Genomic DNA, 72,089 nt, shown 5'->3' on the forward strand with positions numbered 1-72,089 from the left:
AATAAAACATGGTTACAGGTGACAGGCTCAGACACACTATCAAAAAATACATATTGGGGTCAGTATTGCATCTATTTGACCAAAAAAAGTATTCAGTGACATTACATTAGTGGGTGTAGAATCTGGCCCATGGACACAGTGCTGAGAATGGGGAAAATCTCAAACGGTCAAGTTCTACAGTTCTTGAATTCAACAAGACTCCCAATAACTTCATAGGGAGTTTTGCTCCATCAAGGACTTGCCCAAGATATGGAGTTCCAGAGAGTTACCAGTAAACAGTGAAGATTCTCATACAGATAGCAACTGCAACACACTTTTACTCATGCCCTCAAGCAGCCACCAGCTCAAATATGTTCTAAACATTTTCTGACCAAAAATACAGCAAAAAAAAAAAAAAAAATTTTTTTTTTAAGTTTGATAATGAAAATATGTTGAGTCAGAGAGAACGACATATTGAGAACATGCTACATAGCTGCTTTTGTGCATCTTAAGTTTAAGATCACTTCCTTGTCAAGATAACAAAGGATGACCGAAAAAATGAAGACACCAACAACCCTTGCCTTACGTACAGTAAGTTAAATGTCATCTAAAGCAACAGGATAACTGACATTTTCAACAGAGCAATGTTGGATGCAGCTGTTGTTGTGAGATATACCTATCTGCATGGAAATCTTGTATCGTAACTGAGATCACGGGGTTTCTAGCTTGGTTATTTTAAATAGTTCACTTGCAATGCAACTGTCCAACTGACAGCTGCCTAAGATGGTAATACAATGCAGTTTTCCATTTGTGCTGGGATCACAGTGAGTGAGTGAGTGAGTGAGTGAGTGAGTGAGTGAGTGAGTGAGTATCTTCCTCTTCAAAGGCCCAGCAAACTGACTTTCAAAACTGCAATGATGATTTTAGCTGTGGTCTGACTGCAGCTTACATGGGATTCAACTGTTTTCAACTCCTTAGTGCAGCAAGATTGATACTGCAAGATGACATTTTGCATTCCTTGTGCTTTATTTTCTAAAATAATGATTCTTTGCTGAGGGGATGTATGGAACATTGATTCGTTACATCACTTCTCTCCATTCGCCAGGAAGCAACCTGGCCATGGGGGTATAGGTGGTTGTGTCGCTCCCTTTTCCCCTAAGTACTGCAGGTGGGGAAAAAAGGGGAAAACATAGCATCACTGCTGTGAACGAAGGCAGAAAGCATCTCCTCTCCAGACTTAATAGGAGCACTTTTTATCAAATAGTACCAGTGCATGTATCCTTTCACAGAACACTGGCACAGTTCCATAGCACTCAAAAAAACCAAACCCACACCCCACTACCTTTGACATAGAAGCCACCACAAATATATATCAGGTGCCTTTCAGCCTCATCCTTCACCAGTTGAATGCTCCAATCAAAACCAAAACCGGGCATCATCCCTAATAACTACTCTAGCCATCCCCTGAAATCTATTCTCTACATGTTTGGCCTCCAAAGTTCAGAGGGTGAATTCATATGGAATTTAGTTGTTTTTTTAAAAAGCGCTCTGATTCAAGTAGAAGCGATCATACTTGGACAACTTCTCCAGTCACACTTCTTTCCTGAAAAGCCAATCAATTAGCACTTTCGTCATGACTTCCTCAAAATCCAAACTGCTGGAAGGAGCTGAGTCATCCTGTTATTTTCCAAACAAACAACAACAAGGATGAAGACTGTATCTAGGGATCAATAGTGGAGGTTTGTGGCAATAGTTAGTGGCCAGCGGTTCCCACTTCGTTGCTCAAAAACACAGTTTAAAAAACCAGCAGTACAATTGCTGGTATGTTTTTGGCTTGGTAGGGGATGGAACCTAGAAACAAACCCACAACGGGGCAGAACCTGCTTCTAGTGAAGCCAACAGCGAAGCTTCCATTGATTTCAAAGGGAGCAGTACAGTTATAGATATTACAGAGCTGCAGAAAGTCCATCTCCATTGCTGATAGGCTGAGATATGTTCTAGGAGAAAAGTGATAGTTGACAGCAGTGCCTCAGTAGAGTAAATTCAAGGGGACCAACACACTAGATTAGTGTAACATTATGGGCACAAAAGGTCAGGAACTAGGTGGTTTAAAAAAAAACAACCCCAATGTGGAATCTGTAGTTCCTTTCAGGTAAGTCAATTCAGATGTGCTCTCTGTGCTATTAGCTTATTAGGTGTTTTGGGCCAACTGCCCACTGGTATTTTAAACAAAAAAAATTGTCTATTCTATTGGAGCAGTCCACTTTAACGGTGCGCTGGGTAGAGGACAGATATTCCAATGCCAGTATTTTTCTTTTTAATTAAAGTGCTGCCCTGTAATAAATAAACTTGCACTTTTGTCAGGTTTGTTGGGTTGTGACACTACTTATACATCCCTTAATAGGGTACAAAAAAGTCATTTACTAATCACCTCTGAGATCAAAAGCAATGTATCGGGCATTGATGAGGTATATATAGTAGCTTTTATTTCCCCAATGAGCCGTCTCCTTGGTTAGGACCGTGCCAACCTGGCTACACCACAAACTCCTCTGGCAGCTGGTCTTCTCCCAAGAGATCCAGAGACAGGCAGTTCATGGATCTCTTTCCATAGAGGGCGGACTTGGTTTTGCAGTCCGCTGTTGAATAAACACAGCCGTAGTTGGCCAGCTTATCCTCCAGTGCACAGCCAAACGTATAGCTGTGGGAGGTGTCCGAAGATAACGTGGAGCTTAGCGGTGGATGCCGATGCTTGTAAAGACGGATGTCATCCAAACTCTGGCTGTGTTGGTCTACGCAGCTCCTGTCTTTAGGCTGTCTCACCTGCTGGTTCAGTAAGAGACAGATGAGGAAATGACTATGTTCTGAAGCACAGCACTTAGGTAGCCTAAGGATGCTGACTCCTAATGCTCATCGGAATCTTCTTAAACTGTTTCTGCTACCTCAAACAACCCCCCCCCCCCATCAGCTTGCTGAAGGTCATCGTCTTAATGAAGAAGATGTGAACCATGATAAAATTGTGAATTCACTTAACTGCTCTTCTATTTCATCTGACAGGCATGTAAAGTGTGGCAGAAGCGACACTTCCTGGCAGAGCTGAGGTGGTCAGCCTCTGGCTACATAATGAAGAACAAGCATTAGAAAAAACATTGGGCTGGGGTCCACTAAAATTTTATGAGCTAAAAGGAAGGCTCAGAAAGCAACTGTGAAAACTGATGAGCTTTGTGCCTAATTTTAAACACAAAAGCCAAGTACAACTAATCCACACATTACGCAGAAATGGAAAAAATTGGCGCAGTGAACCAGTAGTAGGTTTAAAGGCAGAATTCATTTAGCATAAGCAATAGTGACCTGGCCTTTACTAAGGAATTACTGACCAGCCCTGGTTCTTGATAGTTATTCTTTAAATTGATTTTAAGATTAAATTCTAGAAATACAGCATTCAAACAAAAAAATCCTCTTGAAGCTGGAGAGAAGCCACGGCCTCGCACCCACCGGGGACAGAGAGCGTAGGCATCCGGAGTTCTCTGTCCCCGGCAGGTGCGTGGCTCTGCAGCTTCTCTCCCCTGCAATGGTGTTGGGGACCACTGGTCCTGTACAGTACTGTGAAAACATTACCTAAGTTGTATCTGCCTTAAAGGGGAGCCAACCCATGATCGAGTTATATGCAATTTCGTGTTATAGCAGGGCGCGTTATTGCGAGGTTTGATTGCATTTTTTCACACGCACTTTCAAAAGTACTCAACATTGGCTCAACTTTTCTGCTATGCCAAGCTGACCACCCCAGCTCTGCCTTGAGAGAAGAGTTCGAACGTAAGAGTGCTTTCAAAAAATCCTACCAATAATACAGTTATTCAGTTACACAGTCTTGTATATAAGAAAAAAGGCCCAAAGTCACAAATAGACTATTCAGTATATATGCTGCTAAAAGAGGCAGCCATCAGAAAGAAAAGATCTCTTGAAATGTGTTATCAAACCTATATTTAAATCAGAACTATTCTTATAAAAAACTGTTAAGGTATCTGACTCTGGGGCCAAAATAGACTGACTATTATCAGTGGAAAGCACTGTTTAAGTGTGTAGTCAGAAACAGATTAATGTAAAAACAGCATCTCTTATTCAACATGTCTGCTCCCTGTGTGTCTGAGTCACCTCTGTTCAACTCGACGGCAGAAATAAGTTTTTACTATGGTTTGCCCTGCAGAACCAACAATTTTGGAAGAATAAGCTGGATTCTATTGTAGTCTCATGGATCAATAAAATAGACTGGTAAACTCCAACTGGAGATTATTTATCACTGTTGACCATGTCCAGTAAGAGGCAGAAAGACCTCAGATTGATTTAAAAAAAAGAGAGAGATCAAGGAAGTGTTTCCAGATGGAGGTAGGGGGAGGGAGAAAAAAAAATTATATTTTCTTAGCTGAGCAAGTTTGATTTGGACTCAGAGGGAATAACTGGGGATCCCCATGATAAGAGTCATATTAAAGTTTTTTCTATTACTATAGCCGCACTTTGAAATGTAAAACGGTTTAGAGAAGTTTTTAAATGCAAGAGGTTTTTCAGAGGGCAAGACAATATTGCTTAAGACACAGTACGTGCTTTTGTCATACATCATTTCCTTTTCTCAGAGGCTTGGAGAAAAGAAAACGTAGACAGAAAAGTTCAGCAAACAAACAGCACAATGAAACAAACAGCAATAATTACAGATGGAACAAAACTAGTCCCTCAGCTTCGAACCTCTTCCAACTTTAGGAGTGGAGAGGAAATTGAGTTTGCTTCTCAAACCCAAAAATCACCGAATGGTTTTGGCTTATGGTTTGAACCCAAAACTCAAAGTGGCTTATCTTCCATTTCCTTTTTGGAAGCCTAAATCTAAGGAGGACAGTTTGCAAGATTTCAGTCTTGCTCACTCCAAACCATCTCATTATGATTTGGAGCCAAATGCTGCCTCTCATCCCGTCCAAAGTAGCCCCTCTGACTTGATTTACAGCTGTGTAAATGAGAGCAGACTTTGGTCAAATATCCACAGTCAGATCCACTAGTCTGCGGTTTCCTCTCACCTGATGAAGAGATTCCACACTTTGGCCTCTCATTTTTATCAGTGTGACTTGTACCACAGAGACAGGCTTCTGCTTAAGGGCTGCAGAGGAAAAGATTGAAGTTCAGATTACAGATTTGCACTGAAACATTTACAGCAGTTCATGTGAAAAGGCAATTTACAATACATCTGCTCCGATGGTTACCATGTTCAGCTAGTCCCATACCACACACCTCCCAAGCTCATGTGAAAGACACTCACAGATGTCTTTTCAGTCACTAATACTCATGTGTCTTTCAACCTCAGGGCTGAGGCCAAAAGGCTGAATTAGAAAAACAGCATTATCAGGGCTATTTCATGTCCTAGTTTCATATTCACATCAGTCTCACTCTGCTTTAATGCTTGGAACAAAACAGATTCATGGGTCAGAAGGGACCCACTATGATCACTGGAGGCCTGCGTTACACAGGCCACAGAACCTCACCAAGCTCAACAATTTGTGATTGAACATGTCTGCCTTTCACAATGAACATCAGTTAATGCCTTTGCTGGAAAGGCTTTCATACGTTTTCAAAGTCACACAGAAGAGATGTTCATGAATCAATTAAAGAAAATTTGAGATGGATAAAGGAAAAACAGAGGCCATTACGGAGGACAGGGATGATGTTGCAGTATAATATAGCACATCTGCATTTCACTTCTAGAGGACCTGGCTTCCAATCTGGTCTTAAGCCACAGAGAGAGATAACTGAACTGTAACACAGAGAGCCAATTCCCAGCATGCCTGCCTTGGAATCCCTTCCGGATGATTCTGTGCTTGCCCCGCACTATCCATGAAACTACACGCAAGCTTGAGAGGAGCATGGAATGACTGCAGAAAGCCACCTCACCTTGACAGCAAAGTGCATCTAAAGCAAGAGGACTGACAGACTCTCCTTCAGCTGCCTCCTCCAACCGGTTTCTCTCTATAGGCTCATCCACAGGCACCTCCTCTGGCTCATCCACTGCCAGTTCAACCTCTGGAAGAGAGAGAAGAGCAGTTAACATCATGTCTCTGCCCTGCCAAGTCATTTGAGGTTTCATTACCTCCTCCTTTCTATCACAACAGCATGGGACCAGGGTTACTAAACACCACATCCCCCTCCCCGCTATTTCCTTACCATCATCCTGAGAGTCATCTTCAGCTCTCCCTTTGCCACCACTGTCAATGCCAGAGCTGCCATAGCTAACAGTCGAGCTGCATGATTTCTCCTTCCGATGAACCCGATCAATACCGAAGGGCTCATCCACTGACATTTCCACTGACATCCTGTGCCTCGAATCAGCCTCAATGCCAGATGTGTGTGAGCTGCCATGGCTCCCAGTTGATTGACGAGACAGACGATTGTTCCTCTGGCTGCCCCCACTGCTTCCACTGCCGTGGGAGTGCTTATCTGAGGGGTCAAGGTCCATCTCCAGAGTGTCACTGATATAGGATTCCCGATAACGCTTCTTCTCTACATGGGGAGAAAAGGAACCAATTTGAGATGATAAAATTAAATCCAAATGGAGGTCCTAAAATTGATTGATTCTCTTCACCATGACTCCTGCTTTAGAGAAAACCATTGTAAGGAAGGGGGAGTAGAAGCTTCAAGAGAGGAGACTGTCCTGAGTTTAACGTGGGAGTGGGGTCTGTTGTGGTTTCAGCATGCTGATCAGTGAAGGGCCCATAATCTGAAGGAAATGGGTGGGGTGGGTGCAATTGTAGGGGCACAAGGGAATTGTGTATAAGTGGTAGGCGATGGATGGAGGTATACGTGAGGCTATGCGCCCACTGAGAACATATCTTAATTGGGTCCCTCCCCACAAGTTTCTATAGCAGGTCCTGGGGTCATTCAAACAAGAGCTAGTGAGATGCTTAGCTCTCTACTCTGAACAGACCATTCCCAGGGCCAGTATTAAGCACAAACAAGGATCAAATTGTAGGTCTTTGCTTCAGCCTCTTTCCACCACTCTGGCAGAACAGAGGGGCTGAAAGGTTAACAGATCTCCTCAGCCAAAGATCTCCCACACATGCATCAGCTCCTACATCAATCCACAGATTAGATGGTGGGTCTGAAACACTATTGTGGTTCCTTGGCAAAGAGTCACCTGATCTTCGCAAACAACTCTCACCTCAGACCTGACAAACTCATGGACACCAAACATAACTTGCAGGATAGTTATCCATAAAGAGTAACATCTAAGGTATCTACAGAAACTTACCTGTCAAGATTCATATTCATTGCAAGATGTCTGTATGGGTAATACTGAAGGAATTATGTATTTATACTGCATGTCTACTTTATGGACTGGGAGTAAAAAGTTAGTCACCAGGGGATGTGTCTCGTGTCGGCCCATTCAGGCAGGAGGGAGGTGTCACCCCACCCTGTTTAGCCAGTGATGCAATGCAAGGCTCAACTGACCTGCCTTGCTCCAAGACTTTCAATGGAAAGCCAGTGGAGACAACGGCTAACAACTGAAACAGATAGGAGATCACCCTTCCTATGAGTAAAGACAAAAACTTGTCTCTGTATAACAGAGAATTTGGAAAGGCACTGTGGATCCATGCACTGAAAAGACATCTTGAGGAACAGGGGTGTTCTCATTAAATACTGGACCCTGATTCTTGTGAAGCCAGCCAGCTCTGCAACTGACTGAAACTTCGGGGGAGGAAAACTACTTTATTAGATAAGAAAAGGTAACTATTAAGTGCAGACCCATGCTCACATTTAAGATTTTGTTTTGTATTGTAAGTTATCATTTGTTCCCTCACACTCTTGTTTCTAGTAAAATCTCTATCCTTTCAGCAGTGTCAGGGGCTGGGTATCACAGGGGAAAACTTCAAAGGCGTTCGGGGACTGAGGCGCATCTATTGTTAACTTGCAAGGCAAAGAAAGCCGGCACAGCCCAGAGGAGAGGGCTTGAGGCCGAGACACCAAGCACCCCTATACTCACATCCTACACGCTATCGTAATAAGCTTTGTACAAAATATGCTGTGTGAGGTATCATTTGAGAACGAATAACTCACTGATCATTAATATTCTTCGTGATGCATGTGTGCAATGTATATGAAGCATTATGACATGCTGGAATGATTACTAAAGAGTGTTTAAACGAGGTATGCCAGGCGGTTGATAAACAGGTCTGTCTTAGACAAAGGAACTGTGTTTTCCCCACCTTGGAGTTGCTTCCAAAGTACAGTGAAAGAAGGAGAATGTACTCACATATTGTGTAAACAGACCTGTTAAGCTAAGGGGGGGGGGGAGGCAAACCTCTCTCTAACAAGTGGGGGAGAAGGGAGCATGGCATCTGCATCCAGCAGGAGAGAGGGGCTAGGTCTGGGTTTTACTTTTGAAAGAGTTCATTTCAAAGGTTTACTATTTATAAAGACAGGGAGCTGAACCTCAAATGATAAGCAACTGAATCAACTGACTGTATACAATATTATTGTATTATAAAAGTGTATTGAGTGAGGTCTTTTCTGGAAGTTAAGGACATGCATACTTTGCACAACATTGTTCACCAGTAACAATACTATATGGGTAAACATGGTTTCTTAATGATATTGTGGCCCCAGATTTTAAAACAAATATGGAGAAACAGGTTCCCTTCCAGACAGGAGAGAAGGCAGTTATTTACCTGTCTCCTTCATAAATTAAGCATAGTGTGACCAGAAACAATGGGAGCTCCATTTACAGAGACATCAGCAGGGGGATGGGAAGCCCACAGGAAGAGAACAAACAAAACCATGCATGAGGTCATCCTGCCTATTGAAACAAGTTCATTGAGCTTTGGAAGATGTAAGTAAGGAGAGAAGCAATCTTTGGCATCCATCGCAAGACAGACACAAGGGAACAGAACTCTTGTGAACAGAGAAAGATGGGTTCTTCAACTAAAGGTGGTTGAAGTCTCTGGGAAATAAATACAGGTGAAAAAAATATCTTGAACAAAGCTTGTACCTTGCTAAGTTAAGTTTTGGACTTTTATATTCATGTTTTTCAATTTTATTTGCTTATGACCCTTTTTAACTTTATTGCTTTTACTTGGTATCTCTTAACCTATGTCCTCTTGTTAATTTTTTTTATATTTCCTATAAACCAACTCCGTGCAGTATTTAAATAAAAGGGTGTGTTTACTCCAGTTAAGTCAATAGATTGTGATGTACTTCTGTGTCTCTACAAGAACAAATTTTTATTATTTCTCTGAAGTGTCCAGGAGAAGGCTGGACATTACAGAGCACAGGGTTTGGGGCTGGGAGTGAGCTGGAGCCACCTGACTGTCTGTAACCACAGCTGGGGTCAGAGCTGCCGGACCAGCGCTGTGTGAGACATGTATACTACTTGCTGACTGTAAGAATCCCAAGCTGGCTGCTACAGTAGCAAGGCACTGAAAGGCACCGAGCTGCAGGGCAAATGCTGACAACTCGACTGATCTGGACTGCCCCCCTGACCAGACTGTCACAGTGCCTGCAAGGGTGGTGATGTTAGAGAGTGGACACCCTGCTAGGCCCAGGCAAGACTCCTTCATGCAGGAGATAGGGGACAGCACGGGACTCACACTGTGCTCCACCTATTCTGGAGGCAATGGTCAGCAGGCACATTTTAATGCAGCCTCCGGGCTGCTGTAAACTATAACAGAGCCACTATGCAATCAGTCCCAAGCCAGGGAGTCTCATCCATCTTTCTCTGTGCCTTCCATTCCTCTACCTATTGTACTTACTAGAGTGATGGGAGGCTATGTATCTGTGCACTTCAGATAAACATCCTCACAACACTGACATGTGAAGTGCAATCCTCCATGTTTTACAGGTGGGAAATGGGGCCACAGAGAGATTAAGTGGCAGTGGATATTGGGTGCAGATGGGTAACCTGAGCCAAGCACTGATGGTGATTGCTCAACTTACTGGCTTTTGGAGTCCCCATGCAGATTTCATTTCCTGGGCCAGCATAATCTCTCTCCCTTCCCCCTCCCCCCACTCCTGGAAGCAAGATCAGAAAGTGAAACAACTTATCTACCTAGCAGTGGAGATGGGAAAGGGAGGCAGCATGTGGCCCATTTTCACCAACCCCAGTTTGGGGCTCAGCAAATGCTAAAGCCAGCTCCAGTCCACCTTCCTCCAAGGACTTGTGAAGTCTGAGGGGTTGGGGTGGGAGGAGGATGGGGATAATACACCACAGAGCTTTAGGTTTCTTTAGACAGTTTCTTCAGCGAGTCAGTGCTGAGTCCTTTATACACTCACACACACACGTGAGCTACTATTACATTCCTTTTGCTGGTTTACCCCGCCCCCCCCCCAGCTCTCATTCTTCTGCACACCCCCACACCCTTCAGGCATGCGGTCACCTCAAACCTGTCACTAGTGAGTAGTTGTCAAGGTTCCTTCCCCACTCTGAACTTCAGGGTACAGATGTGGGGACCTGCATGGACACTTCTACGCTTAATTACTAGCTTAGATCTGGTATCACTGCCACCATCCAGAATTTTCAGTATCTGGATCACTCCCTGTCCAAAAAACTTTCCCCTCCTTGGGTAGCCCTGAGGGACTTCACCAATTCCCTGGTGAACACAGATCCAAACTCCTTGGATCTTAAAACAAGGAGAAATTAACCATCCCCACTCCTTTCCCCCCACCAATCCCTGGTGAGTCCAGATCCAATCCCCTTGGATCTAAAAACAAGGAAAAATCAATCAGGTATTAAGAAAAAAAAAAGACTTTTAGTTAAAGAAAAGAAAGGTAAAAATCATCTCTATAAAAATAAGGACGGAAAATACTTTACAGGGTAATCAGATTCATATAGCTCAGAGGAACCCCCTCTAGCCTTAGGTTCAAAGTTACAGCAAACAGAGGTAAAATCCTCTCCGCAAAAAAGGAACATTTACAAGTTGAGAAAACAAAAATAAGACTAACAGGCCTTGCCTGGCTGTTACTTACAAGTTTGAAACCTGAGAGACTGGTTCAGAAAGATTTGGAAAGCCTGGACTGATGTCTGGTCCCTCTTAGTCCCAAGAGTGAACAACCCCCAAAACAAAGAGCACAAACAAAAGACTTCCCCCCCACCAAGATTTGAAAGTATCTTGTCCCCTTATTGGTCCTCTGGTCAGGTGTCAGCCAGCTTTACCAAGCTTCTTAACCATTTACAGGTAAAAAAGAGGCATTAACCCTTAACTATCTGTTTATGACAGTAGTGCTGTGTTTAACTGCACCCATTGTGTAACTGAGCTTAATGGAACGAAGAGGAAAGCAAACTCAAGAGTAAGGGGGTAGCAGAAAAAGGAACAAGGAGGAAAAAGTGAACCTGAACCAGATCACCAGGTTGGTGCCTGCGTTGCTCGCCACATCCCATCTTTTACTGGTGGGTAACAGAAGTGAACTCAATCTACTGAAGTCCTTATTAATGACCTTTAGGAAGTGGGAAGAGAAGGGGGGGCTATTGTATAAAATGAATTGATTTAGTTTATTTTGGGGTGTAATTTAACATCCAGATTCTTAAGGAATTCAGTCTTCCTTGCAAGCAATGCACAATGTCCCTGCTCCACCTATCATTAAGTGACAGGACCTCAGTCTTCTCCACATTACGTTGAGCTCTGTATATCACACGGCTTTCCTCCTCCCCCATTTTTATACCCTCATGCTCACTAGTTTGTATTAGGGAGTTCAACTGCCAAGATAAATAATGGGGATCATGAGCGTTCACAAAGTGCCCCCCCATCCCAAGACAAATGGATTCTGTGGATTTTTCCCAGAATCACTTTTCAATACTGGATTTTACGTGAGGAGGACGAGGAGGAGATCAGCAATATTTTAAAATACAAGCCTAGCTGGCTGATGGAGTCATTATGCTGTGGCTGTACATACTGTTAACCTTAGGCAACTGAAATTATTGCCATGGTTACTGCTTTAGATACCAAACTGAAATAGACAAGGAAATCAGAAAGGAGTGTCCTTTTCCCTGTCTGTTCCCTGCCACTCTTCCACACACTCCTCACCTTTCCTTCTCAAACCAACATAGACAAGGAAAAACTTGAAGAAAAGTCCCTGTCCCACCCTGATCCCATCTGTTTCCTTAGAAACTCTCACCATCCTACTTCAATGCCATTGAGTCTGCTTCTCAACAGTGAGGTGTAACAGACCTCCCACTCCTTCAGACAATCCTGGTTTCCACATTTGAGAGGAACTTTAGTGGCTAAGACCACTGAAGCAGAGATATTGGACTTTGAGCCACTACAGCTCTTTTTGAGAGAGGAGCTGCTCATGACATCGGGAACATCTGGGAACTTAAAGGGTCTATCAGGCTTTACTGGGAGAAGGAACTAATGAAGATGCACAAATGCTGGCTAATACTTTTCAAAAAAAAAGTGACCAGGAATTTTGGGTGCCCAATTTAAGTAACCTTGAAGGTAACTGATTTTCAGCATTCCCCACTCTGAAAATCAGGCCCCTGTAATGTGTCAAGTTGGGCAGCCAAAAAAATCACTAGTCCTTTTGAAAGTCCCGGCTATTAACTTGGATTTAGATTTTTTGGCTCCACTGAGAGAGGGCTTGCAAAGATAAGTTGAGGATTCTTTTTTAAATTAAAAAAAGTAAAGTTATATAACAGTGACTGCATGTTTAACATTCTGAAGTGTCATCCCCTCCAGTTAGCCGTGTGTTCAGCCATTCAGAATTAATAATTTTAAATGCATAAAACTTAGCAGTTACAAACTTAGGTGCTATGTAAGGGTGTGTTAGTATCATTTACAGACAGCAAATATTAATCCAAATGATTGCAATCAGCAAAGCACCAAGAACATGAGGCAGGGAGGAAGAATCATACAGTAGGTATTAAAAAACAACAGAAGCAAAAATAGTATCACGTTTTTGTACGCTGTGTATTCTGATGGAGCTAGGGGACACTCAGCTGGCTATTAACACTTGTTTCTGCGATGCATATTTTACATCTTAGCTAAGATCTGGTGAATTAGAGCAGCCAGACAAGGAGAGTTTCACCCCTGGCGGGGAGTAAAATAGACACATTTTGGTTGAGAGTTGTGTTACCTAGGCAACCTGCAATGATTATTCTTAAAATGAAAAACAAAAACCAATTATAAGAGTTCTGTGGAGCTGAAAAACCTCACTCTAAATTAGGACAATGTGTGAAGTATTTTGAGGATCAAGGTAGCTTGAGCGGCAGGCCGAGAAAGTGGGTTCTGTATGTCCGAGCACTTAGGGACTGATCCTGCTCCCATGCTATTAAAAGGCAAAACTCCCAATTACTTCCGCAATAGCAAGATTGAGCCCACCTGCACTAGGAAATTGACCCATCACTGAGAACAGTTGTCAGCAGGGGTCCTCCTCTATTGGTGTTCAAAAGGTGTTTAAATGCTAGTATAGGAGATGGGATAAAGCTATTTTCAAAACACTAGTCCTGGGGGAACTTACTGCTCACAGTCATTATCAGCAATGGGTCAATTTTCTTGTGTGGATAGGACTTGAAATCTGTAAAAGAAACAGAATTTTTAGGTATGCACTGAACTCCCATTGAAGTCAATGGAAATTGGTGCTCAGCACCACACAGGATTGAGTCCTAAATAAGCCACAAGGGAAAGAACTATCAGAAGTGTGTGTGTGTGTGTGTGTGTGTGTGTGTGTGTGTGTGTGTGTGTGTGTGTGTGTGTGTGTGTGTGTGTGTGTGTGTGTGTGTGTGTGTCAAGCAGGTCACAAGTAGAGCCCACTTTGACTCCTGACAGTTATGTATTTCTAAACCTGCTGCATTTTGTTTTCAAATATTATAAGATTGCCAGACTGGGTTGAGACCAATGGTCCATCTTGCCAATAGCCTGTCTAGTACAGTGGCCAGCACCAGATGCCTCAGAGGAAGGCACAAAACCTCCATAATGGCAGTCCTAGAATACTCTGCCCAAATGCACTGTGTTAATGTTCTAACAGCATTCTTCAGCAGACGACGGTCACATGCCATTGACTGGAACCCATATTCCTCAGTGACCTTCTTTACACACTGTAATTGAGATTAACAGCTAACACAAAAAACAGAATACACACAGAGAAGGACCATACTAGAAGTGACCAATGGGTCATCTTGCCCTGTATCCTGACTCAGGATAGCCAATGCTCACTGGTTCAGAGACAGATGTAAATTCCCCATAATTAAGTCAAGTGGGCAATACTAGACAACAGGAAGAAGTTGCTTCCTAACCCCTTCTGGGAATCACCTTAAACCCTGAAGCCACAGGATTGACAGCTTGTATCATTTTAATCACAATTTATATATTCAGGGTATGTTTAAAGATAAATTATTAGATGTTATGCCCATGTTACAAACATGAGTAATGTGTTCCAGATGGTTATGAAGTAACCTCCTGAACGGTTGGACTTGATCAATCTAGAGCAATTAATTAACCATTTAGCAACCCTTCATAAATAGTACCTTTAATACAGCAGCGTGACCATGATTTGTAGCATACTTTGAGTAACTGCAGATCCTATCACACTTCAAATCTTTTTGAGAACTTAAAGATCAAAAATATTTCAAGGTGACAAGTTTATGCGAGTTGAGCAGACAACGAGCAAGAATCACCACTCACTTCAGGAAAGGAGGAAATCTCCCTTTGTTTCCTGAACACAATCTCTAGTAAGAGAAAACCCAAGTCACACAGTGCGAGTCATAACTATTTCTTGCTAACCAACGGGAACAAACCTGATTCCTCTCCTTCCCCTCACTATTTTCACTTTCGTGACAGAAAGGCTAACAGTAATGAATCTATCTACTTAACTTCCTGGCTCTTTTCCCCTCCCTAAAGGAGTCTGCTCCCCATCACGTACCTTCAGCCTCCTCCAGCTTTCGGATCTGCTTCAGCACCGGCTGGATGTTCAGAAAGAGTCGGTGGCTGTTGCTCAGGAGCTGCAGCAAGTGTCGTGACCGGAAAGCGCAACCAGTATAGTACACCAACTTCCGGGCAGAAGGCAAACCGTCTGGCTGGATCTCAAATTTTTTCCCCTGGACAAACAGAAGGAGGGATCCCAGAACAATGAGGAAAGGCATGTTTTCATTCAGTGGCAAAGATCAATACATTTTTATTTACACTAGTAAAGCTTGGCACGGAAATGCAGGCAAGCCAATAGCTTTGCCAGGTTCTAGGCTGCCATATTCCGCTACACTCACCAGAAACGCAAGTTTCCCAATGTGCGACCAGGGAAAGTCGTAAAGCAGCTGGCTGACGTGGTTCACCTCCTGCAACATATCAAACACAGGATGACAAAAGGGCTGGCAGATATAAGGAGGAGGGGGAGATGTGCAAGGAATTCACACGCAATCAAGAATGTGAAATATAGAGTCTAGCGAACACAAAGGAGACAGGGAGAAGGGAGTGCTGAGGGCTAGATGGAGTTAATGGTACATCAGTAGCTTTCATTTCATTCAGTTACCTGATAGATGTGAATTCCTTTAAGGGTGAGGCCCAGGACCACTGTTGGGAGATCTTCCTTCTTATCCTACAAGAACATAAAGGTCCGAGGTCAAAAAGGTAGCCCATACACAGAGATCCACACTGACTGATGGGTACTGTAACAGAGCCGCAGCAAAGTTATCCCAATTCAGCACAAATTATTAGAATTTCATATCTCCCCTTCCCCCCGTTTGGCTGGGGTCTTTTGCGAGTCCATTTCCTTACTGAAAAACACTGAATTAAACATCTCACTTGTGCAGTTCTTTTCATGGTGGAGTCTCGAGAGTTTCATCGCCTACTGAACACACCTAAGAAAATCTGCAGTCACTGAAGTGGAATCCAATGGCTTTACTGAATTTAGAGCCCTGTCATTTATTTAACAAAGTGATTATTCGTAGACAACTGCCCCTTACTTCAATCTGCTTCCACTGCTATCCCCAGGAACACCCCCACCTGCATAGCACAGAAGTAGAGACTGAAACAAACTTATTAGGGCCGCTGTCCCACCTCCTTGCCAGGGCAGAAACGTTCCCACTAGTGGCCCTGCTGGAACCTGGAGATGCAGTTCAGCAGCAGGGGTTAATAAAGCCCCGTAGCTGGAATGACTTGGCATTGGTTAATGCAGCTTTGGGTCTAGCTTTTTAGAATTTTCTCTGACCTCAGTATACACTGTAGCATAGTCTTATACTTGAGGCTTTTAAGGGATTATTAGGGTCATTATCCTATTGCACCTGTGCTGCACCTTGATGGACACATGCGCTATATCACTGACAGTTCTATTCTGAGATTATTTCATGTAAATATGTTCTGGATTCTTTATTTCCTTAAGAAACATATACCTCCCAGGACATGCCAGTGATAGAGAGAGACACACACCTCCCCTATCAGAGGAGAGGTTGGAATTTCTTGGGAACTAACAAACAGAATAACTCCAAACCACGATATAAAGCTCAGACCTTGACATTAAGCCTTCCACTATTGCCACCCTGCACTGGTTAAGATACAGGCCTCATGCAACTATACTTAAATTTTCCTTCTGCTGGGGATGGGGTGGTAAAAGAGAGGGAGGCAGAAGGTGGAAGTCCAATTGAAAATGGTTTGAAAGGTGTCAGCTTTATCTAATCCAGAAATTTGCCTGGAGAGGGGAAACAGGGTAGGAAACAAATGTGAGCCATGCCAGCCCAGAGACCAGGAGACGTGAGACTGCTCTTAAACTCAGGTCTCCCATGAGTTGGCACAATGCGCTGGCACACAAGCCGCCAGCAGCTGGCTCCTCTGACATACTGTCCAAATAGGCTGGTGCTTCGTAATCCAGCGACGGATGAATAGATAAACTTGCGCATGCCAGTATTCTTGCCTCTGTGGTGGAGGTGGCAGTGGGAAGGACAATGCGTTGTGGCCTTAGCAATGTATATAACAGTTAACATATGCTACAATTCAAGACAGACAGGAATTCAGATATTAAGGACAACCGATTTCACACCCGTCATGCCTCTGGACATAATTGTATCATGTCCTGCTAGTGCGTTTCTTATAGCCTTCAAATGCAAGCCAGACTGTCTTATGATGATCATTGATGGCATTAGAGTCAAAGCAGGAAGAAGATGAGTGAGTAGATGTGGCTTATGAGAGGTTAAATCATCATCATTAGAATCTGAGCCCAAATTGGAACGTATTTCCTGTAGAGAACCTGAAACTTTCTTCTTGATGTTTTCCCAGTAAGTGGAGCGTCTCCAAGATTTAATGGAACGAAACAGGCCTCTTGAGCTTTTGGTGCCTCCTGGACATAACCTTGCTTGAATGTGACTAGCACAGAAAGAGACTGGATCAGGAAGCCTTCAAATCATTCAGTAAGCTCTGGCCAAGTGGACCGTGTGCATTCAGGAAAAGCCCTGTGCATCTCCTAGGACCTGGCTCACCTAAGTGGGAAAGGAAACTCACCCGGGGTGAATATATACTCTGACTCTGGATATGGCCCTTTCATTGCCGATAGTAGGTCACTTATCAAGTCAAAATGCAAGAGGCACCTCCTCACCTACCCATCCTGTAACATCTGCCTAGGAGCAAACAGCAATTGGGGAGACTAGAGGGGAGGGATTTGGTGGCAAAAAGGAAATAAAACAAACTAACTTAAAAAAAAAACAAACCAACTGAAAAATACACACACCAAGAACAAAGATACAAAAATTGCTATTTGGGCACACTCAGCACTAGAATATAAGCTCTTTGGGGGCAGGGACTGTTTTTGGTCCTGTATTTGTGAAGCCCCTGGCATATAAGGGTCCTGGGCGCTATGACACAAATAATCTCTTTCACTGTTTCACAGCACTTGAATGCCATAGGGCAGACCCTTATATTATCCTTTCAGCAATCCCTCTTCCCGCCCCCCCCAAAATCAATCTCTCTCATCTGACAACATATGGCTTCTCAGTGTTTTCCCCTCCTACGACCCCACATTCAGCCAGTCCTCAGATGCACCCAAAAATACTCTGCAGCAGTTGCTGTGGCACCACACAGAGCAGGGTGCAATGGAATGGGAGTAGATTCCAAACTACTCCTAGAGAAGGAAGGCTGACCTACTTGTGGGGCTGTGAATCAAAGGCTGGGAACTTAAAAGGTGTTTCCTCTCTCTACCAAATGAGTCTGCCATGGAATGGTATTTATCCACATCAGTGGATCCTCCCCAGATACAAATGGATTCACTCCAACATGTGGCAAAGTCTCTGCTTTTAACATTAGAGGCACAACATTTATTAAGTGAAAAGAAACCCAGCAGCACATTCATCTTTGACAAAAGGATGAAATAAGCAGCTGTTCGTTTAACCTTGTGTAATCTGTAATAATGGACAGGTACATCTTCCAACAAACAGGACTCCTTAATGAACTTCAGGATTGCATCTTTAGCGGTCAGACTTTGCTGTTCTTGGTGCATCTCTGGAGCATGCTTCAAGATATAGTCACTCCCCCTCTTTGCAATTATCTGCCACAAAAGAAAGACAAGGTCAGCAGCTTTTCAATGATCCGAACAGGAGGCAGCTCGGTCAACAGCAATGACCAAACAAGCGTGGAAACGGTAGCTCTATCCCAATTAGCCTGAACACCACACCAGGCAAAGTAAGTTCACTGAACTCTCTCTCTCTCCTTGAAAAGCCAGCATTTAAATTTGCCCAAAAGATATTTAGAGACCTTATTCTCTAATAGGTCCCCCTTAAGTATGTGGAAAAATCATAACATGCAACACCCGAGTGCAATAAGACCATAGTATTTGGTATTTAATATTCCTATTCTCAAGTTCTGCTCAGGTTTCAGTTTTGCTAAACACTTACAGGCAGCTATTAATACTACCTAGAATACTGGAGTATTCTGCAGCCACAGCACAAAACACTGTAGAAATGCTAGTGTATGCATCAATAATAATTACACATAGTACTTATTTAGCAATGTTCATCTTCAAAGTGCTTTATCAACAATAACTAAATACACCTTGTCATGGTATAATTCCCCAATCTGAACCTTAGAATCCAAAAGATGGGGTACCAGCATGAATTCCTCTAAGCTTAATTGCCAGCTTAGATCTGATAGGCTGCCACCACCCAAAAATATAGTGTTTTGGGGCACTCTGGTCCCCGCAAAAACCTTCCCTGGCGACCCCAAGATCCAAATTCCTTGAGTCTCACAATAAAGGGGAATAAACCATTTCCCCTCCCCCTCCTTTCTTCCTCCCAGATCTTTCCCGCCCTGGGTACACTAGGAGATCACCGTGATTCAAACTCCTTGAATCACAACACAGAGAAATCAGGTTTTTTCCTCCCCTTTCTCTCCCCCCTCCCAGGCTTTCCCTCCCTGGGCTATCCTGGAGAGATAGACGGATTCAAGCTCCATGAATCTAAAACAGAGGAAATTCACCTTTCCTCCTCCACTCCTCCTTCCCTTCTCCCACCAATTCCCTGGTGAGTACAGACTCAGTTCCTTTGAGCCTCAACAAGGGGAAAAAAATAATCAGGTCTTTTAAAAAGGAAAGCTTTTAATAAAAGAAAGAAAAAAGTAAGAAAACTCTGTAAAATCAAGATGGAATATTACAGGGTCTTTCAGCTTATAAACACTAGAAAGAAGTCTCCAGCACAAATACCAATTAAAATCTGTCCAGCAAAATTACATTTGCAAATACAGAAAACAATCAAAAGACAATAACCGCCTTTTCTACTTAAATACTCATTATTCTGTATATATAAGAGACTGTAGCAGGGAGATTGGCAAGAAACCTGGTTGCACGTCTGGTCCCTTTCAGGACCCAGAGAGAACAAAGCAAAACCCAAAACACACAAACAAAGGCTTCCCTCCACCGAGATTTGAAAGTATCTTGTCTCCTGATTGGTCCTCTGGTCAGGTGTTTCAGGCTCACTGTTTGTTAACCCTTTACAGGTAAAAGAGACATTAACCCTTAACTATCTGTTTATGACACACACCTCATTACCTCTATGGAGGTAGGCAAGTATTACTATCCTCCCATTTTACAGATGGGAAAATTCACACCAAAGGTGAGTGATTTTTCCAGGGCCAATGAATGCCAGAGTTTACTGCTCAAGAGTTCCTGGCTCCCAGTCTTGTGCTCAGATCACTCAGCCATGTACTACTGTAGAATAATGCAGTATTCTTGGGTAATGTTAAAGCCTTCCCCCCCATAGGAGAGGCTGGGTTGGGAACAGTTCCAACAGAGGTAAAAAGAAATTTATGTTAAACTTGCATCTTCACAAAGCCCCATTATGCAGGACATTTAAAACTAGACTGTGCAAAGCACTTGAGAATATCCAATAGGGAGCAAACTGCCCAAGCAGGGATATGGACAGTGATCAAACAGAGCCTTTTCCAGAGTTATATTAAGTTCTTCTTTTGCCTTCTTATACAAACTCCGTTTCTCCCTGTGCACAGATCTCATGTGACTATAATCACTCTCCTACCAAGAAGGCTGATCTCTGTCAATGTCACTCCTGATCTTATCAGCCAGCAGCTGTACAGCATCACGAGGCTATAGTTGGGAGCCAAGTCCAGAGTTCAAAGCCAGACTTCTCACTTGCTAGCCTGCAGCTCCACCCTTTGTATTAATTATTTGGGTTGCAGTAGCCTTCGGCCAACAATCTGAACCAGATGCTGTTAAAGAAGTAGATCATGCAGTGTCTCCCTGCTGTACCCTGGGGACAGGGAGAGAAGCATCCCCTGGATGCCAGATTTTGATATCTGTAATAATAAATCATATACACGCTCGCTTGGGCCTGTGACTCACTGCAGCAGGGCTGTACTCAGCCTTGGCCTTTGCAATGTTTGCAAGATTAAAAAGATTGATAGCTGCCCTTGAACAGTCCCTGTCAGACCCACCTTCTTAAACCCTTTGGAAACTACATAATGGCAGATTGTCATCTGGGAACGGCAATTTCCAGGGTGTGGAACAGAGTCCAATGGGGAGAATTCTGCCAGGGAGAAGGGAGTATTTCTGCACTGCAGGAGGAGAAATAGCTTGAGGCTCAGGAGTATAAAAGTCCAGACTTGCCCTGCCTCCATCACACCTGCCTCCTGACGCCATTTGTTTCTTCTGCACTGAACCCTTCCCCTCCCCGATGCTTGGAAACAGCTGGGGTTGTAGGGAAATCAGAGGCAGAGCGGTAAGGAGACATGCCCAAGGATACACACAGCAGGTTGGAGGCAGAGCCAGTAGAACTACGACTTCTTGACTCCCAGTCCAGAGCATCATCCTCTCCCTCCCTGTCATTTACTTGTATTCTCACTGACTGTGGTGGTTCACTTTGCATCCGTGCATAACAGCAGAGTAGGAAACAGTGCAGGAAGCATTCTGCACGTTGCATGTTTGTGTGCTCCTTCCAAAGATGCTGGATGGCCTGAAGACAAGTGACTGGTTCAGTCATTGCCCTCAGGCAGAGTTAGTCACCATAACGGGTTTAAAAAAAAAAAGGGGGGGGGGGGGCATTTCAGCTCAAAATGATAGTCACAATTCAAATTAATCTATTAAGACTTTTGGGGGTGGGGGGCAGGTGGTGAAAAGACACCAAACTGTCCCCAAACACTCCAAAATCCATAAAAATGGAGTGTGGAAACTGAAATCTTTGAAGTACATACTAGAAGCACTGGACAATGAGACACAAGTGACTGAAGACCAGTTAGTGGCCAAGAACCATACACAGAGGGATCACAATGAAATTCTCACTCTGAGGAAACTCAGCTGAGAAGTCCTTTTCTCTCTGGTTTGACCAACTGGTGCTGCCCCTCACGTACTGTCACCCTGCACCGAGCTCAGTCCACCGCACAGGCAAATATGATGGGGTCAAGGTAATGAAGACAGATTTACTCATCTTCAGCCCCTTGAGGTTTTCCAGAGAATCTTAGGATTCAAAAGCAAATGCATTTCAATGTAATTTATTTCTAAAAACATCTGCCATTTAACTGTTGGATTCAAACTGGGAAGAACAGAAGCCTCATTGGAGAAAAAGCCCTGCTAGATTCATCCCACATACAGCCACAGAGCCTGGGGAGTCCCTGCTGCAACTGCAGAGGATTCTGCCTCATTCTCATGGTGAAAACTTACCCATTGTGGGAAATAGGCTTGAGGTTCAAAATATTTCCCAACATGGACATTCTCTGTATAGTTGCCCAAGTCAGCCTGTAAACCGTACGCAGCCAGCAGGAAGTAGATTTCTTCTTTGTGGAGGCACCGAGACCGCAACACCTGCTCCTTGAGATGACAGTAGTACAGGTGCCGTGCTGCCATGTCACTGCAGAATATATAGAGAAGCTGTGTTTAAGCCAGAGCAAAGAGAGATCACATTAACGTAAGGCCAGTCGCATGCAGCTTCACTGTTGAGAATGGACATACGTATAGAATCACTGATGTGTATAAGCTGCATTTTTAGTCATTAACTCTCTGTACTAGAGTTGCATCTATAGTCCCAGTCAAGATCAGGGCTCCACTGCCAACTGACTTGCAGTGTATATGTTCTTGGGTTTGGGCTGCAGCCTGAACTCTGGAACCCTCCCACCTTGCAGGGTTCCAGAGCCCGGGCTCCAGCTTAAGCCTGACTTTCTATACCACAATTAAACAGTCCCTTAGCCCAAAGCCTGCGAGCCAGAGTCAGCTGGCATGTCCCAGTGGCAGGTTTTTAATTACAGTGTAGACATACCCAGAGGAAGATGAACAATACTGGGAAGTCTCCTTTTAGCAGTAAGAAAAACTTCCTCCTCTCGAAGGGAAACTTTCTCCCCTCAGTCCAAAGAGGAAAATAAAAAAGCCTTACTCAGATGAGGACAGCAAAATGCTAAATGGAGCAAAGATTATGCTGACATTAATCCACCTGAATGCTTCCCGCTCTTGGTTTGCCCTGAGGCCAGAACCACACCAGCAGTGCTGATGCAAAAACACTCTGTCAGTTATTCATTTTTAACTGAATCATCTTTTGTTCTGCATGGGGAGGGAGGGGTAGTTGTGTGCATCCTATATTCCACATGAATGGAACTCACTCATATGCAAAATTCTGTAACTCACAAGTCATTCCTTTTGTCCACTTCCAAATTAGCTAGCATGCGCATGGCTCAGATACAGTAAATATAAAAAATAAATTACCAAAGGAAAAATACTAGGCTGTATCCTAAAGTAACAATTTCTATGATCATTTTGCCAGTGTTGGCCTGATTTTCTTTTTAATCCTGTAAGTGCAATCAGAGGTTTAATAAATATTACCTACGTCCATATCTAGAGAGAGAGAAATTTAAAAAAAAAAAAAAAAAAAAAGAGTTAAGCCTTCCGAACAAAGAGGAGGAAGGAGGAAATTATTGTAGACTGAAGTTCAGGCTGTGGAAAGCTATGAAAACAAGGCTGCCATAGCTGTGGACAAATGGATGGGGAGTTTGAAGAAGAGCAACAGCTAAATCAAAGCAAGTGAGTGAGGGGATGGAGAGTAGATTGCAGAACAAACAAACTTGAGGGTGCTCACTGTTAATTTTGTAATAACTGCTCTAACTTCAGCCTTACAGTTTAGATGCTAAACAATTAAAAAAACAGCAACATTAAATTATTGGAACATGGTGCTTTAAAAAGATAGCTGAAAAGCATCTCAGTTTGAATCCTACTAGGATGGACGTCGACTCCTTTGGATAAAAGGATGTACTCAGACATCATTTCTGATCTCCAGAGAATGCCTGTAGGAATACAGCACCCACAGAGAGAAGGAAAGAGCTCTTCAAAGGAAAAATATTTTTGTTTTTCCATCTAATACAGTTTTATTAAAAAATAAAGTTGTTACCCTGGACAGATTTACCTTATGGCCCTTCCATTTTCTACGTAGTACTGTACTCTGAAGAAGGCAACAAAAGGAGGGATGAACTTCTCTGTCCCCTTTAGGGCAAAGGGAGAAAAGAAAAAAAGAAAGCGTTAGACAATTTTCCCCATGAGCCCAGAGGTTCATGATCTTCCTCACTATTCTGTGTTTTGCCCACTGTTCCCCACTCCAGACCCTCTCCCCACATTTTCTCTTTTTTTAATTCACCACACTTAGCTGAACAGCAATTGTCTTGGGAGCTCTTATCAAAGAGACACTATGAAACATTCAGCCAAGGCAAAACACAAATGAAGCATCCAAGCTTTCCTGTTTCCTTATACCCTGTGCCGCCAGCCCTCAGCCCCACTCTCAGGAAAAGACTAAACCTTTTACCTCTGCAATATGTTCAGCCCCTCCTGACCAAGGCTGAGGCATTCCAGACTGCTACTGATCTTTGGGCTGGCAGGGCAAACCTTTTGCTTTGGTTATTCGCACCATATAGCCAGTCGAGGGAGACACTATGTCAATCTCACAGACTACAATTACAGATGTTTAAAAGAACACTGTCAAGATTTTTTGTTCAAACTGTGACCTCCCTTACAGGGGAAGTCTCTTGAGCACCAAATATCTATTTTTCAATAAAAATTAAAAGACAGAGTTAAAGTCTTGCATTCTTTCCCCTCTGCTTTGTCTGTTTTGAGGTCTGGTCAGTATGTAACTTCAGCACATGCATGGGCCTGCTTATGTCAGTGGGTTACAGATCCATCTGCTTACCTACATAATGTGTCAAGCACAACTATGGTACCAACAGTAACAACTCCATTGCCAAGGAATTCATTTAAAAAAAAAAATCCAGTCACAACACTTGATCATTTTTCAGAGTGCACAATGATACCATTTTGTTCTCAATGAAGGGATAAGGAAGAGGGAGCTAGCCAACACAGCACTGGACCAGGAGGCTCAGGAGACCAGGATTCAATTCCATATTCAGCCACACACATCCTCTGTGACCTTGGGCAACTCACTTAGCCTCTCTGGGTCTAATCCCCATTTTACAGATAGGAATCAAAACACTCTCCGACCTTAGAAGAGGTGTTGTGAGGATAAAGACCATGAATGACTGCAAGGCGCTCAGTTACTACGGTGATGAGGGCCACACGAGTACCTACACAGGCATGTTGCCCTGACTGGTGCCACAGCAGCAAATTCCACTAGTCACATTTTGAAAGCTTATTCTCATTTGGAAAATGCTATACTGTGTTGAGAGATATTTTCTGTACTTAAAATGGGAGACACTGCTGGAATCAGCAATCGCTCTCAAGGTGGAAGAAACCACAAGTTCACTTGCTGAACAAAGTAGCTTCCTAGAGAGTTGTAACAGACAATACTTATATACAAACATGTCTGAAGCCTAACAATGTAGTTTAATGAAAACATGTGTGTTACTTTCAGCTCTTAAGATTTTGTTTTGATGTAAAAAAAAAAAAAAAAACGGCATGAGACTTGATCTTTAAACTTCTAAATTTAAAAAAAAAAAAAAAAAAAGAGAGAGACTTGACAATGTTATTTTAGAACAGTTGTTTAGTACAAGCCAGACATGCTGTATTCATTTCACATGATTCTTCTTGACATTTCAGCTAATGTAGAGAAATCAAGATTCCTCTTAATAAATATATGCTTCCTCCCTACAACTGATGTTCTTCCACACACTTATGTTGAATCGCAACTCCAGCCCCCATAGTGTTTCATAGTCAAATGTACAGTGGTACACAGGTTATTACAAGTAGCCGTGCAAGGTTATTTTACCCAAAGGATGCTCTGTTTTATATAGCAGGGGTTCTCAAACCTTTCCATGGTGCAACTATTCTCAAGAGAGAAAGTGGCTCATTGACCCCCAGCCCCTTCTATGGACACCTGAACACCACCCCTTTGGCAGCTACAGCAATTGCTTATGTGGCAGGGTAAAGTACTTAATGCCGTTTTACCCTCTTTTAATCCAATTTAGAAGCTGGAAATTATGAGTCTCAGTTCCGTGTGACCAACCAGCTCACCAGAGACCACCAGCAAGTGTTCCACAGGCTTCAGGTTGAGGCCTCTATTTCATGGTGTAATCATAGCATCACAAAGTTAGTCATCTTTGAAAAGAAACCACATTTGCCTTACTTTGCTCGTCTCTTTCTTCCATTCCTTCGAAAAGTATTTGCTAAGCTTCTGCTCCAGGTCCATAAATACATATTCATTGTCTGAAAAAGAGAGAGAAGTGGGTACTGGTAGGAAATGGTGGCTGTTGCAGAAATCAAAATTCCCATCTGACAATTACTTGGAGATAGTTTTCATAGTCTTCCAATAGTGCACGTGAATTATAGTTAATGTAACCCCAGAGCAGGACTAGATAGGCACCAGCGAGGGAGGTGGTAGGAAACTGGACTTTGCTCTCCAGCTGTACACTGCTGGGGACATGGGCTTGGAAGGAAGCTCATAAATAGGCCTGGCCCCTATAGGTGCTGAGCAGTAGTGGAGGTCTCTCAGAATCTTGCATAATCAAGCCCAATACTCACTTCTTAAGGTGAACCCATTATGGAAGGGAGAAATGCCAGCTTGTTGAGCTAACCTTAACGTCAAATTAATAGAGCAACACTGTCTTTAAAGGAAGCTTTCAGCAACCTCCCTTCTTACCAGAGCTGGTACGTTACATACCATCCCCTATCCATGAAATGGGCAGAGTCTCCTCCCTCCAAGTATTTCTGACCAGACTGTGCCCCCTCAAACAAAAACAAGAAATGACTCCTCCCCAATACAACATATCAACACACCCAAATTCCCTCTGTTGAAAGCTTGATTCATCTCCCCTCTAGCCCAGATTCTCTAATACAGTTAGAGCAACTGGATTTGAAATGGAGGAACCCAGCCTGCTGTGAATGGTTGGAACGTTCTCCAGCTAAGAGAGTAGGTGGTGGGGGATGAAACGAGGCCATCTGGACAACCACTGTCTTGAAATCACGTTGTGGGCCTTATAAAATTCCAGATTTTTGAAAGTGACACTATGTACAAAAGTATCAAAGAGAAATGCAATTCATCTAGTGAAAACATGTTTGACCCTTCCCAAGTCTTCAACAGATGACTTGTGAGTACTTCAGGCTACAGAGGTAATTCCAGCAGTCACATTCATGTGACTAGTCACTCTATTCCCTGGTCTCACTTGGGGGGGCGGGGAAGAGGAGGAGGAAGTGTTTTGACAAGCGACATAAGTACCAAACAAAATATCTTGTTCCTGAAAGACGTGAAATGGAGGGTGGAAGGGACTCTAAAGCTTTGGCTTATGATGTTCAAAGCTGAACTGAAGAAGGGGAAAAACAGGAAATGCAAATTGGCATAACCAGAAACTGTGTGGAAAGAATAGTAGATTACACTGATAGTCCTTTCCTTGTCTACCCTATGGATTGAAGCATTCTAGCCACAAGAGGGTTCAAAACAGTTATCCAGTGTTGCTCTGGATTACATCACAGCGATTTTCCAAACAAATTCAAGCCAAGAACACAGACATAGCAGGTTTTTGGTGGTTTAAAAAACAAACACCCCCCAAAAGTAACCTCCATGCTTGGCCAGCATTGTTCCATACATTACTATGACAGGGACACTTGTCTGTAGATGGCACACGACCCCAATTATGAGAACGTGAACCCTAAATTATGTCACAAATCCCTGAATTAGCAGCATTCCCCCCCGCATAAGTCCTGTTTCCTTGCCTGTTACCCTCACTCCCAGCAATTTAGCCCAGTCAGTAAACTACCGCCCGTTATTTATGTTCACATTAAATTCTATTTGTTGTATGCTGGCCCCAAACATTCAGCATGCCACAGGTTTTTGTGCTGAAAAGTGTTTAGTAGCATTGCAGGTATTGCCAGTGGTGTGGGGACTGGAGGTTTTGGGAAGACAGAATTAGAGGGTTTGGCACTCCACATGATATGGAAATTTTGTTATTTTGACAACTACGAAGCAGTCTAGGCCTTTGGCACTGGGGAGAGGCTGCATCTTACCTTTCTCTCCCTTTTTTGGGCAAAAGCAGTTACAAAATTGATTTAAAATTTATGAAGGACGGGTGGTTTGAATTCCTCCTTTCCACACAAATGGTTGGCACCCCCCTCACAATATCTACCGCTGCGTCTAACAGCAGTGGAAGAAGCACCTTAGCTGATGCTTGTTAAGATGACCAGGCCAGGAGTGAAATGGTTAACAATGACATTTAAAGTATTCCCAATTAGGCTTCAGTGCTAACAGCCCATTGAAATGCATAAGGCAGTCCACCCCTCTTAGGAGCTGTTGTTTCAGGCTGTCACCACAGAAGTAACAATAGTTCACTCTGAAGAGTCTCTTTGCAACCTTGGGCAAGAGACTTTACAAAATGTTTGTACTCTGGAGCACAATTATGTGACCAATGCAAGTAGGAACAAAGATGCAGCAATGCGTGTGGCTATGCAATCCTATCCTACATGGGGCCCACAATTTCAGATGACTGCTCTGTTATAGGTTACCCCTCCTCATTTTAGACTGCTCCGTTAGAAATGTTTCTGATCATAGTATGTCATATCGTATTAGATGAGGACCTAAGCAGTGTCTGGAACTATTTCAGGTGTGGTTAAAGGCCCTGTCCACACTACAGGTTTTAACCATGGTTTTGGAACTGGGTGGAGCACACTGACCTTCACACGTTCCATGGGTCAGTTTGGGCGCTTTTCTGACATCACAATCGTGTTGGGTGCATCTGACATGCTGCCCAATCATGTTTTTATCAATGCATTCTGGCAAAAATCTGACCAAGTATCCTACACTGCCTCAGAAGGGGAGGGGGAAGTGTCTGGAGGACATGCATTCAGCTTAACACCAGGAGCACGTGGGGCTTTATATCTGTCACAGAAAGCTGGGGAAGAGGAGAAACAGGCAAAAAAGTTCAGTTACACAAATATTATTAGGATTGTCCCATCCACACTTAGTATCCCCATCCTGTCCCCAAGTGTGCTGACCACATTACAAGAAGACAACCATGGAAGACCTAGGCCTGCGGCAGGGTTGAAATACTGTTAGCTGGCCACGGCTACTAAGAGTTTTAGCCACATTGCATCCATACACAAACCACGTTTGGAGTCACCCATAATGGAAACTGGTTACAGACATTGTTAAGACTTTTAGCCTGGACAGGGCATAAAACAGCAGCTGAGATAAATCCCACAAGAAGCCATAATTTCAGAGTACCTATAAACTGGGTCACAACTTAATCCTATTGGTCAGGCTAGGGCAATACAGACAACTGTGTTCAGTTGATAATTTAATGTGTGTTTCTGAACAGCGTATGTAATATTTTAAGTACATGCATCCAAACGTCAAAATTTCATAAAACAGCCTGAACAAGTAACCTCCCTCGCCTCCCATCCCTCCCCTTCTTGTTTCTCCCCCCTCATTTCAGTGTAGCCTGGAATCATGGCAGTCCTCCCCTCAGTCCAGGAACGCAGCATCACATTCCTGCTTAATTAAGTTAATACTGTCGGAATGCCAACCTGCAATGTAATCCTCAGTCTACAAAAACAAAGGCTCCCCCAACACATAAGTTTTTTGTTCTTTTTTTTAAACTGAATTAGTTGCGAAGTTGACAGATTTTTGTCAGATGTTTAACTAGCCTCTGGTTTGGACGCATTCTCTGTTCAGCAGAGATGTGGGCACTGAACTCTACCCATTTAAGAACAGAACTGGAAAGAATTGCTTAGAAATTCAGTCTCACCATTTCAAGTGAAATCTAATATAATTTACTATGCACACAGGCTAGATACACCAACTGAGAAAGCTGTCATAGCTCCACTGACTTCAGTTGAGCGATGACAATTTACACAAGTCAGGATTTGGCCGCCACAAGGATACATGTGCGTGCACGTATGCACCAGCTCATTTTAGGCTACGTCTACGCTATGACCTACAGGCAAGATTCCTTTGCTCATGTACACATACTTGTGGTAGCTCAATGAGTTTGCGTGAATATAAAGAGCAGCGTAGCCACAATAGCATGGGTACTGGCATGGCTGAGCCACTTCAAGAACAAACCAACCTTGAAATTCCCACAGAACTACCGTGAATGTGTGTACACGAGCAGGGGAATCCAATCCCTAGCTTGTAGTGTAGGCATAGCATGAAGTACAAGTGAAGAATTGCTAGTTAGTAGTTTGCACTCTACCAGTGCAGTAATTTGAAGAAATCCATCTGTTGCCCCAGATAGTTTGCAGCAGTGCTGTTAAAGCTTTCCTCCCACAACCAATTTTTAAAAACTCTATGAAATTAAGTGAGGAAAAAATGAATTGGAACGTAAAAATTTCATTTTTTTAAAAAGAGAAACAGGAAATGCAAACATTAAGTTGTTCTACAACAACATTAACTTAGCATATTGCACATCCTGTGTATTTAAAGATTTATCACCACAAATGTGGGCCAGATCCTCAGATAGTATAAACTGGTATAGCGCCACAGGAGTCAATGGAGCTATGCCAAATTTATACCTGCTACACATCTGACCCAATATGTATTCAATTAGACATTTATCGGGGAAAACTGGAATAGAAAATACTGCATGTATTCAAATGCAATGGAGTTAGTACTATTGGAGGACTCTTGACATTTACATTTCCTGACTGTCTCTATTTTAATTTTACTTTTATTACTACCATCTCCTCACAGAGCAGCATGGTAATACAGTGGTCAGTACTCATATTTTGCTATCTCCATAGGGACAATTCTTACACTGATGCCACTGAAGAATTCCACATGTCAGGAGAGCAAAATACCAGAGTGGTTCTAAAAGTGAGAACTTTGATCGAACTGGCAATCATAAATGGCTCATTAATTAATTTGGTTGCATTAAGTGTATTTTAATATTAGGATGATACACAGACATTTCAGAGATTAAGATGGAGATAAAATGTGAATTGATGGGAGCACAAAGTTCCATGCACAGCAAGCAATTCAAGCCAGCCATAGTCTTTTCCCACATCACTTTTCAGCTACTGTACTCCCAGTCTTGCTAGCCAGACCATCAGATGGAGAAAAACCTCCCATTAAATGTACCCTTTTGGAGTCGCTGGGAAAACAGACCAAAACATGGAAAAAGAAATCAGAGACAAGTTGAAACTGGGGGTTATTAAGCAGTCAAATGGTCCATGGACCTTGCCCATGGTGCTGGTACCCAAGGAGAACAGGTGGATCAGCTTCTGTGTGGATTATAGAAAGCTGAATGATGCTCCATGCTTAGGGCCAATAAGATTCTAGACAAGTTGGGGGTGGGGGGGTACATATTACCTTTACCAAAATGGGCCTCAGTTACTGGCAAGTGTCTTTGGACTAAGATTAAGGCTAAAATTAAATCTGCTTTCACCACCTGAACAGGGCTTGGTTTTACCTTTGGGCTTAAAGGGTGCCCAGCCACCTTTCAGCATCTGGCAGATCAGCTAAGGAGGGGAATGGCAGGATTTGCCCTGGTATACATTGATGACATTTGTACTTTTAAAAAGTAAGATCCGGCAGAACAGATACTCCAAGTCAGGACAATGCTCAACTGCATTCAATAGGTGGGACTGCCTGTAAAGGTGGAGAAGCGTAAAGTGGGGGTGGTTGAGGTGGTTTTATCTAGGACCCAAGATGGGTAGCGGTCACACGAAGCCAGAATCTGCAAAGGTGGTGGCTCTTAAGGACTGGAGCACTCATTCATAGGGATGGTGGGTATTACAGGAGATTTGTACCTCACTTTTAGCTCCCTAGTGGCTCTTATTCCTACACTGTATAAGAGCGGCAAATCAGACAGAATCATCTGGACTGAACAGCATTTTAAAGAGGCTTTCTGTGCACTGAAGGAGGCCCTGAACCGGGATCCAGTTCTGTAAGCCCAGTTTTAACAAATCCTTCACTGATTCCTCAGACACAGGATGGGGCTCTGTGTTGGTGCAGACCAATGCTAAGGGAGACACACACTCAACTGTATATCTGAGCAAAAAAACTGCTTCCCAGGAAAAGAGCTATGTGAAAAGGAGCATCTTGCAAATGTGTGGGTGTTCAGGAAGTTGCAACCATCTCTGTGGGAAGCACTTCATTGCATAAACTGACACCTCACTTGGCTACAGCCAAGTGAAAGGGTTCCTAAAACAAAGTCTAGCCCTCCAAGATGATGGTATGGAAATAAATTCATGCAAATATAATAGCAGATGTATTGTCCTGTGAAGGAACTTACCTGAATCATCAGCTGAGTGACTCCTTTTCAAAGGAGGGTGATGTGGAGAGCCTGGGGGATTTCTGCAGTATTTTTATTAATACTCTGTGTGACTCAGTTTACCTACCTACTTTGTATCGTGGGCTACATGGACTCAAATGCTTAATTCTTACCCAAAGCTCTCCACCAGCAGACCAGGAAGTGAGATAAAGATGTGAATTGACTCAATTGCCCAATACTTCACCAACCATACAGGTGAAAAGTACTATCTCATAGGCCTACGCCCTCCTCCAATCCCCAATAGGGACAGGGCATTCTTGAGGGAAGAAAACTGAAACAAAGAGGATTTGATTCAGTTAAAAAAGGAGCCCTGACAAACTGAAGAAAGGACTCTGACAGACACTGGGAGAGAGAGTGAGAGAGTGAGAGAAGTAGGAGCTACAGGCTCTCTCTGCCAAGGCTGAAGGCCTTAATGAAGCAAGGTGAAGCTAAACGGATAGGTAAAAATTCATGCGTATAGGTCCTCTGTTATTTGAGCCCATATCTGAGTATTGTGTTCCCATTGACAGTTAAATACTACTTAGTTTTTTAAAAGACTGCACGGTTTTCTGGTTACAAAGCTTGTAAGAGGAAGAATCCTGCAAGGTGCCAAGCCAAACTGGCTCTGCTGAAGGAGGTTCAGCATGACATAGGGGTGCTGAAGTCTAGGAACCCCATCTGAGAGCATCAGTCACAGGACTGAGCTGGGAGTGAAGTGGAGGCTCAGGACCTGTCACTTAAGGATGTACTCAAGAGACTGAAGAGGGAATAAGGCCCAGCACACTGTATGATCCGTGGCAGAAGAGCAATGTGTCCTGTTCAGTTGCACCGTCGTTGTGCTTTGTTTCCGGGGGGGTGGAGGGGAAGAGAGATTAGTCCAACTGGTGCAAAGTTCATTTCTTCAAAAGTTAATTGAGTCACTTTCTATTTTAGGAGGAAGAGAACCTAATAAAAATTTAGACCACACAAAACCAAAAGTGGTGAAAACTCCTATCCTCATTAGGAAAATCTTCCAAAAGCCTGAACTCAGGATGAAGAGTTTCTCTTTCAGCAGTTTAGGACAGCAGTAAGGCTGAAAGTGGTGCAAGGAGCTGCATCTTTACAGTCCATTAGATAGAGAGACAGTTAAATCCAGAAAAAGAAACCCTCAACATCCAGAACTCAGAAGTTTACAACTAAGCTGAATACCATAACAAAAGTTTGTTAAACATCATTTATTTTAAGTTCTCCCCACACTGGGATATGAAGCTTCTATTTTTAAACTGAAACATTTTCAAAAACATTTCAGAACTCCTTACGGAGCTGCTGACCGACATCTCCCCTTTACTATAAGAACTAATGTGTGTCCATATATCCACACAACACATAAGTCAAGGAGATTTGTAATCCAAGTAATCTGTGCAATGTGCATTTTTCATGCTTCTATAGAAGTCCCTTGGTTTCCTTCTCCTGTCTTTTTGATGTGCCAAAGAAGAAAAGCGCCTCAATTTAGCTAGATAACATCTTTTAATAGAGTCCTTTCTACTATGAGAAAGGATGTCTCACACAGGCATGGAACATGACCATTCTAAGGCTGATGCCCACCCAAATGCCGAGCCCTGAGGTGGAGCGGATGTGGATCGAGGTGCTTGATCATACCATTCCACTGGGTCAGGAGCTTGGGAAACCTTGGGAGGATGATTGGTAATCGGGAGGACAGGCATAGGAGGCTGGGAAACCAAAGCCGCCTGGGCCAAAAGGGGGTGATCAGGCTGACCCATGGTCTGTCCTGACATATTTTGTGCAGAACTCATGACAGGAGAGGTAGTGGAGGGAAGGCATAGTTGAACTGATTCAACCACGGAAAAAACAGAACAGAAATGTTGCCCTGGGAGTGATGACCTAGGGCTCCTCTGGAGCAGTGGGTCGTGCACTTCTTGTTTGTTTGAGAGGCAAACAGATCCTTGGTTGGGATTCTGTATAGAGCTAAAATAAAATATTGCTCAATACCAAGTCGTGGCGCTCCCACTCCATGAAGTAGCATCCAAGAACACCAGATGTGCTTGCGGACGACAGGGTGACTTGACTGCTGATGCACCAGTTTCACAAGCTGACCTCTTCTGCACACAGGGAAACAGATCTCACTCCTCCCTACTGGTTGATATAGAAGATAGTTGCAATGTTGTCTGATATCATAAGGACATGGCGAGCATGTATGAACAGAAGAAAGGGCTTCCAAGCAGCTCACAACTCCAGCATAAGGATGTGCATCCTGGACTCTTGAGATGTTCAGGCACCTCATGCTGTATGGCTATTCATGTGGCTCTCCAACCCGATAGGGATGCAACAGTAATAATAGTCTTGTCCGAGATCTGTCCACTACAGCAGGGAAAATAGTACCTTGGCCAGAACGGTTACCATAAAGTTCATGGATTGGCAATTTGGAGAGTATCCCATTTGAAGGCAATGAAGGTGGAGTCTTGCAAATGGGGTGACGTAGGTGCATGAGGCCACATGACTTAAGAGACAGACATGTCTTGACTGGTATTTGAGGACTGTTTGTGATTATGGTTTGCAACCTGTCCTTGGGCAGGTATGCGCTTGCAACAATAGAATTCAAGGTGGCCCCAATGAAGTCCGCAGATTGCGCTGAGGTTAGAACTGATATTTTTCAGTGTTTACACTGACCCCTAGTACAGCATCATAGAAGTTGATGCATAGCTACCTGGCAGGACCTGGCATTAAGGAGCCATTCATAGAGGTGGGGAAGACAATGAGACATCTGACATGAGCTGCTACTACCAAGAATATCTTAGTAAAGACTCTGTGGGTGGTCGCTATTTGAGAGGGAGCACTATGTTGAGAAAATAGTCAGAGCCCCCCATGAATCTGAGGAAGTGTCTGACAGCAGGATTAATCTTTCACGTCTAGAGCTGTACACCATGTCCTTTTCTAAAGACAAGATTATAGATGCCAATATAACCATGCAAAATCTTGAGTTTGCAAATGAAACAGTTGAGATAGCAGAGGTTGATGACTGGTCCCCATATACTCTTCTTTTTAAGTACCAAGAAGTAAAATGTGTTTCCCTGGTATTGAGGAGGGAAATGTTCTATCACTCCTTGCTGCAATAGGGTGCCCACGGATAGGTTTAAGGCTATTCTCCTGAGAGCGGTCCCTGAAGAGTAGGGAGGATGCAGGGACGCAAACTATCTTATAGTCAGAACAGAGGATGTTCAGCACCCACTTGTCCATTATTACTGCACTCCCAGTGTTGGGGGTGGGAGGGAGAGTGCTAAACCACCCACAAATGGTGGGTGGGAGTTGGGAAGTGTTGGGCGTAGTATTTTGCAACTCGAGCTCCCATCAAAAATAATGTCGAGATGGGCTGAGGTTGAGATGCAGAGCCTGTTGCAGAGAAGCGGCTTTTTTGAACACTCTCTTGTGTGGTGGTTCATAGGGTTTCTGATGGAAAAACTGCTGAGCCATATGTCTAGGTCTGAATGATGGGCAGTCAAACTTCCTCTTGGGGCAGATGTGTTTGTATATATCCCCTGTGAGTGGGGGGTAGCCCTACAGTTCTTTAGGGCATGGAGAAACTGGTCTGTCTTCTGGCTGAAGAACTGCAATTCATCCAAGGGGAGGTCCTGGAGGGTATTCTGGACCTCCCCAGAGAACTGGCACATGGAGCCACGACTCCCTGCACAGGATGATGGTGGTAGCCATAGCTCTAGAGGAGGTATCCGTGGCAGACAGTGGATCAGAGAGTGGTCTTAGCTATCACTTTGCCTTCATCTGTCAGAGCTTGGAAACAGGCTCTGTCCTGCTGCGAAAGGCTGTCAGTCAATTCTGCAAACATGGAGTCATTCAGGAAATCATATTTAGCCATTAGTGCCTGGTAATTGGCTATCCTGAACTAGAGGCTAGATGACAAGACGACCTCTCTCCCCAACAGATACAGGCATTTGACCTCTTTATCGGTAAGCACAGATCTGGGATGTTGCTGTTTAGCCCTTTCAGAAACAGCCTCAATCACTAGTGAGTTGGGAGTGGGGTGAGAAAATAAAACTTCTGCTCTTTTGGCCAGTACATAAGAAAGCTTCTCTGCTCTTTTGGGGGTGGGAGTGCAGGCAGCTGGGGTGTGCCAAACTGTCCTAGTTGACTCCAGTATGGCTTCATTAATGGGGAGAGCTATTCTGCTTGATCTGGATGAGTGAGGGTGTCTAAGAATTTGCATGGGAGTCCTGGACCTCTTCAAGAGGAATCTGATGTTCTCCAGCAACTCTGCAAAGATGATCCTGCAACTGTCTGAAATCATTGTGGGAAGGAGGAGACGTAGGAATCACCTGCTTTCTTCAGAGATTAAGACAGTAGTCTCACTGGTTCTAGCAGGCCCACTGGATCCAGTGTGTATGATCCTCCACCGCCGTAGGATCTGGGGACAGATCTGAGCACCCCTTAGAGAGGAGGCAAAGGGTTACTTTCTTAGCTGATCAGATCAACTCTGCAGAGGGGTACTGGTCCCAAGGACCCTAGTAGGAGGGGTCAACAGATGGTCACAGGGACCCCATGGCATGGGGTACCAACAGCTCCATATTGGATGAGGTGGAGGTTGGCCCCAAAATAGTGCAGGTCTTTTGGGTGGTGGAGGATACACAGGATAGGTGAAAAAGGGCTAATTCCGATTGCAATGGTGGTACTGTCTGTGCTTTCGCAGGGGAGCTGTATTCTGCATAAGAGACAGGCAACAAACTCCGTTTCAGTGGTCAACTCCTTTGGTGCTGGTGGTGTTATCTCTCTGGAGATGGAGGGGATTCTGGATGCAGATGACTGAAAGTATTCTACGGAGCAGCAAGGGATTCAGATCTCTCAGTGTGAGAGGGGTTCTACTTGTCTGAACCACTGGAGCCGTTGAGGAAGACCATGCCTGAAACTGACAATGACTGGACTTCATCAGTGCCAATGAATCACAGGGTTTGGGAAGTGTCAAGGAAGACAATAGCAATGGATCATGGCCCGGTACCAATATAGCCCAATGCTTATGGGCCTTCTTGTTGTGCCTCTGGGACTTAATATGTCCTGACGCCTCATGGGCCAAGCTACTGGGCTTGCTTAGAGCTAAATCCGGCTTCTCTGAAGTGAATTTAGAGGAAGACTTAAGTCTCATGCTTATGAGAACGCTTCCTAGATTCCCAACAAAATCCTGAAGAAGGGATGGGGAGGGAGTTTCCTGCACTAGAGTTGGACTTCGCTGCAGGAGGCATGCTCCATGCTGAATCAGGCCAACGTACAGGAGGGGTTCCCCAGCCCGTGTCCACTGGGGGCTTCCTGGCCTTCTCCAAGTGGTATTTGCAGAAATGAAAATCCTGCCATTGCCAGGTACAGCTGGGGAGCAGTCAGCAGATACCACACCTCGCCATGATGTAGTCTTCCCCAAGGCAGTGCTGGTGGCCATTGCTGACTGAGAAAGATCACAGGCAGAAAGTGAGGGTATTCTCCCAAGAGACTAAACCTATAAGAGATTATACTGAAGACTATTCTTAAAAAACAAACAAACAAACAAAAAAACAACACCTTGTTAAAACTATTTACAAAACTAAATCCAATTCTTACTTTGTAGGATGAAGCTAAAGTTACAGACACTGGAGGTTCTGGTCCAGACCATCCAGCTGTGAGAAGGAACCAAAGAGGGGGTTGGCCCGCTCCACCTTTTATGACCTTGGATGGAGTCATGAGGTGAGTCAACAGATCTACTTCCAAATTCTCTGGCTCCAGGCACATGCCTAACCCACCCACCGTGGACTACAATTGGGACCATCCCTCAAATCAAAATTAACTGTTCATGTGAACAACCCCCGAGTTGAGAGAACTGAGCACCTGGCAGATCCAGGTCTGCAATCTCCTGCAAAAAAACAGCCACTAAGTCAAAAGGTCTCTGCAGATAAATCACTTCATCCAAGTGCAACTAGTACTCACAAAACTCATTTCTCTCCCCACCCTAAATCACTGAGTTTAATGAGAACCACATTCTTTAAAATTTATTACTTAGGAAGGTATGTAATACATCTAGCCCCAAAGTCATTTAAAGTTTTGTCTTCTGTGCAACAACTGACACCTTAAATTCAATCAGTGGCAAAAATGTCAGCAAACAACATCACTATAGAAAAAAAACAGAGAAGAACAAAGTTAAGTATACCTGCTCCACCCCCCTCAAATATGTCTGCTCAGGGATTAAAGATCAAAGGACTCTGACAAGGCTTTGGATAATTTACATAGTTTCTGATCTTATTACAATGAAGTTCCCACTCAGGCATGGCCAGTGTGTGTACATGCACTCACACTGTAGATACACAAATGTGTCTATGGACATTTGCCAAGTCACTTGTCTCCATGCACGGAGCTCGCTTACTTTTAACAACACTGAGGCCAAAGAAGTGAGGGTCTTTAATCTTCACTAAGTCACAAACTTGCTGGAAGAGCTCCTGTCCGGTGGCTTTTACCTGAAAAAAAACAAACAAACAAACCACCCAGCATTACAGGCAGCCCACACATACTAGCACTGTACAATTCTTCATGCTCATAGGTGATCAACAGGCACAAGTGCAGCCAGATCAGAATCACAGCACATAATTCAGTTCTTGGGCCAGGGTTTTGGGTTTTTTGGTTGCTGTAAGGCATTGTTGTAGTGTATTCTTGTCCTCCTTCCGCCCCTGGCCCTCTTTGTATATGCTCTTATCCCAGTACAATGGAACTTAGGTGCCAGTCTATTTCTATCCTTTTTAATGAGCCTGGAACTCTGTCACCTAGACTATTCATGCTGTTCAAATGCGACCATGCACTGAAACTCTTGCAGTATTGTACTTATTGCCAGCAAAACAAAGACATTGTTTAGAAGGAGAAAAAAAATTTGGAGGGTCTGAGGAATTACAGATTTAAACTTTCACCTAGGAAGGGGGAAAAAAAACCCACAACTCTCCCTCACCCCCATACTGCACACTTTGAGGGGTGGAGAAGATGGTTTTGACCACAAAGACTGAAAACTTCATTTTCAAGGTTGTCTCATATGGACTGACCCGGGGTTCTTGCCCACTCCATGCCAGGCCATTAAGCTACTTCGCTAGTTCCCTTTACCATATCTTACTTCTGACTAACAGCAGAGTTCATGTCCCTTCCCCACCACACACAATGCCACTTCCAGAAATGTTACTCTGTAGATAAGCTACCAGGGATCTGATTTTTTTTTTCTTCTTTTAAAAAAGAGCTTCAAACTTTACCAGACATCTACTAGCCACAGGTTGATATGAAAGGGAGATGGAGGATCGTGGTCAATTAGTGTGAAGGGGAGGGTAATATCCCACATCATGCATGGGGACTCCCAGCTGCTATTCCCACACTCTTACCACTCCTGCAGCTTTTCTTGGGGTACCCTTCCTCAAATAGTTCCAGCACCCATCTGCATGTGCTGTTGGTAAGAAATTTCCCAATCAGCAACTGCATGACAGGAAACTGACAAGAATTACATTTTATCACCCACAGAGATCTGAACAGCAACAGTAAAGTTATCGAGAACCTTTTTAATTCACTGTGCAGCGGCTGGGCAAACCTATGAGCAGCAGTAGAGACAATGGAGCTGCCTGCCTGCAAATAGTACTGAATCAGTTCACATGTGGAAGGTTATCTTCACAACCATAAAGGTGAGAAACTTAAAATTTGGCAGCCATCTAATTAGCACTACAAGTAGATTTTTTTTCCCCAAAACATCTTATTGCAAATGTATTTATCACTGTTCCCCAGAGACTAGATGCAGCCCTCTAGGACAGTGGTAGTCAATAGGCAGAGTGCAGGCCAAATCCAGACTGCTAGACGCTTCTGAATGGAGCGTAAATGGGCTGACACAGAGACAGGACTGCGTGTGTGGAGTTGTGCCCACTCCCAGCACAGGGCCGAGCTGCAGGGTGCTGTGTGTCTCCAGGCGGCTGCTTGTGCAGCTGCAGCCCCACCAGCTCTGTCCTCCACCGGCTGGCAGCAGTGCAGGGTGAATGAGCAGAAGCTCCCGTCTGGGCCAGCGGGAGCTTCTCTGGGTGGAGCAGGCAGGAGATCAGGGAGTTATATGCCTAGATAATTCAATCCTGCAATGGGGAATGTCTGAAGTTCACTATGACTCTGAGGAACAAGCAGCTGATTTTCTCGGTCATTTCAGTCACTCTCTGATCACTGACCTATTCCTCACCCCATTTCTGAGATCACTGTCCCCCACTCTGTTCTGTTCTTGTGGGGACAGAGTGAGAGTTTCAGTGTCTTGTCACTTTCAGGGAGTTTTTTTCAGTATCAGTCACACTATGTCTGTTTTACCACGCAGCCCTATGAGAGAGAAAAACTGAAGCTCCAATCCATTGCCTTTCCCAGATGAGATAGAAGTCAGTTAAAACTGAAAGCTATTCAATTACTGGGTAGCACAGAAATCTGGCCTCACTGAGAGCTTCATCTTTCATCAGTGAAGTCCATAACAGAGTTTTTCCATTGACTTTAAAGGGAGAAAGATCAGATTAGGGGGCTGTAGGGAGCTGTGAAACATTTTGTTTTGACAGGAGTGTGACCACATCTGAATAAACTGTGGCATATCAGATTTGATGCAGTTAACTCAGATTATTTGGCTCTTGATCCCGCAGGTAAGATCAGCATGGGATTTAATAGATGCATAGCAGATAACAAATACAACAGGGAACAATAAAGGAAAAAATATAAAGAAAAATATTTGAACTAAAAATATATCCCCTGCATACACTACACAGCATTGCATGTTTGTTGAACAGGGGCACTTACAGTATGAAAAATGTTTCTCTGGAGTCTGAACCTTGACCAAGAAATTTGGAAATTGACTACCTCTGCTCTCAGATATATTAAATGTCTTCCAGCCTGGGCAGCAGGAGGGCAGGGGTCATTCCAGAAGCCAGTTCTACCTACAGAACACGGACACTGTACCACTAGCCAGCTAGCCATTATCACGTTACCAGGAGGCAGAGGTGAAAGCAAGCCAGTACACCCCGGTATGGCGTACCAGAAAGAACCGGTGCGCTGTACCAGAGTGGCCCGGCTTCCCCAAGGGGCAATTTAAAGGGCCTGGGGATCCCAACAGTGGCTGGAGCCACAGGCCCTTTAAATAGCCGCCAGAGCCCCACCGCCGCTTCCCCAGGGCTCCAGGGGCTATTTAAAGGGCCCAGGGCTCCCGCTGCCTCTATGGCCCCAGGCCCTTTAAATAGCTGCCAGAGCCTGCTGGAGTGGCAGCAGGGCTCTGGCAGCTATTTAAAGGGCTAGGGGTGGTAGAGGCAGGGGAGCCCCAGCCCTGTAAATAGCCCCATGAGTCCCGCTGCCAGAGCCCTGGGGTACCAATGGCAGCCGGAGGTTCCAGCAGCAGTTTAAAGGACCCAGGGCAGTAGCGGCATCCAAGTTCTGGGCCCTTTAAACTGCTGCCGGAACCCCCGGCAGCTGCTGCTATCCTGGCGGGGGAGGGGAGAGCACTTACCGGTACAGGATGGGCCAGGGCTGGCTCCCCCCCCCCATCCCTGCCCCTTCTGCCCAAGGCCCCACCATTCTGGGGGCCAGAGCCAGCCCCATACCGTTAAGTCCCTATTTCTACTTTCACCCCTACCAGGAGGTACGAAAGTTGCACTAGAAGGGTGCCTTCTGATGTCAGACAGGTAGAGGTGTGGGGGGTTAACTGTACAATTCCTATTAGGCCTAGAGATTGAGGCTTGAAGCTGAGAACGCTCCTAGGTATGGAATTTGCTTAGCTCATTATGATGTGCAATCAAGAGGAAAGAGCTAGTGTACTGAGGTCTGCATCCTCCCCACCCTCCCACAGAATAGAGCATGCACATATACTACTTCTGACCAGTCATTGTGGAAGGGATATCCTAATGAAGAGTGCTGGCATACTGGTAACTAGAATACAGTGCACAGACATATACAGACTCTAGCATGCATTATATCAATATAACAGACATTTTAAATAAATAATTAGTGTATTTACATACTTTCATATTCAAAAACACTACAGAGAAGCAGAAGCCCGTTAATGTACTGCGTTCTCTAAAACTGAACATGTGAAGGTAAGTGTTAGAACACTTCTGAAGAGGGAACTTGATCAAATTGCCCACTTAAGTGAACATCGGCGGCCCCATCCATGTCACTCATCTCTTCAACTCGCTCAACTGAGGGTATGTCTACATCTAAAATTTTGCAGCGCTGGTTGTTACAGCTGTATTAGTACAGCTGTATAGGGCCAGCGCTGCAGAGTGGCCACACTTACAGCAACCAGCGCTGCAAGTGGTGTTAGATGTGGCCACACTGCAGCGCTGTTGGGCGGCTTCAAGGGGGGTTCGGGGAACGCGAGAGCAAACCGTGGGGAAGCAGGTCTCCTTCCCCGGTTTGCTCCAGTGTCCCCCGAACCCCCGTGCAAGCAGGTCTCCTTCCCCGCGGTTTGCTGTCGCGTTCCCCGAACCCCCCTGCAAACCGCAGGGAAGGAGACCTGCTTGCACAGGGGTTCGGGGAACACGAGAGCAAACCGGGGAAGGAGACCAGCTTCGCCGCGGTTTGCTGTCGCGTTCCCCAACCCCCCCTGCAAACCGCAGGGAAGGAGACCTGCTTGCACGGAGGTTCAGGGAACGCGAGAGCAAACCGGGGAAGGAGACCAGCTTTGCCGCGGTTTGCTCTCGTGTTCCCCGAACCCCCCTGCAAACCGCAGGGAAGGAGACCTGCTTGCACAGGGGTTCGGGGAACGCGAGAGCAAACCGGGGAAGGAGACCAGCTTCGCCGTGGTTTGCTCTCGCGTTCCCCGAACCCCCCTGCAAACCACAGGGAAGGAGACCAGCTTGATTACCAGAGGCTTCCTCAGGTATGCTGGGATACCTGCTTATTCCACGGAGGTCAAGAAAAGCGCTGGTAAGTGTCTACACTTGATTACCAGCGCTGGATCACCAGCGCTGGATCCTCTACACCCGAGACAAAACGGGAGTACAGCCAGCGCTGCAAACAGGGAGTTGCAGCGCTGGTGATGCCCTGCAGATGTGTACACCTCCTAAGTTGCAGCGCTGTAACCCCCTCACCAGCGCTGCAACTTTGTGATGTAGACAAGCCCTGACTCTTGCTTTCTGAATCAAGTTCATCTCTCTCATCTTCAAGGCCATGCACTTAGTTTTGGTAATGCTTACATTTTTGTCTCATCTCCTACACTCCTCCTTTGACAGGTCTTCTTCTGGACAACTCACTTTGCATTGTTCTTCCAAGCCATTCTTTATGTCTGGAGCTCACTTTCCCAGCTCACTGTGGTATCTGAGCACTAAGAGTGTAATGCATTCTCCCTCTCCTCAAAAAGCACAGGATTCAATTCTCCACTGCTTTCCCTCTTGTTAGTCCTTTACAAATCAGCAAAGTGGGTGTAAAATGCTGCCAATGAGACCAGTGGTGTTTTATATGCACTTTACAGGCGTCAGTATCTCCACAAGGGGGAATGCAATGGAAAAGTTAGGCCCCCACACTTCCCTGAAGCCTGTCATCTTAGCTCAGCAGACTCAAGCTGACAGATATCATCTTTTAATAAAGTCAATGACCGTGTTAAAACCTTCTTCCATCACCGAGTGCATTTTAAGTTATACCGTTTTGTCTACAGTTTAAGTAAGCGCCTCAGGGTGCAGACTACCTCTTCCCATCTGTGCTCCTTCTCTGCCTCTGTGGCCAAACAACATTCCTCCCTCTCAGGAAAGATTACTCCCACTTCGCTTCAATTTACACAGAGTGCTTAGCAAGTTCCCCTACATCCTTCCCTATGGTTTTGTTCCTTAAAGATTTATTGGCAGCCTTTCAAGAGTTAGCATTTTGGAAATACTGCATCCCTGCAACCCATCTTCTCAAATGTCAATTTTTTATATAATGAAGGAAGAGGAAGATGCTAACAACAATGTGAACTTGGAGACATTTGATATTGAGAGAGGGAAGGAATTTTCTTTTTTAAAGCCACATTCTTTTTTCCCTTAGCACTGCAATTTTTTCTTTTAAAGATATGCAAAAATAGTTGTCAAAGTACAAACCCTACCCCATGGATTTAAATATGATCCCATAAAATGTACAGGTATAGCCTCATCTTGATGGACAGGATATGTATGGCATCTCTTAACAGGAGTAATGGGAATTATGTGCATAAATCCCCTGCCTATCAAGTGGAGAATCTGCACTTCAATGTACTGAAAAGCAAATGACACCTACCTCACCGGGCTTTTGTGAAGATTATTTAGTGTTTACACAATATATCGAAAATGTGAAGTGCTATGCAAGTGCTGAGCAGTAGCCTTATTATAGCAATGAAGGTGGAAGATGTTATCTGTTGTAGTACTAATTAAATCTGAAGTCTTAAGGTACGTGTTCACTACCCATGTTAAAGCGCTGCTGCAGCGCTTTAACGTGGCTGTGTAGTTGTGGCACCAGTGAGCTCTTCCAGTGCTGTAAAAACCACCCCCATGAGGGGAGCTGCTCCCAGCACTGATGCACTGTCTACACTGCCACTTTACAGTGCTGAAACTTGCATCGCTCAGGGGGGTGTTTTTTCTCACCCCGAGCAAGAAAGTTTCAGCACTGTAAAGTGGCAGTGTAGACAAGGCCTTACTGAGGTTGCTAGAAAATTGTTCCCATGCTCCTTTAAGATTTTGCAAGAGGAAGGATCTTTTTAAGTCACATGTTTTTCAACACTTAAAAAAAGTGGATTTTGTTACTGGCCCCTGATTTATCTAAAAGGTTGGGTTCCATCCTTTATGCAATCTGCACCTGACTGTATTTTCGAAGTTCATGTTTTGCTTCAGCCAGCTATTCTCTTTCATACACAGACACATCCAAGTACATTAAGGAAGCAAAGTTTCCCATCCATTTAGCCAATAAAACAGGTATAAACAGAAGACTTATTAAAAGGCTATTGACAGATATAAAGTTACAGAACCCTTACACATCTCTAAAGGCAAATATGTAGAGCTAGACACTTTCAAGATAAAGTATCAAAGGGGCTGCACTAAGTTATCCCACTCAGTTTTTCCAACAACATGGGCCTTCAAAGAGGCTTCAGGAAACGAGACATAAATGGCTGGAATGATCCCTCTGACATTCTTTCCATTCTTGCCTACACTAAAAAGTCGAACTCTAAAGGCCTCATCTACGCTTATTAAAACTGTATTAGCCTGAAGTGCTTCGAGCTACAGTTTTAACCATGGGAGCCAGACATCACAACCAATTTAAACACCATTTGTTATGTCTAACCTGTAATCATGAGGTGTGATTGCAGCTCGTATACACATACCCAAGCCACCTTCAATCTAACTAGCAGGGGCTTCACTATAAGCTACCCACCTGAGAAATTATCCAGGGTTCTAGGTGGACTTGTACAGCCCATACTGAAGCCACAGCTGCCACAGCTTCACTGCTCTGGTATCCAAGTTAGCTAGATTATAGCTAGTTCAGGCATATCTACACAAACTAATCACACCCCGCAATTAGGGAGCGGAGATACCCATTGTCGGTTAATCCTACTCTAGGCAGGTTTATATGACAGGATGCTTAAAACAACAGCAGATCATCTATATTAAGGCTGCCGGTATTGATAATGCTGGAGGGGCAACAATAGGCAATTATAGACACGCATATCTAGTATAGTCAATGCCCAAAGGTGGGAGGCTAGTTCAATCTCCATTCCTGTTGGATCTCCACCCACCCTGCTAAAAGCTACCAACATGTGGGATATTTAGGGTCAGCTGTGATAGAAATTTATACTGGTACGGCCACTTACCCACTAAGAGCTTAAATAAAAGCACCTTATCTGGCCTGGTTTTGAACTATTGAAAGTGACGAGCTTCAGAGTCTGTTACCAATACTCTGATCTACCTAGGCCCTGTGGCTGTTTTCTTGGGGGGTACTAGATTTAAGCATGGCAAGTATGAAAATTCCTGTATGGACTTTAAAGATTTTTGCATATTTCTGTGCTGATGTGCATGTTTTCTAAAGCCACACTTTGAATTAAAAATAAGGACCTTTGGGGAAAAGGGGGAGGGAATGGAGAGAAAATAAAGTCTAGAAACACTCTACACAGACAGACCCCCATTCCCAAAATGGACAGTTCACAATTTAGATGGCAAGCTAGACTAAGCTTCAGGCATTGGTTCAGTTTCTCACATATGCCTGATAAACTATATTACAAAGGCAGCAGCATGATCTAATCATGGACAGCATTCCATCTGGGGAATTGTTCCAGCGAGCGAGACTTTGCTTAAGTCACTTCACTTCTCTTTGTGCTTCAGATTTCTCTACAGTAAAAATGGGGATGACAATACTTTGCAAAGTACTTGGAAATCTACAGATGCAATTCTCTCTCATTTAATGGAGTAAAGAAAGAACAACTAGAAAAAGAAGAAAAAAAAATCTGAGAGAGAGACTCCCATTTACAGAATAGCTTCCAAAAGAAATATCAACAGAGCTAAACTGCAGGGTGAGCTGATGTCAATTAGCACGGCCCACTGAGGTCCAAAGGTCAAGGCATTTCAGGTTTCTGAGAAGCTGGATTTTCATTTCAGTTTGTTACAAAACAATGTGAGAGTGAAAGAGAATTAAAAATTAGGTCCTCATTATCAAATGCAATTAAAGAGATTAATCAGATCATCCTGTAAATTTTTGCTAGGCTAGCCAACTAGGAAGCAAAACACCAATTATGTTAAATCAGCTAATAGTCTTTTGATAAATGAACTAATATGCTACTCTCGTAAGTGCAATGAAAGTTAAGCTCAGTCTTATCACTAACTGCCAGAGCAGACACAACACAAAACATCCATGAACTTGCACTAAGAGCTCGGAATGAAACTTTAAACAACTCACCCCGATTGTTACACTGAGTTGCTCTCTGTTGGGCAGAAGGACGCAAACATTCCGATATTCCTGCTGCATCCTGCTTTGCAATAGCTGTCTGCTCATTGCAGAGCCGTGACAAGCTTCTCAGACCCGCTCCAGCTGGCTATTGAGGCACTCTTCTCAGGACTGAAACCAGGCTCCCTTCATGCCTCACACCTGCCAAAAACATAAGGCTTTAGTGTTACGCTCATGGGAACGAGACTGGGAGCACCGAGCAACAGGCAGCCTGTATTTAAACAGAATGTTTTTTGCTTCATTCTAATACACACGATAAAAAGAAATATCTCAAAAAAGGCAGCACTGACAGAGATCGTCATACATTATTCTGACATTAGTCAGCTCACTTATTGATTAGCAGTGCAGTCACGTTACTCAGGAGGTGGGAATACAAACCTCAGGAAAAACTTATATGGGACTGGCAGGTGGCACACATTCCTTTTTCCTGACTCATTCTTTTACATTGCCCATTAAGAGAAACCACAATTCTAGCACCAGCATAGCATATAACAAGGGCACTTAGCCTTCAAACAGCCAAATTCACTTGAGTCAGAGATTTATAGAGCCACAAAACAATTAAACATACTTAGAATATCAATGTGCCAGGGATGAGATTACGAAGCAATAGTTAGCAACAAATAACTACGTCATAGGCAACTTTCTGGAAGAGGAAACATCAGAGGAGGAACTTGCCCTTTCTCTAGCTGGTTTATGACCATCGGTGCTAGTAAAGATTTAACCCCATTTCTCAACATGCGTCTATCAATGTAGAGGAGCCTGGACTCTGTATTTTCATGTTTTCCTTGAAACACTGTTGCAAGACCTTAAGTCCCAAAGAAGAAAAGCATCTAGAAGCCAGTAAAGAGCCAAAGGCCAAGCTCTGCCACCGTACGACAGTTCTATTGAGACAACCATTGTCGACTCTCCGTTTAATGGCCGAGCATAGGTGGCTTAGCTAAATGTTCTCAGATTTCCAGTGTATGTGTAAAAACAACAGAAATGAGACAAAAACAGTGCGACAGTGCAGAGTCCCACATATAGATATCACAAAGCGCTTCAGAGCCAGTTACAGTCATAGATATATAAACAAACAAATAGATACTCAATTCAGGCATATAGGTTTAGTGACAACACAGGATGAGTTCACTCTATTTTAGTTCCTTGCAACTTGGGGCTTGGCTACACTCGAAACTCCAAAGAGCTGCCGCAGGAGCACTTTGAATTGCGAGTGTGCTTGCGGCACCAGCGCTGGAAGAGAGCTCTCCCAGCACTGCAGGTACTCCACCTCCCCGAGAGGATTAGCTTACACTGACACTTTCCAGCGCTGTAACTTGCTGCGCTCTGGGGGTGTTTTTTCACACCCCTGAGCGAGAAAGTTGCAGCGCTGTAAAGCGCCAGTGTAGCCAAGGCCTTGATTTTCTTTAGACTAAGGGCTTGGCTACACTCCCACTTTACAGTGCTGCAACTGGGGTGTGAAAAAACACCCCCCTGAGCGCTGCAAGATACAGCGCTGTAAAGCGTCAGTGTAATCAGGGCAGCAGCACTGGGAGCGTGGCTCCCAGCGCTGCACGCTACACCTGTAAGGGGTGTGGTTTACATGCAGCGCTGGGAGAGCTCTCTCCCAGCGCTGCTGCTCTGACTACACTCGCACTTCAAAGCGCTGTCGCGGCAGCGCTTTGAAATTCCAAATGTAGCCATACCCTAAAAGATTTTCTCCAACAGCTAACTATGTTTATTTATGCTCCTGGCTGGATTTCTCTTCGGTGCAAGGAAACATCTCACAGGGCAACTGCTGATGGAAGGCAAATGCCCTACCACTTTGTACAGTACTAGTTCAACTCCCTTATAGAAGCACATACAATAGTAGAGTAGAGTAGAGTAAACCAGGATTGCTGCCTCCTACACATGCAAACTGCAGACCCACAATATGCAGATGACACCCAGCTCTCTCTCTTCTGCCACAGATGCAACCATCGCCATTACAAGGCTATCAATGTGCCTAAGGTGTTTAGCTCCTGGATGAAGAGTAGTTGGGCCCAAACTGAACCCAGGCAATACTGAAGAGACGCTGGTCATAGAGTATAACGGAGAATTAATTGGATCACGGTCTTCTGCTTTTAAATTGACTGCTCCCTGCCCCGTTCGTGAATGATGGGAAGCCTGGCAGTCCTGTTTAACTCAGCAATTAGCCTAAAAGGCCACACAGAGTCAGTGACGAAAAACACCAAGCAACCAAACAGCTTTATTTCCCCTCTAACTTGTTCAGAAACTTTGTCCCTTTTCCCCCAGAAAGATAAGGACTTGGTCAGAATGACCCATTGTATTGTCACTTCTGTCATGCTGTCCGGAGTGGCTCAGGACCATGAGGGCCTACCTCAGAGCCGACTGTCATAAAACAGGGCAGACACCTGAAGCTGGTGTTCCAGAATTAGATTTCACCAAGCCAGTAACAAATGTGAACTCCGAGATCATTATAAAGTCTTACCATGGCGTCAGAAAGAGCCCACTGGGGCTCTCCAGTCTATCTTGCCACCCAGACACACTGAACTTAGTGATAATGGTCACTTAAGCTAAAAATCACACCGCATCAGGTTGCTCCCAGTCCCAAGAGACTGTTTACGTATCCCAGATCAATTGGTACTTCAGATCTTACTCAAAAGACGACGCTGGCAGCCAATTCTATAGTAAACTAACTACAGGTTTATTAGTTAAGAGCACGCCTTCACTGGCAATGTTAAAATGCTGCTGCAGCAGCGCTTTAATGTGACTTGTGTAGTTGTAGCATAGCACTGGCCCAGCACTCTAAAAACAAAAACACCACCACACAAACACCCCACCTCCATGAGGGGAATAGCTCCCAGCGCTAGTGCACTGGTCTATACTAGCACGTTACAGCACTGAAAACTGCAGCGCTCAGGAGGGTGTTTTTTCACACCCCTGAGCGAGAAAGTTGCAGCGCTGTAAAGTGCCAGTGTAGACAAGCCCTAAGAAAAGAAAATGAGTTATTGAGAGGTTAAAGCTGGTAAAATATTTTAAACAGGTGAGTCACACTTTGTAATTCTAAATAGATGTAGTAAACTGCCTCTTGCCCAAAAGTCTTTCCAAGTACCCAGATTGTTTCTGGAGATCTCCGCTTTGCATATGGTACATTTCCCTGTAAGAGTCTAAATGGTCCAGAGATGAAGGATCTTCCCTAGAATCTATATATTTATAGTTGCTGTTGACAATGTCTCTACCCATGTGGGCTTTTCCTTTGATGTCCTGTGAGTGAGGAATGCACTTTGAGTCATTAACCTCCAGTCATCACACACAACAGCCACTTGCTTTGAAAATAGCACTTTCTGTTAAAGACCTTCATTAGCATTTCACAAGACTTCTTTGATGGGTTATTTAGTCACAGGGGTGTTTAAATGTAAATGTTTGCTATTGCATTATAACAGGATACATACAAGTGAAAACAATGCAAGAAACATCCCATTAGTTTTAATAAAAGTTTAAACACCAAATACACTTATACCTTTAAGAAAATCGCTTTGATCTACACAGTACTAGTACACAAGTGAATTGGCCTGAATACACTCTGACATGACCTGGTATCTGGTCAGTCAACATTACAATCACCAACCTGGATTATGGCAATTCACTGTATGTTGACTGAAGATGGAAGCAACGCCAATGGCTCCAGACCATGGGTAGCTATGGCCTTCAGTAGAATGGGCTGCCAATGGCACATCACCCCTGTGCTCTGATCATTCCACCAGCTCCCAGTCTAAGGCACCTGCCATCAATAGGCTAGGACGCAATAACCACGTTGCTATTGATGACCCAACAAGACAATAATGCTCCTCAGTGACAATGCTGCTCACAGAGCCCAGATCAGTCCATGCAGAAGCCAGAGATAAAGGCTTCTCATTTAGGAGGTGTTAATGTTGGTGAATAAGCTTCCAGAGGAGGTCAGATTCATCCAGAGCATGATGTAAGGTCCTCTTACATGGACAAAGCTCTTCTACCATCAATAGGACAGGAAAGAAAAAAAAGGTATCCAAGAGGAGAGCTTATTTTACCAGGGTATGCAGAAGAATAAAAAAAAAAAAAAAAAAAAAAAAAAAGTCCACCAACAAGCTTAATTTACCTGGGAAGTATTTAGATACTAAAGCTGTCTGCACTATAGAAAATCCTAAAATAGACAGGGAAGCCCCACTTTTGCTAGGCTCCCATGGACTCTCAGTTTTGGCCCTGCAGGCTACCTTAATGAGTGTTACATTGAAGTTACTGCAGTCACATCAATCAGAGAAGGGGAAATGGAACTAAGAAATGGGAAAAACCAAAGACAAACATCTGGGAGTGGGGTAGTGGCAGACTCTTGTTCACCTCTCTTTGGCTTAAGACATTGCAACATGCCTCCTTTTCAGGGTCAGAAAAAGCAGTGAAAAGAACCTCTCTTTAACTCGTCATGACTCAAACCTACAGTGGGCCACAAGCTATCTCCCAATGTGCCAGAAATAATCCCCTAAAGTCCTGGACCCTAGGAACAGGGATCTAGAATGAAGCATTTGAAAGAGTTACAAAGAAATACAGTGACTTCCACTCTCAATGGTCTTATCAGTGCTTTCATGAGCTTGTTTAGAAGATGCCAAGTACGATGAGCTCAAGATTAGTGATTCCTGGCATCCCAAAAGAGAAAACCCAGGATGCTTTTAGAAATACACATGCACACCATGGGAAAAGCACATTGTATATTCTTTAAAGATAAGAGTGGGAATTCTGCTCCAAAGTTCTCTTGACTCGAGACTCAAAAGTGAGAATCCTACAAGAGGACAGCCTCAAAGATGTAGAATTAAGTAAGCAATTTAATTCACTGTGATCTTATATTAGAAGTTTAAGACAGATTGTTCTAATGTGTTTGAGCAAAATACCACTAAAATCATCACTGCTAACCCATTTTTGTTGAGTATTAAGTTTGTGCACTGTGAATCAGAAATGCAACAGTTCCCTGTTTTTACTGAAATGTAGATGTTAAATAGCTTAAATGTCAATCGTTCTGATGCTTATTGCCTTATTGCTTGAAAAAGTAAGTTATTGCTCTGTTTCTTTGCAGAAAAAAGGTTATTCTTGCTGGTTGTAAATAAAAAAGATTTAAACATTAAAACTAGTGATTCTGAAATGACAATTTTTTACAATTCAGCTCTTTTTTTTTTTTTAATCAAAGAATGATTTGAGGTTGCTTTAGTACTTTAAATCAATCCATCCAGATCTTGGGGGAAAGAAAGGAGTAGTGACATGGTGGAAACTAACTCCTCTTGCAGAAAGCATGAGGATATCTTTAATTCAATAGTTTAAAACAACTGTATGTCTGATCAAATGGATATTTTTAACTTCACAACTGAAAGGGCAAAAGAAACACCAAAAGAAAAATATCAGAGGGTAGCCGTGTTAGTCTGGATCTGTAAAAGCAGCAAAGAATCCTGTGGCACCTTGTAGACTAACAGACATTTTGGAGCATGAGCTTTCGTGGGTGAATACCCACTTCCTCACATGCATCTGAGGAAGTGGGTATTCACCCACGAAAGCTCATGCTCCAAAACGTCTGTTAGTCTACAAGGTGCCACAGGATTCTTTGCTGCTTTTACAAAAGAAAAATGTAATTCAAAACTAGATTCTTCCCTTGGCCCCGCCCTTCAATTCTGCATTCAGGTGTGCCATTTTCCATATTCAGGTTGCACAAACTGGATTCATTAACTTCATTTGGAAAATTCAGTAACTGTCACACTCTTTCAAATAGTACACTTCCCACCACTTAATGTAAACTCTTCATAAAGAGCAAGAATTAATTTAATGTGTTTACATTAGTAAAGAAGGGGGCAGTTTTTTAAGATCAGAATTTCAACTCTGTAAAACATTTAGGATTAAAAAAAAATCTAGAAGACAATACACGTGGAACATATTTGATTCCGTAAAAGGTGGCAAGTAAAAGTCACCTAGAATAGGTTTTCTTGGAAGCGATTCCTCATTTTTTATATTTTTAGATATTCTTCTTCTCTCTGCTTCCAAGCAATAATTGTAAACAACTGCATGTAAGATAACAGATGTCTGGAAAGTGACTCTAGACCTATAGGTCACATGTCATTACCTGCTGACATCATATGCTCCAGGAAGTGTGTGAATGGCATAAGGGTCTCAGAGTACACTCAGGCTTTGTAGCATAGGGTTGCTGTTGGTAGTATCTTCTATTGGACTACTTTTGTTAGTGAGAGAGATTTGAGTGTAAGCTTGTCTCTCTCATCAAAGGAAGCTGGTCCAATAAAATATACCACCACCTCACTCACCTTGTCATTTTAACACTAAATTCTGTAAAATATTAGTCAGCAAATGTAACTAGGAACAAGATGCCCTTGTTTGCTTTATCTACCTCAGCGGTTCTCAAACTGTGGGTTGTGACCTCATTTTAATGGGGTCACCAGGGCTGGCCTCAGACTTGCTGGGTCCCTGGACTGAAGCCAAATTCCAAACCCCTCCACCCAGGGCTGAGGCTAAGGGCTTAGGCTTCGGTTTCAGCCCTGGGAGGCGGGGCTCAGGTGACAGCCCCTTATCCTTCCCAGGGCTGAAGCCCTCAAGCTTCAGCTTCTCCCCCTCTCCCTGCAGGCAGGCTCAGGTTTTTGTTGTCTGAAGGGGGTCACTCACAGTGCAATGAAGTTTTAGAAAACCTGATTTACCTGAATTTTAAGAGAATAGTTGGGGGGGAGGTGGATTTTAAAATGAACACACACATTATAGAAGCAGTGATGATGTTAAAAAAATCCAAACACCTACCTTCAGGTAAAACATAACACATGCCTGGGTGAGTCTTTTATGCTCAAGAGGTATATCAGAATGTGATAAAAGACCAAGCAATTATTAACCTACCAGTGTAGCAAGTTTACACATTTATACTGTGAACCTGGAACAGCTCTCCAATGATAACAAATGGCCAAAAGGAATGCTCTTGCTTAAATACACAGAATTTCAGCCTGTCCATATGCCATTCTTTTGTTTACCACAGAGTCCAACCTCTTAACCTCAATTAAACCCTAAAAGCCCAGCACATGCATCGAAGAAGAATTAATATAGCTTAAGTCAATCATCTGTCTTCTGGGGTACCTTGCTTTTTTAAAATGACTTATGGTTTTAGCTCCCAGAGAAGTGAATTTCAAGATGTAATTGCTTTGTTAGTTATAGTTGGACTTTGACGAACAAACAAACAAACAATTAATTCGTAGGCTCCTTGTTTCAGCCAGGAATCTTAGTACTTAGAGTGGCAGAACAGGTTTTATTTGGCACATTTCAAAAAATAAAAAAAACCTCACATGTCAAAACTTTGGAAAACAAACAAACCCTGATATTTGTGATTCTGTGATTTTTGGGACTCTGCATTTTCCAGGTTTCTTTGATTAAATATCTTGAGCAGCATCATAAAACTATTCTCAATTGTACTTTATGCTCCATCAAACAGCACTGGAGCTGAACTGAGTAACACCAATTCATGTTGGTGACTGCAACAATTACCAAGGCTCAGCCCAGGAACTGAAGCGACAGCAACAGTCTCTTCTCAGAAGTGACTAGATTCATTATGAGTTGCTGCTACTAAACTGCTCTGACAGTCTTTCATCACTCCCCAATTCAGGGGCCTTAGAGTTATTCGCCATTACTGCATTCACAAGACTTCCATCATAAATGACTCACTGGTCAGGCTGTCTGCACACTGGGGCAGTTAGCTGATATTTTCAAAGGGCTTGTCTACACAGTAAGTTACCGTGTGGCAAGCCAGGGTATGAATCTACAGCATGCTAGTTTGCACCGCAGCTATGTCCTGTGTGGACACTAATAGCTCGCTCGAAGTCCTGAAGTAGACCTTAGCATACTACTGCTACAACTGTGCTAAGCCACATGAGACTTTCAGCACACTGTAGCAGTGTCCAAATGGTGTGTTAGCGTGAAGCGAGCTGGTGCACTATAGATTCATACGCTGGCTTGCTGCATATTAATTTGCCATGTAGATAAGCCCTAGTATAGATTAGGCCACCTTATTTCCACAGGAAAAAAGTCTACAGTATTCATTTTTCCCCCAGATGAATTCAGTGCCTAAAGGTCAGCCTTCTGTTAGTCTACTGAACAGGTACAAACCATGGCAATAGCCCCATCAGATGCTTTAACCCTGGCCTAGAGGGATCAAATCACACTGGTTCTGGTACAGATGCCTCAGTTGTCTAAACAGCCACACTAGGAATGCTGAATTGTGGCAAGAATCATTACCGGTTCACCTCTGCTTCCATGCTAAGCTATGTTCTAAACCTGTTCAGGAGCAACTCCCTCCAAATACCTATTCCACAGTTCCCAGCAGTAGTGGACTCAGACAATTCTGAAAGGGCTTCAGCCAACTGTGGAACAGTAGTGGGAGGACTGGTTGAACCATTCAGGCACCCTAAGTCCACACTGGCACTAAAATGGTTCAGAATGACAGAGTTTAGGACCACACAGCAATTAGCTTTGCTGAAAGTAAATAAAAGTCTAATCCAACAGCATTTGGCAGGCATGTGTATAATTCAGAGCACATATTGCGCATGCAAGGGTATGTGTACTCTAGACTAAGGAGACTATGCTGGCACAGATACATCATCATAGGTGTGCTGGCATAGCCCTAAGGTATAGACACAGCCTTTGCTGACAGGGGTTTCTGCATTACTGTAGGAACACCACCTCACTGGACAATCATAGCTATGTCAACAGAAGCATTCTTCCATTAACGCAGCTGCGTCTACACTGGGGCTTAGGTCAGTATAGGTTCGTTGGCCAGAAAAATTGATTTTTTGCACACCTTGTGATGTTCTACACCTTGTGAGAACACCCTACACCCCCATGTTCATCCTTATAAAATGATTGTGTGGTATCCAATGCAAACTTTGTCATGTTGGGTGTCTTCGGAAGGCTCATGATGCACTGAGCATTGTTACAATAATTGTTGTTGCAGTAATGTTATGTTATAATTTCACATATATAGTTATGAAGGTGAAAATGTATCCTCAGGACTTAAAATAAGTCCAGGAAGTTCACACCTCATCAGGTCACGTATGGGACAAACCCAGCCCAGCCTCACAGGAACAAAAGGACGCTGGCCCAGGCAGCAACAAAAGGATCTGTTGGACTCACTCCAGTGAGTCATTCCCCTTCCTTTGATTAATTGGGGGCTCTGAAGGAAGTGTGTATGCAAAGCCAAGAGGGAAGAACGAACATGATAAAAGGGAAACACTTTGCCATGATCTCGATCTCTCTCCCCCCTACATCCACAGACACCACACCAAGCGACTGAAGCACTGATAAAAGGGGAGAGCCCGGCTGTGGTGGGAAACATCTAAGTTTGTAAGGGCATTTAAAGTGTTAAGATCAGCTTGGAATGTGTTTTGCTTTTATTTCATTTGACCAAATCTGACTTATGTTTTGACTTATAATCACTTAAAATTTATCTTTATAGTTAATAAATTTTTGTTTATTCTACCTGAAGCAGTGCCTTTGGTTTGAAGTGTGTCAGAGACTCTCTTTGGGATAACAAGCCTGGTACATTTCAATTTCTTTGTTAAATTGACAAACTCATAAGCTTCCAGCGGACATAACTTGATACTGTAAGAAGGAGGTTCCTAGGGTTGTGCCTGGGACAGGAGATATTAGCTAGTGTCATTTGGTTGCACAATCCGAGGAGCAGCTTACATGTCGGAGGCTGTGCATGAACAGCCCGGGAGTGGGGGTTCTTACAGCAGAGCACGGTAAGGCTGGCTCCCAGAGTCAAGGATTGGAGTGATCTAGCAGGTCCCCAATCCACATAACACCAGAGGGGAACGTCATGCCCTGACCTATGTGGCTATGTCAACTTAACTTTTAAGTATAGACTGTGCCCAAGGCTTGTTACAGGTATCCTAAAGGGAATGGACAGTTCTTAGTAGAGTATTTTATGTTTGTACAATATGTCACACAATATGGCCCTGTGATCCTGATTGGAGTCTCTGCGTACCAACCGCAATAATAAAAAGAGTGAGAGAGTAACACTTCACTGGCCAAAAAGAACGCAAGAAAAGATACTCAAATTGAGAAAGTGGACATGGGCAATTCTGTGTTTCTATCCTGAAGTGCATATTATCCCTATCCAGGAAGGGTGTTTTATTATCTATCAGTACAGATTATTTTTGGGAACACGTCTTTCATGATGACAGAAGGTGACAGAAAGTGATTGTTCAGCACATTGCAGAGGAAAAGCACACAAGACCATTGGCCATTCAAAAAGCTCTTCTCATACCCTGTTCAGAATCTCATCAACTGACCCTCAAACGGGCTCTCAGGATATATTTCACCAAACAGCAAGCATCCTGCCCTGAAGTATCATAATCAACCTCAAAAATGATACACTTCACTCAACCCCAAAACAATTAACAGAGTGAGATGGCATGATTTTCTTTGTGGGGGAGGGGGAGGGGAAAAAACACAGGGAATCATCACTTTATGTTTAAAGAACCTAAACATTTCTGGATAAATTGGGACCAACTTGATTTTTAAACTCTGCCTTCCCCAAACAAACAGGAAACTCCCTTATCTGAAGAATCAACACTTACCATAGTTATTCCCTGTAATTAGAATAAGAAATAGAAGATTTAAGGAGTGTAAGATCTGATGAGATGTTATGGTGACACACTGGCCACTACTATCAACATGCTAGCATCTACATACTCCCTCCTTTCATTGTTTCCGTTGATGATCACAGTTCTCAGATGAGATGCAGTGAGATGGGGGTGGGGGAAAACTAGTGTCATTGCTGGGAAACAAGATTAGAGATAGAGAGATCTTATACCATGGTTACAGAAGTAGTAAAAAGATCCTTCTTTTTCTCCACCCAGCCATCAAAGCAGCTAAAACCTGTTCTGAAGAATATTTCCAGAGAGTAAATTGATTTGTCAACCTTGGCTGCCTCCATGCCAAGCCAGAAACCATCTCTACATAACATAACAGCTTCTGTGAGATGTTAACTTTTCTGTACAGTGTGTTCACATACTTGTGCTCTGAATAGGCCAGATTTTGGTGACACTAGAATTTCTGGAAGAAATCCAAATCACCACTTGCACTTCAGATCCTTGCTCCGAAGCACGATGCACCCCTGCTCACAGAGACTGGTATCACCTCTTGAAGAGGGAAAATCCAGCCCAAAACATGCCATAGTTTGGACTATTCTGAAGAAATTATTTCTGAAAAGAGAAGACTTCGCAGACCACCTCCTGGTGTCAAGCTTATTTTTGCACAAAATACGGTAGGTAGGAGGTAAGAAAAAACACCTCCAATCACACATATTCGCTAATATACTGGATCCCTCCCAGTTAGTGTTCAGGCTATTCATGGGTGGCCTCCTGTCCACAGATGAGAGAGAAAACATCTGTAGTTGCCTTCCTGCATCAAAGTTTTGCATTTAATACCATTTATTACCGTTTCTCATAAGGTGTAGCTTGGGTTGATGAGAAAGCTGTGAGGTGGCTCCAATCCTTTCTTTTGGGATGCTCAGTGAGCTCATCCATGGAGTCCTCATCCTTTTTAGCATCTATATTACAGTCCTCATCCTTTTTAGCATCTATATTACAGTCCTGGGAGGTGGAGGAAATGTGTGAAAATTGAGAGCCACTGGTCTCAGCTGATGAGCCGTACTCAAATGACATCCAGCTCCTTCTCCTCTAGGGCAAGTAGTACTATCTATCAACTCTAAGCCCCTAGTTGAAGCTGAACCTGGGTGACATAGAGGTAATGCTGGAGAGAAGGGGGAAAACACTCTGATATGCAGAGCTAGCCCATGCTCCTACTCTGGTGTGGCCAATAACCCTCCTCTTGTCCCTCTTTACCTCTCGGCTGAGCGTAAAGATTAGAGCCCAGTTTGTTTTCACTTGGGCTGATAACCCACCCACTTTTCAGTGAGGATGCAGCCTAAATGAGTAGAATGTCGAAAGTTCTCCAGTGCCTTTCCACAATTCCCCCCAGAATGGGTGCCCAGAAGGACAGACAAGCTCTCCCATAATCCACTGGGAACGAATTAGAATGGCTTAGTTTACAGCAGCATTAAAAATGATGGAATATGCCTTCAGAAATCCTGGCGGCACACAAGTGGAGTGCAGCACCAGTGAAGATACTAACTCACGTAGTGCTTTGCAACTTGGCTGCACACACCCAAGCAAGATAACCCGGTGCCGATCACGAGGCTAAGCTCTGCAGTGAAGACACGCTTTGAGAGAGCGTTCCTATGCAAAGACTAGATGGTGATCATGTTATTAGATACTGTTATAATTCATATGCACAAGAGATTGAATTAACATTGCACAGGGATCCTTAACTATGGCACTTCTTCACTTTTGAGCTTGACTTTGTAACCTTAATAACGTTCTTTTAACATACTTGTATGGACAATTATATAAAAACACGCAAATTGCTTTGCAAATCTTAGATATATGTAATATATACATTTAAGAGCCCCTGAAAAAGAGTGAAGCCTAAAGAAACAGCATGCATTTCTTTCTTAGCACTTCTCTCCAGAATGCCTTGTCTATGCAAATCCCTTAAGGAGCAATGGATCACTCATCTCACCTTCCCCATTGACACAGCAGCTGCAAGTGCTCCTTCTGCATAACAAATTGAATTACTGACAAGAGGTTCTTCATTATAATGAATTTGTTTATTTCTACAAAGCTCGTGGCTCCAGTTTCTGCGGTAAATATTGATTAACAAAACTTGTGTGATTTATAGAATGTGTACACATTACATAAATCAAGCACATGAATATGAGTCTAAGATTTAGTAGCCATTAGAATTAATGATTAGCTTAGATGTGTACAGAGCATAGGATGGGACAATGGAAATATGTGACGGAGCATGTCATGCAGTAGAGATCAGAATCTTGGCCAGGGGTCTCAAACGCGCAGCCCGCAGCTCCCTGCACCTCCCCTCGAGTTATTTCCTGCTGCTGCCAAGCTCCCCTTACCCGCCACTCCACCTCCCCCCAGTGTGCCACATCCTTGCTCCTCTGCCTACCTCTAGGCGCTTCTCACCCCCAGCATTTTTCAGGAGGGAGGAGCGAGGAGCAGGGAGCCCCGTGCTCAGGGGAGGAAGCGGAGAAGAGGCGGGGCAGGGATTTGGGGAAGGAGTTGGAATAGGGGCAGGGAGGGGACAGAGTTGGGTTGGGGCCTCATGCAAGAAGTGGAGCGAGGGGAGTGCCTGAGGCAGCAGGGGGGGTGTCAATGATGCAGCCTATGGACCAATGTACTAGTTCTTATATGGCCCTTGTGGTCATCTGAGTTTGAGATCCCTGATCTGGGCTCTTCTGCATCACTCCTGCACTACACAAACATACAATACCATGCTCCTGTTGTCAATTGTACCACCAGTGTAATTTTTAGTAGGACTTTTCTTATTCTTCGTGGTTTAAGGTGCAGGGCTTGGAAAGATACTCATTAATAGAGAGTTCAGCTCTACCCAAAAATGCATGTGCATTGCCCTTCCATTACCGGCCCTCGTTCAGAGTAAGCACATCTGTGGCAATGCATAAGCAGTACCAGCAATCCAGTACTGATCAAAGAAGAGTTACTTTTGGGGGAATTCTGAGCCACTGCACATGTGCAGAATTCATGTCTGACTTTTTTCCTGCAGAAAATACATTCTACCTGAGAAGTGCTGCAGTTCTGCTTTTCACCCACCTGGGGATGCTGTAGCACCAGAACAGCTAGCAGCGTTCCTCCTAACACCCTGCCCATGGAGCCAGGTTAGGACAGGGTGGGGCATGCTGGCTGCTAGGAGGTTACAGACTGGGAGCTAGTGGGGTGACAGTACTGAGCTAATGGCTGAATGGAAGGGGTGCTGTAGGGCAGGGTAGATGTGCCTGACAATGGGAGAGGCTTGGGGTTATCCATGGTCTGCACGGGGGAGGCTCCCCAACTCCCAAACAATTCCGTCCACCCCCCACCCCCCTGCACAAAAACTCCTGTTCTATACTTCACACCCAACAACCCTACATGTTCACTCCCAGACTCCTTCCCTATCCCCACAAGCCTTTGCACTGCTTCTGAGGTGTGGAAAATTCATTTAAACTACAATACAGAAATGCATTACCTAAAGTTTTGTATTAATATGACTAGTAAGGAATCTATTTGTCCAAAACAAAAAAAAATTACCTAAATTTTTTTTTTGGTCTGTATTTTTACAGATATACTTGCTGACCGATATTTTGAAATAAATTACCATAATAATTGAAACTGGTATGATTATACTGTGTTATTCTGACAAATAAAATATGCAGAATTTTAAAATATTGTGTGCAGAATTTTAAATTTTTGGGCACAGAATTCCCCTCGGAGTACAGAGTGGTACACATGGCCTGATACGTTAATATGAAGCAGAGCAGAGAACACTCCTAGGTTTGGTGCTCCCTTCCTCTACTCATGTGTTTCAGTCAGAGAAATGAGTGAGTGTTTTGGCAGTGCAAAGTGGGGCAGTTAGAAAAACAAAAAACAAAACAAAAAATACCCAACCACCTTGATCTTCATAATAAGACAGAAGAAACGGGTTAGTGGCACTGCCCCTTGCTACCAGAAACACAATACTGAGCAGAGAATGGAATTCTTTCCATCTCAGCCACCATGACAAGGCAGAAGGAATGAAAAAGTGGCTCTCCTCCTTCCCAGAATCTTAGGGCATGGCTACATTACACGCTGGATCAACACGCAGGGATCGATCCAGGGGGAATCAATTTATCACATCTACTCTAGACACAATAAATTGACCACCAAGCACTCTCCCGTCAACTTTGATACTCCACCAGAGTGAGAAGCGTACGCGGAGTTGACGGGGGAGCAGCAGCCATCAACTTACCACAGTGAAGACACTGAGTTAAGTAAATCTAAGTACGTCAACTTCAGCTACATTATTCAAGTCGCTGAAGTTGCGTAACTTCACTTAGATCGATTCCCCCCTCCCCAGAGTGTAGACCAGGCCTTAGGGCTGGGAGATCCTTTCTAAGTGGTTCAGGGAAGTAAGGAATGGGATCTACTATTGGTATCACTCCAGGGCAAGTTCTCTAAGTACTTGCTACATTTTTCAAGACTGCTGGGATTATACTGAGGTTTTTCTGAAGGGTAAATGTAACATTTGCGCCACAGCTAGTCAGGAATATTTTGCCAATGTAGTTTTGTTAATTTGTTTTTATAGAAAATGCAGTTTCTGAAAATTTTCAATTAACATGGGAAAATTTTGATTTTGCTGAAATGTTTTGATGTTTAGTGGCAGGGGGGTGGGGGTGGAAGGGAAGGCTAGATGAAATATTTTGATTCACGTGCTGTCAACATGAATTGAAACATTGATTCGTAAAACCAAATCAAAACATTTCTAAAGATTTTCGAAACACTTTTTCCTAGCGAAGACAGTCTTCAAGTGGTCCTAAAAGCAGCATCTACATCTCTCTGCAAATCTAATTCTGCTCTTGCTTCCCTGGCACTACCACCAATGGGAGAGCTAATGTAGACAGACATGTTTTTACCACCATGACCTCTAGATCTGCTCGGAGCAGGATTAGAAGACAGTGACAGAACCATGTAGACAAGGGATAGGCAACACATGGCACGTGTGCCGAAGGCGGCATGCGAGCTGATTTTCAGTGGCACTCACGCTGCTTGGGTCCTGGCCACTGGTCTCAGGGGCTCTGCATTTTAAATTTAATTTTAAATGAAGGTTCTTAAACATTTTAAAAAACCTTATTTACTTGACATACAATAGTTTAATTATATATTATAGACTTATAGAAAGAGACGTTCTAAAAACGTTAAAATGTATGGACTGGCACACGAAACAAATTAGAGTGAATAAATGAAGCCTCGGCACACCACTTCCGAAAGGTTGCCAACCCCTGATGTAGACTATCTATATGCATTTCTATTACTATATTGTCTAGACCTCAAAGCAGGTCTAGACAACATAGTGGTAAGAATGTATGCTCTAGTGCTCCCAAAATGTTACAAGAACAGCAAGAGAATTTCAGAAAGAAATGCAGACATGGCCAAAGAGCGTCAGTCTGATTGCACTGAGTGGTGCACAAAATATTGGAGAGCTAGGTGGTTAATAAACAAACCCTTTGTAAAATGTCTAAGAATCTCCTCCCTAAGGAAGGTGGGTTTTTTAAAATAATTACATGCTAATTGGTGTAATCTGATACATTTCTAAAAACAAAAAAATATAAATTTAAAAAAACAAAAAAAAAAACCCTGGGTCTTCAAAAGCCATCCCAGGCAACAATAGTGATGCTAATACCAATCTCAAAAACTGGGATGAACTCCACCTGAAGCAAAATTTACCCTTTTTCCCCACCCCATTCAAATGCTACCCAATAGTTAATTTAATCACAATATCCAAATATTCAGAGAGTCTACACCATTCTGGATAGAGATTTGCTTTCTAAAGAAAGCTATTTCTGCAATGCTTACTTTAAATTTAGTCAGTCAGTGCAGAGACTAATATCACGTCATCTATGTAAAATGTGTTGACTTTCAGATATCTTGTGTCCATTATTTCTGGAACACAGCTTGCCGTTCAGTACAAAAGAAATGCGAAAATTTCAGTCTGCCAAAACCCCAACAAAATTAACACAAACAGCGGTGCTTTTAAGATTAAATACAGCTTCAAGGGCCACACAAGATACTACTAGGAATCAAATTTAAAAGGAATGGGGAAATTTAAAAAGGAACCCAAACTACTCTACAGAAAACAATCCTTGGTTATGATGAAGTTAAACCTTGCAGGGAAAGGAAAGAGGAAGCGAAGAATTTTAAACAAATATGAAAAACGATTTTTTTCCCCCAAGGAAGAAGAATGGCAAAATAAAATGCTGAAGAGCGACTCAGAGGATTATTTGGATAGGCTGTGCTCCTCAATCTGCCCTGTTAAAATTGCTGGCTGACCACAGCCACAGAAAGAATTAAGGTACTGCAGCTAAACAATGCTAAGATAATCAAGGAGCAGTGTAGTTAAAAAGGAATTTCTGTAGGAACTGAAGAATCGTAACCTTGGAGTAGATCAGGAATGCAAGCCATTTACATTATTCTCAATCAATCTAACAGTGAGAATACTACTTTGTTGTGCACTGAACAGATATAAAGTTTGCCACCAGTTCATGTCCCTTATACCTGAGGTGCTAGTGGATCAAATTAGTAACAGTAAATTAAGAGCAGTATCCAATACATCTTTGTTTCTTAAGATGTTCAGAATCCTCTAAAAAGACTGTTTACGGACTCTTTTTGTTGGGGATAATGTATGCATGCCAGGAATATAAAGAAAATAAATAAAATAAAGAGACAGCATCCCTACCTTACCACCAAGCTTCCTATCATAGCTGAACAGACTCAAACTAATCAGAGAAACACACATGCAAAAAAAAATGGCTGATCCTTTCGCTTTTAAAAAAGAAAAGCTTTATTAATGAGTTTTTAAACTCAGCTTACCACTTTTATACAAGACTCATTTGCCACAAAATTTCCCAAACCAGGCTACCAAAAGGATGCAGACACTATTTTGCAATAATAGAACAGAAAGGCTATCACAAATCGAGTTCTATAAAACTCTTTTGTATCTGTTTATGCATATTTCTGAATTTAAGCAACGATATTTGCAAATTATTTGCTCTTTAAGAATCCGTTTGTTCTGGTTTGTTAGTCCTCACCTGAAGCCATAATGGCATTGTAAGATTATGAATATTTCTATAGTAACCAATGGAGATGTCTGAAAATTATAACAAAGCAATACACTGCAAGGTGCGAATGAGGTGTCGTGTTGTCATTCCAGATTTCTGATAATAGAAACAGGACATTGAAAAACACTTTAGTTGGACAATATAAAGCTTTCCAGGAGCTGAGCGGCTTTTTATAATTCTATGTGATCGATGCTCGAAATACATAATTTGTTTTGGCAAAAGGCTTACATGCTAAAACACCCTCACCCTTTTTACAGGTATTTTGTAGAGACCCTTGCACCACCAAAGGCCACTGGAGGGGAGAAAAATGCACAGGCGATGTACTTGAGGGTGAGGAACCCTGCAGAGAGGCAGTTACCTTTCATCATTAGGAGAGCCCAAAAGGAAAGGTTCAGAGAAGGAAGAGAATAGCATGGCTGAGGGGCAGGAGAAGTGGTTACCAATGCTGATGCAAATACTCCCCAAAAGGATAGTGGGGGAAGTCTGGCTATCTGTGGGGGGGGAAGTCTGATTCTCTGTGACATATGATACCCCAGAGGTGTACAAAGAAAAAAGAAAAAAACCCTCCGAAAGAAAAGAGTCTCTTCACTACACAGACTCGAGGCACTCCCTTTCTCCACCCTTCCTCCTTTCTCAGGAAAAAGAGACACACTGGTTCTCTGGGGCTACCTTAATTCCTCAGTCCTCTATTAGTAGGTACAAAACTGCTGGCAGATGCCACAAACCCTCCAAATGGCCCTCACAATCATCTCCCTTTCAATGCCCCTCATTCCAGCACACCTCACTAACATTGCTTTCTTTAACAGCAACAACAAAACAACAAGACACTGACAGTGTTAGCACAGAGTTAGGTTACTTATCACTGCCCTGTACCCCTCCAGAATGTGTAGAGTGGCTACACCTAAACCTCTGAAATACAGAGCTAAGATAATGCCTGCTACACTACACTCCCATAGTACTACCTTAACTCTGCCTTTGAGCGGATGACAAAGCATACTTATACATGAGTTTTCTGTGCTCACCACAACCCCACTTCATTACTCTTAATTAGAGACACTCCCCACCCCCATTACCTCTCACTAGGCTAGGTCTTCCAGTATTGATTCAAGGAGTACTTGCAGCTGGTTAGCATAGCACTTACTGTCATCTCCACTGGTCCCAACACCCACTAGCCATGTCAAAAGGAACAAGCAACATAATAATTGGGTGAACTATTCTAATCATCCCTTGTACAGTCTCTGTGCCCACTAGAATGAATGCCTTATCTGCACTGGCATTCACATACTGCCATACATCCTCCCTATCTTCTGTTCTCCACCATTGCTCCTAGGAATACTGGAGATGTTGGCACACACCACTCTGCACCACAAAGCTTATTGAGGTAAGACGATGGCCCTGAGGCATTCCTTAAGGCAAGGATGAATGAGTTTTAACAATATATGCATTCTGAAGAGTTTTCCCCATCGATCTTCACATCCTTGATAAGGGTACTGTCCTGAGATCTTTCATAGAGACTCCCTGACATTGTTCAAAGGAGCCAGAGTTGAGGTTGCCTGTGAAGCATTACCTTATCTCTGTATTTCTTGACTTTCAGAGGCTTAAGTTTAGTACCTTTCGCACTCTGGAAGGGCACAAGGCAACTCCAGAAGCATTTTTGCATTAAGTTTTTTTTTGTCAGAGGAGTTTTATTGATCTACAGTTTTGTTGACTATACTCTGCTCACAACTGAAAGATATCAGTTAGCTTTTATTCATCATAGAGAGTCCATATCCAAGATTATTTCAGTTGTAGATGTAAACCATTCATAAGAATTAATTATTGCAAAATGTGCATGGATTAACACAAAAATATACCCTATGCTCATAAAAGCAGCTTATATAGTGAAAACATGCAGACTGGCATTGATTTGCAAGAATCTCATCTTGTACTGCTTCCAAGAGATTTATTTCCAAGTCTTGCCATTTTTGTGGCAATAAACTTGTTTTAATTTCAGTCACATACCAGAACAATTACATGTTCAGACTAATAATTTTAACTAGAGGATTAATACCCCAAAATACAGAGAGTAATTTACTACAGAGGAACCAAAACGAGAATCTATGAATTATACCAATGTTAAGAACCTGATGAAAATAAATCTGTATAAGTGATGGGAAACTACTGGCAAAGTAGTCAGCACTGAAGATTTTTCAAGAGACTAAAAATAAAATTTTAACACACAAAGTGAGCACTCACTCTCATGACAGAACTGATCACTGTCAGCATTGCTTGCCTGCAATCCACATCATTTCCACAGAAAATACAACCTTAAACAGAGAGGCACAATAGTACTCCAAGGTATCTTAGCAATGACAATGTGTCATTATCAATCTGTATTTGTGCAGAATTATAGCTTCTCAGAAGAAATACTTAATATATTTACATACACAAACATATCTTATATTTGATACCCTTGCATCTAATCTGTAGCTAGACAACGAAAATTTTGAAGTATCATTTACTTTGAAATTCTATTTTGTTACAAACATTCACCTGATCGACTTCCAACCCCCAATATTCCTTTACTGCTTATGATTTAAGAAAACTATTATGTGAACACAACTTTCACAGTAGCTACTAACTGCCCCTTCTAAAATTCCCAAGCTCTTTTTGTTGACTGCACACTCTCTCTGAAGTATTTTCAGGGAGAAAAGCAACAGAGTGCATGGGCCAAGAACACTGAAGTAGCTTGGACTCCTGTTTTATATTATACAGTACAAAACAATCACAGGCTCCCAAACAGGGGAAAAGGAAAGAGGTGTGTGTATTTTCTTGGTTTTTAGTAGGCGACAGGTGTAATAGTAACAAACCCTAAGTTTACCACCAGTCAATAAATGATCCAAACCCTTACTTCAGCTGGGCTTTGTTTTAATCAGAGGTGATGCTCTTTTGTAGAAAAACAGGCCAGTTAGCAAAACTGCAGGAGGAATTGGCATAGAAGTGTTCCCACCACTAGAGAAGGATCAACATCTAATTTTCTTAGACCTTGCCTTCACTAGCAAGCTTCATAGCTGTACTTCACCAGTGGTTCAGCTCCATCAATGATAATAATGGTAGAAGCTGTAGTGCAGATAGGAATCAGGCAGCTGACTCTTTAGGGTACTGAAGGAGACAGATTAAAGATACTGGTCTAAATATTGAAAAGATTTTACTCCATAAAGCAAGCCTATAAAAGACAACAACAACTCAACAAAGTGAAATTCCCAGAAGAATTTTAAAAACCCTAAATGAGGATAATGGAAAATGTCACTAAATATCTTAATCCTGGCATTTAAGACAAGATGGAGTATGGCACTTACACAAACAATGAGAACAGTAATGAACTACCCCATTTCCATGACAAAGTAGTCTACATCTAAGTGATTCAAGATTCATATTCGGGACAGGGTGGGGAAGAAGGGGACTTGTTCCAAGGAGCTTTGGAAACATCAACCACCATTATGTTAATAACATAAAAGCCTGAAATTAGAACCAAAAAGCAGACCAGGATGGATGGACTGGCTTTGATCAGTGGTCCTCATTTCTGTTTTTAAGCACCTGTTGCAGCAGGAGAATTCTGTTGCTAAAAGACTCTGGAAACTAGCAATATCTTAAACATTTAAGCAGATAAAGCAAAAAGACTAAATACAGTGGATAAATCTGCCACAACGGGGCTTAGTAAATTTCATCCCTAATAATAGGGAAAGTTTTTAGGTCTATACAAGCCTATTGAATAAAAATAGCAGTTTGGAAACTTCATTTTACATAGAACAGAAGGTCTGCGATAGCTCTCCGTACACCTCAGTACTCACCGTAGGAGCCAAAAACCAAACGATCCCCCCCTTATTTTTAAGAGAATACTGAGGGCTGGATTTTGCCAAGCGCAGGACGAACCTGAGCGCCTTCTCTCGGACGCCGCGTCCAATGCTCTGCCTCAGCGCAACGCCTGGGTCCCACCCTGCGGCCAGGTACCCTTCACCACCCCCGTGAGGAGGGAGAGGAACGGAAACGCGGATACATACACTGGCTTCCCACAGACACGCCCCAGCGGGTGCAGGACGGGGGCACACGCGGCACGGGCTGCGGCTGCTGCTTTCCCGGGCTGCACAGTGAGGGGCCAGGCAGCCCCAGGCGCTACCCCTCAGACCCGGCCGGTGGCTGTAAACACGCCGCGGGAGCAGCTTTGTTGCCTTCTCAAGGCAGCGCACGTGGAGAGGCGGCGCCCGCTGCCCCGGGGAGAACGCTGCAGCCGCGCCCACCCCGGCCGCTACCCTAGGATTGGCCAGCGGGAGTGGAGAGTGGGCGGTGCTCGCTCCCGGTTGGCGGCGGGGTGTGTCCGTCCGGCGCAGCTGGTCGCGGAACGCCGGGCGGTGCAGGCGAGCTGGGGGGTTAGCGGCGCCGAGAGCGGGTGCGGGCAGCTGCAGGGGTTCCCGTCCCGCTGCGCTCGCTGAGGCGGGGCCCCGGAGGCGCTGCACGTGCCAAGTGAGGGAACGCTGTAGCCCCTGGCTCACCTGGGCCGTGCACAGCACCAACTCATCCCTCGCAGCAGCCCTGCTGCACAGGCTCTGCCCCAGCAGCACCGTGCCTCCGTCCTCCTGCCAAGCCCTTAGCAGAGGAAAACCCCCCCTTCCCCGCCCAGCACCTCCTGGCAGTTCATTAAACCTGTCTCCCTTTCCCAGTCTCAGCAGCTCCCTCTTTCTTCAGGGCGTGAGGCATTAGGATGACCGGACACGCTGATCAGGGGCGGCTTCAGGCCCCAGGCCGCCAAGCGCGTGCTAGGGGGGGAAAGCCGCCGGGCGCGCTCTGCCGGAGGTCCTTCAGCCGCGGGACCAGCGGACCCTCTGCAGGCGAGCCGCAGAAGGAAGCCTGCTTGCCATGCTTGGGCCAGCAAAATGTCTAGAGCCGCCCCTGACACTGATGTTATTGGGACTGCCTGATATTAGGGGATTTGTCTTATAGATGCAACTATATACCCCCCGGCGGGGGGGAGGAGTTTCCTGATTTTTTACACTTATGTGGCACACACAGTCAGATAGACTGTCTATGGGATAGGGTTGACCTTCAGCACTGAGTGCAAATTGGAATAAGAGTACAGATGGAGGTGGTGTAGAGAAGACCCAGTGACAATAGAGAAGTGAGTCTCCGGAAAGGGATGTGGGCCAAATATAAGACACGGTTGAGGGGGGATGGGGAATATTTGTCTAACTTCTAGATTTTGGAGAATTTCTGAAGATTGTCTCAAAAATCTCCAGCATTTTAGCAGTGGGTGGAAAGGATGCAACGCTCAAAGAAGAACAGGCTAGATTCAAACCTGAGAAATCCTATGTAGATCTGGTATTCACACTAAGGACCATCATAATGTATAGAACAACGAGCATGGGCAGTAGATCACATAGGCTGGGGGAGGCTGTACCTCCGCAAACAGGCCAGGCTTAGCCCCACCCCCTGCTTACCACTGCTCCCTGCCTGCGGCTCCAGTCCTCCAGCAGTCTAGCTGGGGATGGAGGGGCTGGGACCACGTGCCTCCCTGCACTGCGGGGGCTGGGGCCATGGGCTGCCCACCCTCTCGATGCTCCGGGAGGCTGTGGCCGCCCATGCTCCGGAGCTAGGGCTGTACGTGGGGTGGTTGCGGCTGCATGCTGCCCACGCTCCTGGCACTTTGGGCTGAGGAGGCTGGGGCCATGCGCTGCCCGCACTACCGGTGCTCCTTTGGGGCTGGGGGGGTTAGCCTGGGGCTGGGCTGGGCCATTGGCCACAGCTGGGGGGGACTCTGGGCTCCGGTGGGGGGGGCACGGAAGGGGCAGTGCTGGGGGCTAGCCTCCCCCAGCCAGCAGTTCACATGCTGACCATGATGACAAGCTCCTCTCATCATGTACACTGATTTTCAAAGTGGATTCAAGAGCCTGCAGAGACATACACAGTGGAATATTCTTCAGTCCTACAGAACCTCAGGTAAAGTTGTTAACATCATTAAAGCCATGACAGAGACTTTATTGAAGCACTCTGTAAGGGAAACAACCAGAGTGATTCTGTGTGAACACCGGCATGAAACACAGCTGCATTTTATCTCCACTGTTGTTTGGCATTGCCATAGACAGGATAATAAAAAAGAGTATTAGCAACACAGATACTGGTGTAGCAAGGGTAAGTGGCAAATGCCTAGAAGACCTAGACTTTGCTGATGATATTGTGCTACTGAGTAACACTCCAAAAAAAATTGGTAAGACAGACAACCTAGTGAAAACAGCAGGCCAAGCAGGACTCAGAATTAGTTCTGCTAAAACATACATCCATGTAACCCAAACATAAAGCAGTAACATAACTTTAAAGGCAAAAGTAACAAGAAAATAGAACAGTTCATCTACCTGGGCAGCACTATATTGACCAATGGACACCTCAAGAAGGATGAGACGTCAAGAACACGAAAAGCATCCACAACAGTTAGTAAACAATATACGGAAATCAAAGATTTATGGCACCAGTACAAAACTGAGAATTTTCAATTCAAATGTAATCTTGGTGCTAATATACAGCTGTGAGGGAAGGAAATCTACCAATAAGTTAGAAAACTACACAGCTTCAAAAATAAATACCTATGAAAGAGTCTGGGCATTGGTTGGAAAGACTTAGTCACCAGTGAAAAGATCTGAGAAATCACCAACTGAGAGCTCATTTCCACCAGAATCAGAAGGAAGCACTAGACATGTTTGGAGCATGTACTCTGGATGCCAGCACACAGACTCTTGCATGAAGCTGTCTAGTGGCCACCAGCTGGTGTGAGGAAATGAGGGTGTCCAATAGAAACCTTAAGAAGATTCCGTAGCGGGAAGGGTAGAACAGCTGATCTCAACACCATAGAGCAAATCGGAGCAGCAGCAAATGACAGAGAGGAATGGAAGAGACCAGCTTCCATCCTGTGTGCCGACATTGGCATGGGAAGGATGTACTAAAATAAATAAATAGAGGGCAGAAACAATGAAGGAGGAAATGTGTGCATGTCCAGGTTTTAACTATGGGTTCCAAAATGGTGTTGAATACAGCTTGTCTTTGGTCTTGTCTGTGCCAGGGATGCTGGAACAATTTGTATGGTGGAGGTGCTGAGACCCATTGAACCAAACTGTAAACCTTGGATAAAATGGAATCGACTTCAAATCAGGGGGTGCGGCAGCACCGCCAGCATCCCTGGTTCCAGCACCTATGGTCTGCACTGGGGATTTTCCCCAATTCCAGCCAAAATTACAGCTTTTCTTATTTATACTTGGGGTGTGCACTATCACAGCGACACTGCTGGCTGGAAT

The 72,089-nt window shown here is 43.8% G+C and overlaps 1 protein-coding gene across 2 annotated transcripts; it reads right to left on the reverse strand.

The window, feature by feature from the left end:
- Window positions 1-844: 844 nt before the first annotated feature.
- On the reverse strand, window positions 845-47,364 carry FRMD1 (FERM domain containing 1). 2 transcript variants are annotated; one of them, XM_030556793.1, is made up of 14 exons: window positions 47,314-47,364; window positions 46,962-47,150; window positions 38,467-38,557; window positions 25,964-26,043; window positions 23,801-23,877; window positions 22,075-22,261; window positions 18,304-18,459; window positions 15,460-15,525; window positions 15,197-15,265; window positions 14,857-15,031; window positions 6,175-6,510; window positions 5,905-6,033; window positions 5,037-5,116; window positions 845-2,799 (listed from the first exon to the last, which is right to left on the reverse strand). In XM_030556793.1, the coding sequence occupies exons 2-14, from the start codon at window positions 47,055-47,057 to the stop codon at window positions 2,512-2,514; spliced, it is 1,830 nt and encodes a 609-aa protein (XP_030412653.1). In that variant the 5' UTR covers window positions 47,058-47,150; window positions 47,314-47,364; the 3' UTR covers window positions 845-2,511. The 2 variants fall into 2 exon arrangements, with proteins under 2 accessions (XP_030412653.1, XP_030412652.1); XM_030556792.1 differs by having other exon boundaries at window positions 845-2,802.
- Between the last annotated feature and the right edge of the window lie 24,725 nt (window positions 47,365-72,089).

Source organism: Gopherus evgoodei, chromosome 3 (assembly GCF_007399415.2).
Source record: "Gopherus evgoodei ecotype Sinaloan lineage chromosome 3, rGopEvg1_v1.p, whole genome shotgun sequence".
NCBI lineage: Eukaryota > Metazoa > Chordata > Testudines > Testudinidae > Gopherus > Gopherus evgoodei.

Coding starts and splice junctions, on each gene's coding strand:
- FRMD1 (XM_030556792.1), bottom strand. CDS start 47,057: ATGAGCAGACAGCTATTGCAAAGCAGGATGCAGCAGGAATATCGGAAT. Junction 38,558..46,961: donor AACTCAGTGTAACAATCGGG/GTGAGTTGTTTA, acceptor GTTTTTTTTCAG/GTAAAAGCCACCGGACAGGA. Junction 15,526..18,303: donor ATTATTACAGATTACACAAG/GTTAAACGAACA, acceptor ATGTTCTTGTAG/GATAAGAAGGAAGATCTCCC.